Source organism: Arachis stenosperma, chromosome 6 (genome assembly GCF_014773155.1).
Source record: "Arachis stenosperma cultivar V10309 chromosome 6, arast.V10309.gnm1.PFL2, whole genome shotgun sequence".
NCBI lineage: Eukaryota > Viridiplantae > Streptophyta > Magnoliopsida > Fabales > Fabaceae > Arachis > Arachis stenosperma.
In genome coordinates, this window is record NC_080382.1 from 1668877 (window position 1) to 1740605 (window position 71729).

At 37.0% G+C, this 71729-nt stretch overlaps 5 protein-coding genes and 1 non-coding gene across 8 annotated transcripts; 5 read left to right on the plus strand and 1 right to left on the minus strand.

The window, feature by feature from the left end:
* The first annotated feature begins 12596 nt into the window (after nt 1-12596).
* LOC130935469 (uncharacterized) lies at nt 12597-13357 on the plus strand. Its single transcript, XM_057865225.1, has one exon. The coding sequence runs from the start codon at nt 12730-12732 to the stop codon at nt 13156-13158; it is 429 nt and encodes a 142-aa protein (XP_057721208.1). The 5' UTR covers nt 12597-12729; the 3' UTR covers nt 13159-13357.
* Nucleotides 13358-14994: 1637 nt separating this feature from the next.
* Nucleotides 14995-17458, plus strand: LOC130935468 (uncharacterized). The gene is made up of 5 exons (XM_057865224.1): nt 14995-15683; nt 15770-15922; nt 16023-16164; nt 16525-16766; nt 16861-17458. Exons 1-5 carry the CDS (start codon nt 15246-15248, stop codon nt 17065-17067), a joined length of 1182 nt encoding a protein of 393 aa, XP_057721207.1. The 5' UTR covers nt 14995-15245; the 3' UTR covers nt 17068-17458.
* A 4527-nt stretch (nt 17459-21985) lies between these two features.
* On the plus strand, nt 21986-24766 carry LOC130932784 (subtilisin-like protease SBT1.5). The gene has a single exon (XM_057862197.1). It carries the CDS (start codon nt 22116-22118, stop codon nt 24471-24473), a length of 2358 nt encoding a protein of 785 aa, XP_057718180.1. The 5' UTR covers nt 21986-22115; the 3' UTR covers nt 24474-24766.
* Nucleotides 24767-31029: 6263 nt separating this feature from the next.
* LOC130933268 (ethylene-responsive transcription factor RAP2-12-like) lies at nt 31030-33590 on the plus strand. Of its 2 annotated transcripts, XM_057862830.1 has the most exons (3): nt 31036-31520; nt 32189-33079; nt 33194-33590. In XM_057862830.1, the coding sequence occupies exons 1-2, from the start codon at nt 31244-31246 to the stop codon at nt 33037-33039; spliced, it is 1128 nt and encodes a 375-aa protein (XP_057718813.1). In that variant the 5' UTR covers nt 31036-31243; the 3' UTR covers nt 33040-33079; nt 33194-33590. The 2 variants fall into 2 exon arrangements, with proteins under 2 accessions (XP_057718814.1, XP_057718813.1); XM_057862831.1 differs by having other exon boundaries at nt 31030-31517; nt 32189-33590.
* Nucleotides 33591-35580: 1990 nt separating this feature from the next.
* On the plus strand, nt 35581-44910 carry LOC130932636 (phosphoinositide phosphatase SAC2-like). 2 transcript variants are annotated; one of them, XM_057862002.1, is made up of 16 exons: nt 35581-36065; nt 36598-36802; nt 36910-37075; nt 37589-37814; nt 38257-38333; nt 38598-38785; nt 38863-38960; nt 39074-39204; nt 39289-39414; nt 39763-40123; nt 41020-41141; nt 41521-41634; nt 42290-42460; nt 43398-43544; nt 44099-44186; nt 44404-44910. In XM_057862002.1, the coding sequence occupies exons 1-16, from the start codon at nt 35976-35978 to the stop codon at nt 44518-44520; spliced, it is 2427 nt and encodes an 808-aa protein (XP_057717985.1). In that variant the 5' UTR covers nt 35581-35975; the 3' UTR covers nt 44521-44910. The 2 variants fall into 2 exon arrangements, with proteins under 2 accessions (XP_057717985.1, XP_057717986.1); XM_057862003.1 differs by having other exon boundaries at nt 39292-39414.
* Nucleotides 44911-54756: 9846 nt separating this feature from the next.
* Nucleotides 54757-54860, minus strand: LOC130937712 (small nucleolar RNA R71). Its single transcript, XR_009068916.1, has one exon. It is a non-coding gene; the product is annotated as a small nucleolar RNA R71 (small nucleolar RNA).
* Nucleotides 54861-71729: the final 16869 nt, after the last annotated feature.

A 71729-nucleotide genomic window follows, 5' to 3' on the forward strand; every position in this document is an offset into this window, starting at 1 on the left:
ATGGTTGGCTTCTTTAGGAACTCAGAATCCAGATAGTGTTATTGATTCTCCTAGTTAAGTATGATGATTCTTGAACACAGCTACTTTATGAGTCTTGGCCGTGGCCCAAAGCACTCTGTCTTCCAGTATTACCACCGGATACATACATGCCACAGACACATAATTGGGTGAACCTTTTCAGATTGTGACTCAGCTTTGCTAGAGTCCCCAATTAGAGGTGTCCAGGGTTCTTAAGCACACTCTTTTTGCCTTGGATCACAACTTTATTCTTTCTTTTTCTTTCTTTTTCTCTTTCCTTTTTTTTCGGTTTTTTTTTTCGCCTCTTTTTTTTTCTTTTTTTTTGTATTCACTGCTTTTTCTTGCTTCAAGAATCATTTTTAATGATTTTTCAGATCCTCAATAACATGTCTCCTTTTTCATCATTCTTTCAAGAGCCAACCTTCATGAACCACAAATTCAAGATACATATGCACTGTTTAAGCATACATTCAGAGAACAAGAGTCTTGCCACCACATCAAAATAATTAAACTATTATAAAATTCAAAATTCATGCAATTCTTTCTTTTTTTCTCAATTAAGCACGTTTTTATTCAAGAAAGGTGATGGATTCATAGGACATTCATAACTTTAAGGCATAGACACTAAGACACTAATGATCACAAGACACAAACATGGATAAACATAAAGCACAATTTTCGAAAAACAAGAAAACAAAGAACAAGAAGATTAAAGAACGGGTCCACCTTAGTGATGGCGGCTCTTTCTTTCTCTTGAAGATCCTATGGAGAGCTTGAGCTCCTCAATGTCTCTTCCTTGTCTTTGTTGCTCCTCCCTCATGATTCTTTGGTCTTCTCTAATTTCATGGAGGATGATGGAGTGTTCTTGATGCTCCACCCTTAGTTGTCCCATGTTGGAACTCAATTCTCCTAGGGAGGTGTTCAGTTGCTCCCAATAGTTTTGTGGAGGAAGGTGCATCCCTTGGGGTATCTCAGGGATCTCATGATGAGAGGGGTCTCTTGTGTGCTCCATCCTTTTCTTAGTGATGGGCTTGTCCTCATCAATGGGGGTGTCTCCTTCTATGTCAACTCCAACTGAATAACAGAGGTGACAAATGAGATGAGGAAAGGCTAGCCTTGCCAAGGTGGAAGACTTGTCCGCCACTTTATAGAGTTCTTGGGCTATAACCTCATGAACTTCCACTTCTTCTCCAATCATAATGCTATGAATCATGATGGCCCGGTCTAGAGTAACTTCGGACCGGTTGCTAGTGGGAATGATTGAGCGTTGGATGAACTCCAACCATCCTCTAGCCACGGGTTTGAGGTCATGCCTTCTCAATTGAACCGGCTTGCCTCTTGAATCTCTCTTCCATTGTGCGCCCTCTTCACATATAATTGTGAGGACTTGGTCCAACCTTTGATCAAAGTTGACCCTTCTAGTGTAAGGATGTTCATCTCCTTGCATCATAGGCAAGTTGAACGCTACCCTCACACTTTCCGGACTGAAATCCAAGTATTTCCCCCGAACCATAGTAAGATAATTCTTTGGATCCGGGTTCATACTTTGATCATGGTTCTTTGTGATCCATGCATTGGCATAGAACTCTTGAACCATCAAGATTCCGACTTGTTGAATGGGGTTGGTAAGTACTTCCCAACCTCTTCTTCGGATCTCATGGCGGATCTCCGGATATTCACCCTTTTTGAGTGAAAAGGGGACCTCGGGGATCACCTTCTTCAAGGCCACAACTTCATAGAAGTGGTCTTGATGCACCCTTGAGATGAATCTATCCATCTCCCATGACTCGGAGGTGAAAGCTTTTGCCTTCCCTTTCCTCTTTCTAGAGGTTTCTCCGGCCTTGGATGCCATAAATGGTTATGGACAAACAAAAAAGCAATGCTTTTACCACACCAAACTTAAAAGGTTTGCTCGTCCTCGAGCAAAAGAAGAAAGAAGAGAGTAGAAGAAGAAGAAATGAGGGAGAAAGGGATGGCTTTGTATTCGGCCAAAGAAGGGGAGAAGTGGTGTTTAGGTTGTGTGAAAAAGAAGGAATGAAGAAGGGTATTTATAGGAGAGAGGGGAGATGGAGTTCGGCCATTATGGGTGGGTTTGAGAGGGAAAGTGGTTTGAATTGGAATGGTGAGGTTGGTGGGGTTTTGTGAAGGATGGATGTGAGTGGTGAAGAGAAAGATGGGATTTGATAGGTGAAGGGTTTTTTGGGGAAGAGGTATTGAGGTGATTGGTGAATGGGGGAAGAAGAGAGAGAGTGGTGGTGGGGTAGGTGGGGGTCCTGTGGGGTCCACAGATCCTGTGGTGTCAAGGAAAAGTCATCCCTGCACCAAATGTTGCTCAAAATCACGTTTTGAGCCATTTCTGGCGTTAAACGCCGGGCTGGTGCCCATTCCTGGCATTTAACGCCAGGTTCTTGCCCTTTTCTGGCGTTTAACGCCAGTCTGGTGCCCCTTTCTGGCGTTAAACGCCCAGAATGGTGCCAGACTGGGCGTTAAATGCCCAACAGCTAACCTCACTGGCGTTCAAACGCCAGCAACATCTTCCTCTAGGGTGTGCTGTTTTTCTTCCTGTTTTTCATTTTGTTTTTGCTTTTTTTTTATTGATTTTGTGACTTTTCATGATCATCAACCTACAAAAAAGATAAAATAACAAAAGAAAATAGTTAATTATAAAACATTGGGTTGCCTCCCAACAAGCGCTTCTTTAATGTCATTAGCTTGACAGAGGACTCTCATGGAGCCTCACAGATACTCAGAGCCATGTTGGAACCTCCCAACACCAAACTTAGAGTTTGAATGTGGGGGTTCAACACCAAACTTAAAGTTTGGTTGTGGCCTCCCAACACCAAACTTAGAGTTTGACTGTGGAGGCTCTGTTTGGCTCTGTTTTGAGAGAAGCTCTTCATGCTTCTTCTCCATGGTGATAGAGGGATATCCTTGAGCCTTAAATACAAAGGATTCTTCATTCACTTGAATGATTAACTCTCCTCTATCAACATCAATCACAGCCTTTGCTGTGGCTAGGAAGGGTCTGCCAAGGATGATGGTTTCATCCATGCACTTCCCAGTCTCTAGGACTATGAAATCAGTAGGGATGTAATGGTCTTCAACTTTTACCAGAACATCCTCTACAAGTCCATGAGCTTGTTTTCTTGAGTTGTATGCCATCTCTAGTGAGATTTTTGCAGCTTGCACCTCAAAGATCCCTAGCTTCTCCATTACAGAGAGGGGCATGAGGTTTACACTTGACCCTAAGTCACACAAGGCCTTCTTGAAGGTCATGGTGCCTATGGTACAAGGTATGGAAAACTTCCCAGGATCTTGTCTCTTTTGAGGTAATTTCTGCCTAGACAAGTCATCCAGTTCTTTGGTGAGCAAAGGAGGTTCATCTTCCCAAGTCTCATTTCCAAATAACTTGTCATTTAGCTTCATGATTTCTCCAAGGTATTTAGCAACTTGCTCTTCAGTGACATACTCATCCTCTTCAGAGGAAGAATACTCATCAGAGCTCATGAATGGCAGAAGTAATTCCAATGGAATCTCTATGGTCTCATTTTGAGCCTCAGATTCCCATGGTTCCTCATTGGGGAACTCAGAGGAGGTTGGTGCACGCCCATTGAGGTCTTCCTCAGTGGCGTCCACCTCCTCTCTTTCCTCTCCATATTCGGCCATGGTTATGGCTTTGCACTCTCCTTTTGGATTTTCTTCTGTATTACTTGGGAGAGTACTAGGAGGGAGTTCAGTAATTTTCTTGCTCAGCTGACCCACTTGTCCTTCCAAATTTCTGATGGAGGACCTTGTTTCATTTATGAAACTTTGAGTGGTTTTGATTAGATCAGAGACCATTGTTGCTAAGTCAGAGGTATTCTGCTTAGAAATCTCTGTCTGTTGCTGGGAAGATGATGGAAAAGGTTTGCCATTGCTAAACCTGTTTCTTCCACCATTATTGTTATTGAAACCTTGTTGAGGTCTCTCTTGATTCTTCCATGAGAAATTTGGATGATTTCTCCATGAAGAATTATAGGTGTTTCCATAGGGCTCTCCTAGGTAATTCACCTCTTCCATTGAAGGGTTCTCAGGATCATAAGCTTCTTCCTCAAATGAAGCATCCTTAGTACTGCCAGGTGCTTTTTGCATTCCAGACAGACTTTGAGAAATCAAATTGACTTGTTGAGTCAATATCTTATTCCGAGCCAGTATGGCATTCAGAGTATCAATCTCAAGAACTCCTTTCTTCTGACTTGTCCCATTGTTCACAGGATTCCTTTCAGAAGTGTACATGAATTGGTTATTTGCAACCATCTCAATTAGTTCCTGAGCCTCTGTAGGCGTCTTCTTCAGATGAAGAGATCCTCCAGCAGAGCTGTCCAAAGACATCTTGGATAGTTCAGAGAGACCATCATAGAAAATACCTATGATGCTCCATTCAGAAAGCATGTCTGAGGGACATTTTCTGGTCAGTTGTTTGTATCTTTTCCAAGCTTCATAGAGAGATTCTCCATCCTTCTGTCTGAAGGTTTGGACTTCCACTCTAAGCTTACTCCATTTTTGAGGTGGAAAGAACTTTGCCAAGAAGGCATTGACTAGCTTTTCCCAAGAGTCCAGGCTATCTTTAGGTTGTGAGTCCAACCATATTCTAGCTCTGTCTCTTACAGCAAAAGGGAATAGCATCAGTCTGTAGACCTCAGGGTCAACCCCATTAGTCTTGACTGTGTCACAGATTTGCAAGAACTCAGCTAAAAACTGATGAGGATCTTCCATTGGAAGTCCATGGAATTTGCAATTCTGTTGCATTAGAGAAACTAATTGAGGCTTAAGCTCAAAGTTTTTTGCTCCAATGGCAGGGATAGAGATGCTTCTTCTATAGAAGTCGGGAGTAGGTGCAGTAAAGTCACCCAGCACCTTCCTCGTATTGTTGGCATTGTTGTTGTTTTCGACTGCCATGTGTTCTTCTTCTTTGAAGAATTCGGTCAGGTCCTCTAAAGAGAGTTGTGCTTTGGCTTCTCTTAGCTTTCTCTTCAAGGTTCTTTCAGGTTCAGGGTCCGCTTCAACAAGAATGCCTTTGTCTCTGCTCCTGCTCATATGAAAGAGAAGAGAACAAGAAGATGTGGAATCCTCTATGTCACAGTATAGAGATTCCTTGAGGTGTCAGAGGAAAAGAAAAATAGAAGAAAGAAGGTAGAAGAATTCGAACTTGATGAGATAAAGTTCGAATTGTGCATTAAGAAGGAGTAGTACTCCATAAATAGAAGGATGTGAGAAGGAGGGAAGAGAATTTTCGAAAATTAATTAGAAAGATGTCAAAAACATTTTAAAAATTGATTGATAATTTTCGAAAATTGAAAGTGGAAAAGAAATCAAGTGATTTTTGAAAAAGATTTTGAAATTAGAAGTTAAAAAGATTTGATTGAAAACTGATTTTGAAAAAGATGTGATTAAAGAGATATGATTGAAAAGATTTGATTTAAAAACAATTTTAAAAGATATGTTTTGAAAACAATTTTTTTTAAAAGATTTGATTTTGAAAATCAATGACTTGTCTAACAAGAAAAGATATGATTCAAACATTAAACCTTCCTCAACAGAAAAGGCAACATATTTGAGATGTTCAATCAAATCATTAATTGTTAGTAAGTATTTTTGAAAAAGGAAAGAAATTGATTTTGAAAACATTTGATTGAAAAGATATGATTTGAAAAAGATTTGATTTTGAAAAACTTAGAAAACTTGAAAAAAAAATTGATTTGAAAACAAAATCTTCCCCCTTTGCCATCCTGGCGTTAAACGCCCAGAATGGTATCCATTCTGGCGTTTAACGCCCAAAATGCTACCTCTTTGGGCGTTAAACGCCCAACCAGGTACCCTGGCAGGCGTTTAAACGCCAGTCTGTCTTCTTCACTGGGCATTTTTGAATGCTCAACTTTTTCTGTATAATTCCTCTGCAGCATGTTCTGAATCTTCAATTCTTTGTATTATTGACTTGAAAAGACACAACTTAAAAATATTTTTGGATTTTTAATAATCAAAATGCAACAAGAATGAAATAACAATGCATGCAAGACACCAAACTTAGCAGTTTGTATACTACTGACACTATATGAGACACATAAACACTCAAGCCAAAAGAATTCAAAGATCAGAGTAAGGAATCATCAAGAATTACTTGAAGATCCTTAAGATACATGAATGAATGTATGCAATTGACACCAAACTTAAGATGAGACTAGTGTCTCAACAAGGAACATAACATATTTTTGGTTTTTATGAAATTTTTTTGAATTTTTTTGTGTTTTTCGAAAATTAAGTGGGAAAAGATATCAAAATTCTTAATGAGAATTCCAGGAATCAGTGCAATGCTAGTCTAAGACTCCGGTCCAGGAATTAGACATGGCTTCACAGCCAGCCAAGCTTTCAAAGAAAGCTTCGGTCCAAAACACTAGACATGGCCAAAGGCCAGCCAAGCCTTAGCAGATCACTGCTCCAAAAGCAAGATTGATAAAAATCAACAAGCTCTTGTGATGATAAGTTGAAACCTCGGTCCAATGAGATTAGACATGGCTTCCCAGCCAGCCAGATTTCAACAAATCATCATGAAACTCTAGAATTCGTCTTCAAGAATTTTGAAAAAAAAATACCTAATCTAAGCAACAAGATGTACCGTCAGTTGTCCAAACTGAACAATCCCTGGCATTGTTACCAAAAGCTTGTTCAAAACTTGAACAATCCCCGGCAACGGCGCCAAAAACTTGGTGCGCGAAATTGTGAACAATACTTTTCACAACTCTCATAATCCCCGGTCATGAACTCCAAAAACTTGGTAGTTCAATTCCATGGCATTACACAACTTCGCACAACTAACCAGCAAGTGCACTGGGTCGTCCAAGTAATACCTTACGTGAGTAAGGGTCGATCCCACGGAGATTGTTAGTATGAAGCAAGCTATGGTCATCTTGCAAATCTTAGTCAGGCAAACTCAAATGTATATGGTGATGAACGAAAATAACATAAAAGATAAAGATAGAGATACTTATGTAATTCATTGGTAGGAACTTCAGATAAGCGCATGAAGATGCCTTCCCTTCCGTCTCTCTGCTTTCCTACTGTCTTCATCCAATCCTTCTTACTCCTTTCCATGGCAAGCTCGTGTAGGGTTTCACCGTTGTCAATGGCTACCTCCCATCCTCTCAGTGAAAGCGATTGCATATGCTCTGTCACAGCATAGCGGAATTCAGCTGTCGGTTCTCGGTCAGGCCGGAATAATATCCATCGATACTTTTGCGTCTGTCACTAACGCCCCGCCTGCTAGGAGTTTGAAGCACGTCACAGTCATTCAGTCATTGAATCCTACTCAGAATACCACAGACAAGGTTAGACCTTCCGGATTCTCTTGAATGCTGCCATCAGTTCTCGCCTATACCACGAAGACTCTGATCTCACGGAATGGTTGGCTCGTTTGTCAGGCGAGCACTCGGTTGTCAGGCGATCAACCATGCGTCGTGCAATCAGGAATCCAAGAGATATTCACTAGAGCCTTGGTTGCTTGTAGAACAAGAGTGGTTGTCAGTCACCTTGTTCATAAGTGAGAATGATGATGAGTGTCACGGATCATCACATTCATCAAGTTGAAGAACAAGTGATATCTTAGAACAAGAACAAGCGGAATTGAATGGAAGAACAATAGTAATTGCATTAATACTCGAGGTACAGCAGAGCTCCACACCTTAATCTATGGTGTGTAGAAACTCCACCGTTGAAAATACATAAGCATAAGGTCTAGGCATGGCCGAATGGCCAGCCTCCCAATGATCTAAGATAGCATAAAACGAAGATAGCTACCAAAGTCCCCTAATACAATAGTAAAAGGTCCTACTTATAGATAACTAGTAGCCTAAGGTTTACAGAAATGAGTAAATGACATAAAAATCCACTTCCGGGCCCACTTGGTGTGTGCTTGGGCTGAGCAATGAAGCAATTTCGTGTAGAGACTCTTCTTGGAGTTAAACGCCAGCTTTTATGCCAGTTTGGGCGTTTAACTCCCATTTGGGTGCCAGTTCCAGCGTTTAACGCTGGGATTTCTTGAGGTGACTTTGAACGCCGGTTTGGGCCATCAAATCTTGGGCAAAGTATGGACTATCATATATTGCTGGAAAGCCCAGGATGTCTACTTTCCAACGCCGTTGAGAGCGCGCCAATTGGGCTTCTGTAGCTCCAGAAAATCCACTTCGAGTGCAGGGAGGTCAGAATCCAACAGCATCTGCAGTCCTTTTCAGTCTCTGAATCAGATTTTTGCTCAGAACCTTCAATTTCAGCCAGAAAATACCTGAAATCACAGAAAAACACACAAACTCATAGTAAAGTCCAGAAAAGTGAATTTTAACTAAAAACTAATAAAAATATACTATAAACTCAACTAAAACTACCAAAAACATACTAAAAACAATGCCAAAAAGTGTATAAATTATCCGCTCATCACCGTTGTACTGGTAGTAATATTCAATGTATTTTAAATATTTGTGATGTAGCTGTACCAATATTAGAATTTATGCACATTAAATAGGCAATAATAACATTAACGTACGAAGCAATTGACGATCATTAAAATATCAAATTGAATTATCTAACGAAGTCAAGTACAAATAATCATAAAATTTAGGCCTCCTTAAAACCTAAATTAATAGGAAAAGAATGTCTTTAGTCTAGTAACTTTCTAAGAATAATACCTTTTGATGTGGATAGCAATTAGCATTCTATGTTCTCAGGACCTCAGAAGTTTTTTAAGTTTTGTAACGTGTACGTCCCTTTATCCAGATTTTCTTTAACCCTAATAGGTCTTTTTCAAGTGGGGGTTAACTTTTCTTGAGATATCAAGGTACTGGCATCAGTTTATTTTAGAACCAAGTCTCCTACTTAGAAGCTCCTAAGTTTGACTTTGGTATTATATCTCTTTGCAATCCTCTGCCTTAATGCTTGTTCAGCTAAATTGGTTGCTGACTTTACTTTATCAATAAGGTCAAGATCCATATGATAATCGAAACTCATGAGTAGCAATCTTAGACTAGGCTCTCCAAATTTTTATTGGGTTATGGTCTCGGCTTCTCTTGAATTTGGGAATCCAAGTCCACTAAAAATACTCTATTAAAATATTTGACTTTATTCCTTAAGGTCAAACTTACTTTATTGTACTTTACAACAACTACTTGATCTATTCGGATAGTGGTTACACGACCTTCAGAGGTCAGGGCTTTATCACAGAACTTTATTGGTATAAACACAGCTATCCAATCTCCTCAGATAGTGGCTACACGACCTTCAGAGGTCAGGACTTCATCACAGAATTTTGTTGGGATAAATGCTCACAGATCATGTATTGTCTTCCTTTTCAGATCACATTATAAGCTGTTGAATTCTTTAGGATCACATTTATTGTCTTTCTTCCTAACTTGTGGTGTTGATGACCTTGGGGTTGAGGATTGTCCCAAACTTTCAGCCTTATTAGGTGATAAAATTAGATTTTTTTTTCTTTTAGTCAAAACCACCTTCGAGATGTCTTCATCTTGCATATATTCAAGGCGATTTGATTAATTTTTTCCATAGACTTCACATCCGTGGAAGTCAAGTGTCTCCTAAAATCACCTTCCAGCAAACCAGCAATAAAGCACAAGCACACAACTTTAGGAGTTTGTGTGTTAACCTCTAGTAAAGCCTTGTTAAAGCAATTCAAATAATCTTGGATGCTCTCACTCACTCTTTGCTCTACACCAAGTAATGATATTGGGTGTTTGGCCTAAGTTCTTCTTGTAGTAAAGTGTGCTAGAAACTTCATCTTGATATCATCAAAAAAGGAGATGAATCCAAAAGGCAATATGTTGAATCAAGCCATTGTTGGTCCTAACAACGTGACTAAAAAGCCTTACACCAGATCACATCTCCTACTCCTGTTAGTTTATCAAAATGCTTAGGCAAGCGAACTTAGACGACATGGGAAGCAAATAGAGTTTGACCCTAATCACATGCTCCCGAGTATCCCTGTCTTTTTTAGGACCCGGACTCCTTTGTGGAGTCCGTTTCCTTTTAAAATTGGGCTAAATGGGAGTTAGTTCTTTCCTTTCTTTCAAGTTTGCGACGCCCCTCATCACATCGAGCCGAGTCCCTCCTATGCCCTTGAGGAAAGCGAGAATGTCGATGATCATCCTCTTGGCATCGCGCGTGAGCCCTTTCCGAGGTCCTCCTTTCATGACTATGATCACGACCTCTAGTTGTACGACTTCAAGACCGAAATTGCTTGAGTATGATCACTCTTCCAATCGACGTTGTGACTCTTGCATTTGTGGCGCATTTCTTACATGGCATGGACGTAGTCTTACTCTAAACCAACAAAATGACAAACTCTAAAGTTCTGAACCTTGCGATTTTCTAATCTTGGAGGAATTTGAAGTTCTTGATTGGTAGGTGGGATGATATCAGTTTTATGTCTATCATCTTGATTTTGTTATTTATTGAAATGAGTGTTTGAGTTGATTACAGATAGCGCCAAATGTTCGTACCTTTTGGTGAGGTTATGAGTTAGGAAAATTTGAAGATCCTAATCTGACAACGTTGGAATTAGGCTGGAAAGACAACCTAAAATACACTCTGATTCTTAAGTTAGTAGTGTTTGAAGTGATAGAGTGAACAGTGTATTACCTACCGAGTTCTTCTTTTTTCCTTTATTACATTTTAGTTCTTTGATTTGACAGTTTCGTGAGTTAATGATTTTATTAGCCTTAATGACTTAGGCTTGGTTTGATAAAACTTTTCGAAGAGGTGCTTGTGCTTTTTAAAAGTTCAAACTCCTCATTTTATGTTTAGTAAATCAAAAAAATCATGTGCTTGTACTTGCAATTTTTAAAAGATTGGGATACTTTTGAAAGCATATAAGATAGAATTTTTTAAAGTTGGCTTATATTTTTTAAAATTTAAAAGTCTAATATAACCTCATTTGTTAACTAATTTTCAAATTTAATGGTTGTATTTATGTCTATTATAATATTTTTAAATTTTAAAAGTTATTTTACCAAATACAATTGTTGTTGCTTGTGTTTGTTAAAAATTATTTTTAATTTGATTTGATAAACATAAATGTTACAACTTTTAAAAAATTATTTTTTAAAAATTAACTCTTATAAACTGCTTTTGAAAAGTAAAAACTTTACCACACTAAATTTTAACCGTTTGATATTAATGTAATTTTCTCATTTATTCATATGTTCAGTATGTCATTCTTGTTCAAAACAGTTATATAGCTGGTTCTACTTTTTTTTTTTCTCGTTATTCTTTGTTATGCCTCCTGCTATAAATAGAATGTAGTGAAAAAGAGAGAGCATGGAGAATAGAATTTGTGACTGAGTTGAATTCCATTGGGAAGGGAGGGAGGGAAAATTATTTTGTCTAAGTATGAAAAAGAGAGGGGAGAGAGAAAAGGATTATTTTGTCATTCTAAACAAATAAGAAAGTCACATTTAGAATTTTACCAATTACTGAGGGTATTTTTAATTTGAGAATCAAATATTCCATTAACTCAAAATTTTTTTTTGTCACAGTAAAAACTTGATTAAAAGAGTTAAAATAATTTATGAATCCAATTAAAAAATATAAAGACCTACAAATTTAATAAAATTATAAAAATAAAAAAGTAATTAAATCTATTTGTATTTAAAATGATAAAATACTAAAATATGATTAGTAAGATAAAAAGGAGACATCATTATAATCAAAACTTCTTTTTCATTTTTATTTTAAATAAGAATGTAATCTTATTATTTACATCTTATTAGAATTTGTTTAGATCATGTGGATGCTGGATTTATATTATTTTTTATTATTTTTTTAATTTATATCACACAAAGTAATAATAAAAAATAGATTCTCTTAATTTTTTTAATTATTTAATAAAATACTTATTTTATATTTTTAAATAAAAAAATAATATATGAAAAAATATTAAATAAAAAAAATCAAGTTTACTAAATAATTGAAGAACCAAAAAAAAAGAGACATTCCCGTTCCGTAACCAAAAAAATCAGTGTCTTTCTTCACTAGTGAAATGGTGAATAGACCAACCAACAAAATTATAGGAGAGAAACACTATCAAGCAGAGGCATGACCTGGAGTTCACTGGCAACAAGAGGTAAGAGATAGGCTTGTTTGATCGTTATTATTTTGTTAGAAAAAGATATTTTTTAAGAAGTTGTAAATTATATTTTTTTTAAAAGATTTTTTTTTTCTTAAAAAAGATGTTTTTATATTATTATACCCAAACATAATTGATAGATAAAAAAAATCTTTTTATATAAAATATCCAAACATAAAATTACTTTTATTTTTTCATAAGATCTTTTAAAAAAAATAACTTTAAAAATTTTTTTTTTATAAACTCACCCAAACAAATTTTTTGTCCCCACATGACTCTATTTAGTAATCTTATTTTATATTATATTAATTTAAGGCATCAAGATAACCAGATAAGACCTGAGCCACCAATAATTGAATTTATTAGATGATATAAAGTTCTAAATAAAACAAAAATCGATGCTTACCATTAATGATAATAATAAAGAAGAAACCTTTCAATCATGTGATGAGATCGTTATTCTATTACTATATAGCCATAGCCCCACCCAACACCAATTTTACTCTTCTTATTCTTATACCTGTTCTTCTTCTTTGTAAATTGCATTGATGGCTGTTTACTCTAATTGCTTAACTCAAATCCCACTTCGCAATTATGGATCATCTCTCAAATATCCAAAGAAAGAATTGAAGGCCAGGAGCAGCTTTGTTCCTCTGAAAAAGGCAGCAGCAGTGAGGATCACAAAAGTCACAGCATCCATTAAAAACAAGGTTTACGAGGATAAATCAGAGGGCATAGTTTGCTACGAAGATGAGCGGGGAGAAATAATATGTGAAGGGTATGATGAAGGACCATGCTTTCAAAGAATTCCAAAGGCAAGCTATCACCTTCCAAATCCAAGAGACGCTGAAATCAGGAATCTTGTTATCCAACAAGGATGGCTTCAGATTGCTAAAGAGGAAGAAAAAGTGAACAATGATACAGTTGAGAGTCTCAAAAGAGACTTGAACTGCAATGGCTTTAACTCCTTTCGCTAGTCACCTCAATCTTACCATCTTGTATGTATTCCATCGATGGCAATTCTTTTCTCAATTTAATTGCCTCTCCTTTTCAGTCATTGATGTATACTACTATCTCTACCCTACTAGTATTGTAAATTATATCTCATGGAACAGCAGAGCATGACTTGCAATAAATTTGTTTGTCTTTGCGTCTTAAAAGCAGAGCACACATACATATTATATGCATTTGCATTATTTACAAAGCCTATCTTTCTATCCAAATGCATATTTTTATATACAAAAATGCTATTTGTACTATTTTTGTACACTAAAATCAATCACTAATGTATTTGTATCTAAATACATTTGTGTTTTAATTTATTTTCAATGTGTATTTGTATTCTACTATGAGGAAGTGTAGGGAGCCAATGGAATATCTGTACAATATATATAATGGGGGTATATAGATGTTCGATTCAGTAGGATATCAGATGTTTATGATCCTGGTACTCGGATGATTATTTTGGATAGTATGAGTATATTGTGTTTGAAAAATTAGTAGTATTTTATTCTAGATGTTTATTTTTTAACTTATATTGAGACAAATAAATAACCCATTGTACATATTGTACAAATACTCTATTGACTCCTTAACAGAATTTATTTTATATTGGTAGCTTTAGTAGCTAATTTTAGTATATACGAAGCATAATTTTTTTATATATGGCCAACAAAGCCTATGCTACAAAAGAAAGGAAAAGAATAAAATGAAAAGCTAACTTACTAGATACTCACAGCACCCCCAGTAATGAAAATTAGCGATTAACATTTTTAAAGAGAAAGTATAATGATCTAGAAGAGAAACAGAATCACCCATTTAATACTATAAAATGAAAAAATATATTTTATGGGATGTAGGAAGGATGAATGTGTGCAAGGAAAAGCAAACAAATTGTGAATGTGCCCAGGCCAACGTATGTGTTATGATCACCAATCTTGCATTCACTGCTGCACTCTTTTAATTTATTGTGACATCAAGATCAGGCATGGAGAATGCAAGTGATATACTTCCAGTCTCGATCTTTTTAAATCATTGTTTACCAATTTGAAAAGTTAAATCCAATATCAACTAAACGAAAATCTATAAGTTATTCAACCTAATGTAGTATACGTGATTTGCAGTATGCATTATTAATGTACAAATATGAGTAAATTTTAGATTTCTTATTTTGAATTTAAAATAACTTGTAATTATGCTGTCTTTGAAAAAAATCGATGGCATTAACAATTCTCAAATTCAATATAATTAGCTTTTAGAGATTAACTTATTCGAATATATTCATTGAATTTATAAATTGTATATTATATAAATTTTTTATTTAAATTTAAAAAAATATTAAGTAAAAACTCCGATACAGTCAACTTCAAGTGGAATTAATAGTTGAAAATTGATAAATAATTTAACTAATTTATTTAACCACTTTTAATTATCAAATTCACGTTAAGTCGGCACTTTTTTTATTTTTAATATTAGATTAACAATGGTATTTTTTTAAATTGTGATCTACTGTGGTATTTTTTTAAAATGTGAGATAATTTAATGTACGGAATACAAATCAGACCATCTGATTTTTTAGAGTTACAAAAATTGGACCATTCGATTTTTAGGTACACAACTCAGACTGTACGATTTCTATACTCCAAACTTTTAAAATTTTTTAAACAGAAATCGAAAGATCCAATTTATGTATCTCCTATCATTTTTAAAAACACCAAAAATTATCACGTTAAAATATAACACTCATTCTACCTCCATATCTAAATTTTTTAGCCTTAAGTTGATGAGAGAACTCATTGCACTAAACGCGTCGTTGATAAATCCTAATTTAGCAGTCATTCCCACTATCTTGGCTTAAATCCCCAAAACCCTAATTTTACAAGACTCAGGATCACTTTCAATTATTTTTCCGAAGAAGACGTTCTATAATTTCCATCTGTATACATACAGTGTTAACCACCACTCGTATGGTTGTGCGTTGTTTTTGTGCTGTGGATAGTCTCTCTTGTAATTCGAATTGGAACGAGAATATCGGCGATTAAGAGAGAAGAGAAAAGAGGCATAAATGTGGTGGAGATCCGCATCATTCATACTTGACAGGCAGCAGAACGACGCGCCTCTGAGGCCGGACACATCGTCCACCATTACTCCTCCTCCACCCACTGAATCCTCCTCCGCAATGGGATTGCCCACCGACCACAACCCTAACATCTCCGCCTACTACCAGACAAGGGCCGCCCACCACGCCGTCGTTACCAGCGACTGGCTCGCCCAGGCCCAGGCTGCCGCCGCCGTTGCCCACGACCTCCCTCAATCCACCTCCACCGCTGATCCCGACAAGCCCTTCAGCGTTATCGACGTCTTCAACAACTGGCGTAGACAGCCCGATTTGGCTGAGGCCGTCGCTGCCATTCGCGCCCTGGCCGCCGTCATCAGGTCCAGCCAGGCCTCCACCATGATGCAGCTCGAAATCGAGCTCAAGAAAGCCTCCGACTCTCTCAAAGTAATTTCAATTCACTCTCTTTCTTTCAAAAAATGGTTGGATTTCTTGAATGAATGTCTCCTTATTAAGCTGGCTTTACTTTACAGGCTTGGGATACGACTTCAATCTCCTTGACTGCTGGCTGTGATTTGTTTATGCGGTATGTGACGAGGACCTCTGCTTTGGAGTATGAAGATTTTAATTCAGCCAAGTCTCGCCTAATCGAGCGCGCTGAGAAGTTTGGCGAAATCTCCTACAAGGTTTTAGTTTATTCATTAATCTTAATGCAACTTATCAAGATCGATCAGCTGTACCCTCTTTAGTTTCAATTACTCACTTCCCAACTTGTTTGTTTTGCAGTCCAGGAAAATTATTGCCATGTTGAGTCAAGAGTTTATATTTGATGGCTGTACAATTTTAGTCCATGGGTTTTCCAGGGTTGTCTTTGAAGTTCTAAAACTGGCAGCACAAAATAAAAAGCTATTTAGAGTCTTCTGCACAGGTATTTTACCCTCTCACTCTCTTTCTTTTTGTTTATATATTGATATATAGATTTACTTCCAACTCACAAGCCAGGGCATTCATAATTGAGCTATTACAAAAAGGTCTTTGTGTTCAAATGTATTGCCTATGCCTGATTGTTTGGTTTTTGATAGTCACTCCACTGTCATTCATTGAACACATAAACATTGCCACTCAGTAGGATAAAGCTTGGTTTTTGAATGTTGATTTTTTGCAAAATTTCGGTTTCAATTTTTTCCACCATATCCCTTGATTAATGCCTGTGAACCCTGCATCTCTAGTTTGGTCATTATAGAAATTTGTGATCTGAACTTCAAACCTTTTGTGCTTGGGACCACAGAGGGAAGACCGGATCGAACAGGATTACGGTTGTCAAATGAGCTGGCAAAGCTTGACGTTCCTGTGAAACTTGTAATAGACTCTGCTGTTGCGTATACTATGGACGAGGTGGACATGGTTTTTGTGGGTGCAGATGGTGTTGTTGAAAGTGGCGGCATAATTAACATGATGGGGACATATCAAATTGCATTGGTTGCAAATAGTATGAATAAGCCAGTTTATGTTGCTGCTGAAAGCTATAAGGTGTTTTGCATGATAACAAAATTGTTTCAGATGTTGAATTAGGAGCGGTATTGTCTTTCGGTGTTTACAAGTTTTTCTTTGTGTTGCTTTGCAGTTTGCTCGTCTCTACCCTCTTGACCAGAAAGACTTGGCTCCTGCCTTGCGCCCTATCGATTTTGGTGTACCAATTCCATCCAAGGTTGAAGTTGAAAGGTCTGCCAGGGATTACACTCCTCCTCAATATCTGACTCTGCTTTTCACAGATTTAGGTGTTCTTACTCCATCAGTTGTTAGTGATGAGCTGATCCAGTTATACTTATAGTCATCCATATATATGTAATTATTTTATAACTATTCTTTGAATCTGTTAGCCTCAATTCAAGATAATGTATTGTCTGATGGATTTTTGTTTTTCACACGAGTACGTGTGTGTCTTTTAACTAATTAGGGATAGTTTTTTTCTTATAATCAGGCAATACTTATCTGTTAACCTGGCATCATTGCTTATTCCCCTTCTAATTGTTAACTTTGGCAATTGTTACAAAATTTCATGAATTGGCCTGGTAGCAAGTAGCAGCACTGCTCATGGACTGTGTATACTTAGTGTTCACGTATAAAACAAGGGACACTCTAGTGTACAGATTGAAGTGGTATAGAGAGAGAGTTTAAATTCCTTTTATAAATATTTTTTATTATTTTATTATTATTCAAAATGTGAGTCCTATCTTTATCCATCTCTCTTTCATCCTATTAAAGAAAAAATCTGTAATCTTTACCATATAATTTACCATGAAACAAATATGTTAATGGCTATGAGCAGGTGCTGATAGTGATTAGGTACAAAGTACAAACACTGACAAAAGAGGGCTTCGGGGTCGGCTTATCACATGTCAATGTAAGTTTGGTTAGCTTCTTCCCCTCTTGTTCTTTGATTCCAAATATCTTTACTAATATTCTATAAGACTAATTTGATTTGTAATTCTTATTGTTTTATCCCTACTCTATGTTGGGTACTCTAGATAATTATTATTTTACCTCCACCTATGTATTAGTATTATACACTGGCTGCTAATCATGCTTCATTGATCAAATGAGCTAGCACATTTTTTTAAGAGTTAATTACCAAAACAATACATGAAAGATTAGTACTTGAAAGATGTTGACAAAATAGTCCCTAAATTGACAAAATAGTCCCTAAAAGATTATTAATTTTGACAGAAGTGACTAACTGTCAACTGATTTAGATGACATTAACGTTAAACACCGACCTAACTAACCAAAAGGATGACATGACTCGACATAGCAATCAACAATTATAATAATTATAAAAAATGAAAAATGTTAGAGTCATCAGAATTTATTGTTTTTGGTCATCAGGTGGCTATCAATGTTTAAAAGTATGAAATAAAATATGTTGTTAGATTATTAAATTAAGAAAATTAGATTAAAAGAATTAAGTTAATGACTAATTAATGAACAAAAACAATAAATTGTGATGATTTTTTTAGCATTTTTCATAAAAAAAATCCAACAATCATTTATAAAAAAAGCCTCCATAAGTTTTATAATTAAAAAAGCTTCAACAATTAAAGCTATTCTTTTAAGAAATATCTTCTTCCTCTGCTTGACACAATCACAACAGATCCAAAGTAAAAAAGATCAGAGAAAGAGAAGGGAAAACAGAGAAAGAAAAGAAGAGCTATACATTAAAAAAGATCAGATAAAGAAAAGAAGTTAGTCGCATTTGTCAAAATTAATAATTTTTTAGAGGTTGTTTTGTCACAAAAGCTAATAATTTTTTAGAGGTTGTTTGTCAATAACATCGTTAATGTATCATTTTGTGAGTACTTGAATTTTTAGATACTATTGATAATTAACTCTTATTAATAAACAATCTTTTCAATTGGAAAATTGCAAGTAAATAATTAGCAACAATGTTTTATTAAAGTAATTTATAATTTAATAAAATTTGAATTCTGATCAATAGTTAAAAAATCGAAATGGATCAATTCGACCAAAAATTTGGTAAATCAGTCTATATTTTTGGTAAATCAGTCTATATGTTAACGTTTAAAATGTACTAAGAATGATTTTATGATTCCATTTAAGAATGTTCGAAATTGATGTTATGTTTCACTTCCTGAAAGTGAAGTAATGAAGATAGCTGCCATGGGATTAGGATTTTATATGCGTCGAAAATTGCTCAATGTACATATAACTAATCTAGCTGATTTGGTTAAAAGGGTTCGTCAAATAGAAATTCTTCAGAAAGAAAAAGAAGTGTAGAATTTGGATTTGTCCTAGATAGGAATAAGTACTTCCTACGTAGATATTGGTGTTTGTAATATTGAGAAAACATAGTGAAATTCTATCATTATTGTGATAGAGATTGGATGTAGACCACATTGCACCTAGTGGCTGAACCAGGATATATCTGGTGTTAATTCTTCTTCTCTACTCCTTTCTCTGTTTTTATTTATCAGGAGACAAAAATAAAAATATCTCTCAACTCGGCACGAGACAAAACAAAAGTATCTCTTAATTCAACACGAGACAAAAAGAAGAAATATCTCCTAAAATTTTCTTAAAAGTCAGAAAATAATATTCAGCAAAAAGAGGCTAAAATTCAACCTCCCCTCTTTTCTTAGCTACTGATTACCATCAGTATGTATTCTATTAAAACCTGCCTATAGAGGTTTTGATGTATTTTTAGTGGCTATATATATATATAGTTTTGTTTTATCTTATTTTTCTTTACGGCCTTATCTTTATATCGTTTTAGTTCACGCTTTATCTTTGTTTTGTTGTTGATACGAGAGTGTTATGACTTCGCGATTTTATTTTCACTCATTTTCAGGCTTTTCGAGTTAATATTCCTTTCAATTATACTTATATTTATGTATTAAAAATCCATTCGAGAGTCGTACCACCGTAATATCAATTGACTTATGACTCGAATATTAAGGTGTTACATTATGGCGGTTGCCACATTCCTCTACCCATCCCACAAGTAACACTCTCCAGTCATGAAGTGGCAGTCCACGAAGAGTGACGTAATGCTCTGCCGGTAGAATTTTTTTGCTACTGTCGAGGGGAGGGGGGCGGAGTTGTGCATACCCAAACTGACGTATCACTCGGTTTGCAAGGTGCCATTTGACACATCTGAACGATAATAATGGATTAACGATGTCACGCACTTCAAGGTGTCCATGTAACTTGTCGGGTATGATCAATTCTTTGTACGGCTGCCACACAAACTGTCACATATTATTAGAAAATTAGAATCCTAATAGTAATGTTTGGATCCGGGAATCACACTAATCCTAAATATTTCTGGTCTCCACCATTAAACCAGAGCAACTAACAAGGGGTAAAATCCTCTTATCACCCCAATCCTAAAAACATGGTAGAATCCCATTGAGCGTAAGCAGTTTTTGACCACCAGTTTTCACGATTGCGGCAGATCCAGTTTACGAACCATCAAATTTCTATTAGGCGGTTCATCAAAAATATATTTATTCACTAAATATTAGTTTACATAAATAAAAATGATTACAAATAAATATTTATAATACTAATTTACATCAATATAAATATTGTTATTTCTAATCGTAAATAAAAAATAGTTATTTATTTAAATATTATAAGTAAATATTTATATCTATTTTTTAGAATAAATATAAATAATTTTATTTTTGAAAATAAATAAAATATTTAATAATATTTATTTATTAAAATATTTAATAAATATTTGCATATTTATTTTCAAAAAATAAAAATATTTATTTATTTATCAATATTTAAATTCTTTATTAAATGTATAGAAAAATAATCCCATTATAACAAAAAAATTCAAAAAAATTTATATATTCACATTTAAAATAAAATATGAATACATTAGACAAATTAAAATATTATTCGAAAATATTAATAAATACAAAAAATAATACTAAGATAATAATAACAATACTATATTTCTATATAATACTAACAATAACAAAAATTACAAAAATTTAAGTACATAAAAAATAAAATTTATCAACTTACATCAATTGAATTATCCAAATAATTAAAAATATATTTTTTGGATGCTATATAATTACGTACCATTTTTTGAAATAAATATAAACTAATAATTTTTTTCATTTTTTTTAACACACTAAACTCTTTTCTTCTTCTTCCTCGTTTCATTTCTTCTCTCTTTAATATAGAAAGCTCACTACACATAATGCATGAAGGAAAAGTTTAGGAGCCAACAACTTTATTAAATTTTGGCCAGCATGTAATCAGTAAAAAAAATGAGCCATTTGATGATTTCACACCAATCTTACACCATTAAAATCATCATTGATAACTATTTGATAGCTGCAAATCACAAAAGTTGCGCCCCTAACACTCCTTATGCATGAAATGGGTATTGAGGGGCTCAACTTATAGAGTTTCAGCTGCATTTGCTGGGGTGGAGGAGCTATCTCCTGCATGCAGACAGCCTCCAACACGCCTACCTCATGTTGCTCAGCTCTTGGGGAAGGTGTTAAAACCTCTGCAACGTCTGCTTAATTTGCAGGCAACATGTCCAATGCGTATTGCCAGAAAGCTTCTACGCCTGCTAGCTCACCACATCACCCCGCCCACCGCGTGTCTGTCACCACGTCTCTCGCATGTTAAAAACCTAATACCCACAACGCGGCAAAACACATCTCTCTCCAATATTGAACAAACATACCAATGTGTATTCTATATGAGAAATAATTTCTGTATTTTTGTTTTCATCCATTAATTATTTTTTATTTTAGCATTATAAATTTAATGTTATCATTTAATTTAAAATTAAAAAAGAAATAAAATAGAACTAACTTTAAACTCATTCATATTATTAAAATAAAATAAAATTGACATAGACTAAGAATATTCATTTATTTTTATATCACCCAAATTTTAGTTTTATTTTATTTTATTTTATTATATTTTATTTATTGTTCAATATATTAGATAGTAAAATCTTAATTAAAAGAAAAATAAAATTTATGGCAACATAATAGAACAGAAAAAATGAGTGCATCTAAGAATTTGTTTCTCAAAGGCAAATCCCCACCCCAACCATGTCGTGGTGAAAACTGAAAACCTGCAACAGGAACAAGAACAAGACGACTCCCGTCCCGGTACAGTGTTGCATTATTATTAGTTTATGAAGAAGCAGCCAAGAAAACTTTTCCAATCGTAAATTGGAAAGTAATGGAAAAAAGGGCCCATCTTGAAATAACTCTTTCTAGTTTCTACACTACACACTAGGCACGAGTACAGATTCATTATTCATTGATTTAACACACTCTCACCATTACTTCCTACTCAGTCTTCACCGTTGCTCCAATGGCTCCTTGCCACACCCTCCTCTCTTTCATCCTCACAGTCACAGTAACACTTGCTGCCGCTTCTCCGGAGAAGAAGAGCACCTTCATAGTGCAAGTCCACCATGAAGCCAAGCCCTCCATCTTCCCAACCCACAAGTACTGGTACGAATCCTCTCTGGCTTCTATTATCAACCATGCCACTGCAGCTGAAACCACCACCACCGACGCCTCTGCCGCCGTCCTTCACACTTACGACACTGTCTTTCACGGCTTTTCAGCAAAGCTCTCACCTTTAGAGGCCCAGAAGCTGGAATCCCTGTCCCACGTTGTCGCAGTGATCCCGGAGCAGGTCCGCCAACTCCACACTACCCGCTCGCCGCAGTTCTTGGGCCTCAAAACTGCCGACAGGGCCGGCCTCCTCAAGGAGACGGATTTCGGTTCAGATCTCGTCATTGGAGTCATTGACACCGGTATCTGTCCCGACAGAGAGAGCTTCAACGACCGCGATCTCGGCCCTGTTCCTCCCAACTGGAAGGGCAGCTGCGTCGCTGGAAGGGACTTCCCCGCCACCTTGTGCAACCGAAAGATTATTGGGGCTCGCTACTTCTCCGCCGGCTACGAGGCCACCAACGGCAAGATGAATGACACCCTTGAGTACCGTTCTCCCAGGGACTCCGATGGCCATGGCACCCACACCGCCTCCATCGCCGCTGGCAGGTACGTTTTCCCTGCCTCCACTCTCGGCTACGCCAAGGGAATGGCTGCCGGCATGGCCCCCAAGGCCCGCCTCGCCGTCTACAAGGTCTGCTGGAGCGGCGGTTGCTTCGACTCTGACATTCTCGCAGCTTTCGATGCCGCCGTCGCCGACGGCGTCCACGTTGTCTCCCTAAGTGTTGGAGGCGTGGTGGTGCCCTACTACCTGGACGTTATTGCCATTGGTGCTTTCGGGGCCTCCGAGGCTGGCGTGTTCGTGTCTGCTTCCGCCGGAAACAGCGGCCCCGGAAGTCTCACCGTGACGAATGTGGCCCCATGGATGACCACGGTGGGTGCAGGAACCATAGACAGAGATTTCCCGGCAAACGTGAGGCTGGGGAACGGCAAGATAATAAGAGGGGTCAGCGTGTATGGGGGACCGGGTCTCACTCCGGGGCGACTGTACCCGCTTATGTATGCGGGGGGAGAAGCTGGCGGAGACGGTTACGCTTCTTCACTTTGCATGGATGGCTCCTTGGATCCTAAGATGGTGAGGGGAAAGATTGTGGTGTGCGAAAGAGGCATCAACTCCAGAGCAGCCAAAGGTGAGGTGGTCAAGAAGGCAGGAGGCATTGCTATGATACTGGCCAATGGAGTCTTTGATGGTGAAGGCTTGGTGGCCGACTGCCACGTCCTCCCCGCCATCTCCGTGGGTGCTCGCGGAGGCGACGACATCAGAAAATACATCTCAGCGGCGTCACAATCGCGGTCACCACCCACAGGCACAATAGAGTTTGAGGGTACAAGGCTTGGAGTGAGGCCAGCCCCAGTGGTGGCATCTTTCTCTGCTCGTGGGCCCAACCCCGAATCCGCTGAGATTCTGAAGCCCGATGTGATAGCTCCCGGGCTCAACATCCTGGCTGCATGGCCCGATAATGTTAGCCCTTCTGGGGTTGCCTCCGATGAGCGCAGGACTGAGTTCAACATTCTTTCAGGCACTTCAATGGCATGTCCCCATGTTTCTGGTTTGGCTGCCCTGCTGAAGGCGGCCCACCCTGATTGGAGCCCCGCCGCCATCAGGTCCGCCCTCATGACCACTGCTTACACCGTCGACAACACAGGAAGTGCAATGCTGGATGAGTCCACTGGGAACGCCTCCTCTGTTTTCGACTTTGGTGCTGGCCATGTTCATCCCGAGAAGGCCATGAACCCTGGCTTGGTTTACGACATCTCCGCCTATGATTATGTGGACTTCTTGTGCAACTCCAATTACACTGCCAAGAATATCAGGACCGTCACTAGAAAGGGTGCCGACTGCAGCGGTGCCAAGATTGCCGGCCATGCCGGCAATTTGAATTACCCATCCCTATCTGCTGTGTTCCAGCAACACGGGAAGACACAGATGTCCACGCACTTCATTAGGAGCGTGACCAATGTAGGGGACCCAACTTCAGTTTACAAGGTGAGCATTGCACCCCCGGAGGGAATAACAGTCACAGTGGAGCCGGAGACTCTTTCTTTCAGGAGGTTGGGTCAGAAATTGAACTTCCTAGTGAGAGTGGAAGCCCAGGCAGTCAAGCTTTCGCCCGGGAGTACGAGTGTGAAAAGTGGTTCCCTTGTTTGGTCTGATGGCAAGCACACTGTCACAAGCCCCTTGGTTGTCACAATGCAGCAACCTCTCTAGTCTTCAATAATCGCCAGTCTTGTTTTTCTTCATTCCAGGTTTCGGTGTACAAATTTTACCTCTTAGGTCTACTACATGTATCATAGATATTATAGAATGCCTTCCCTTTATCAAGGATTTTTGTTTTAAGAACTTTAATTTCTTGTAAAAATAAGAATGATGCTTGTTGAAAGAGAAGGATGATGGAACTATCCATATCCATGTCCCATGTGACCACCAGTTGGGTTTTCTTTTAGCTCGTTGCTAATTACTAGTTACTAAATCATATTCTATGAAAGATTTGGTAAGCGCATATGCACATAAATGGTAGTGTTTTATTGGATCTTTGCAGCGCACAAGATTGTGAACCAAAAGTTTCTTGAGAGTGGACAGGCTGATAATGACAAACAAGACAAGAATTCCCGTGGTTATGTGAGGGGTTAGGTGACCCTCACTGCGCCTTTCTGCTGACAAATATGTATTTCTCTTAGATCTCAATATCTCATTAATATTGTTAGGGTATTGAGAACATGGATATCACCCATCTTGGTATCACTACGTAAGTGCCTATACACGGTATGTGTAGGGAGTCAGACTCACACATTAAAAATTAAAATAAAACTAGGAATTGAAAATGAAATTAATTGAAAGTGAAAGAGCTGGCAAGGATGTGTGAGAGAGAGGGAGATAGAGACAGGTGGGAGATGATTTTTCAGAAATGGTAGGAGACACGAACTTGTCATCATTTGGGCCTGAGAAATTTTTTTTAGTTTATATAATAATAGAAAAATACATGTTTTTGCAAGATTTTACAAACCTGATTGATTATCAAACCGATATAATAAGGGGCATTCTATTATATATATTAAAATTGTATAGAAAGAATATAAATTATTTTATAATTATTTTTAATTATTTTATTATTATTCAAAATATAGATATTAATTTTTTTTTTTGGTCTTACACTCAAACACACACACATTCTTCTCTCCGCATGGGTTTCATATAACCACTTTTAGTCATAGTTAGGATTTGAACCCTGATATACTCTTTAGCAAGGCATACACAAATGTCACTAAACAAAGTCTTGCAGTGGGCATGAAGAGATTATTTTATTTGCACATTAGATTTTCTTTTTTTGTCATGGCACATTACATTAGGTTATTAGGAAAATTTTATTTATGTTTATTAGTTATTGGGCCTCGCTCATAATTAGTGGTTGAATTATTTTTATTTAATAATTTTTCACTTATAACATATGATGCACGGACACTGACACAGACATAGGATACGACACAGTACGGAACACATCGACACCCAAATTTTAAAATCTTATAAGACACGGAGACACATATACATATAAAAGATAAAGTATTTTTTAGATAAATCGTAATGATATTTTGATATTTATTGATATTAAAATATAAATTAATTTTTTAAATTATTTTTAATGTCTTATTTTAATTATATCAAGTATTTAAAATATTTTTTTATTTTAATAAATAATAATATATATTATATCTAAATTTATTTCAAGAATATACGTTAAGAATAAGATTGGAGATGCTGATATGTGATGATATTTAGGTGTGTCCAAACCTGTCTGAATTTTTTTTTTACTTTTTATTAAGACACAGTTGGACTTAGCAGACACACGTGTCGGACAAGTACCGATGAGTTCGATGAGTGTCGTATCCAAAATATATCCGACACGCGGCAACTAGCAAAGTGTCTATACTTCATACCTTATAATTTTTAAGATAAGACAAAAAAAATATAAAAATAATTAATAAAATACGAATTGACAAGTACGAAAATGTTTAACCAAGTGCTAATATTAATAATAAACATATGCAACAGTGACAAAATATATATATAATTTTTTTTAAATTAATATAATTTTTTTTTAATCAAATTTAAACTTTAGATACTAAATATATTGATACTAATTGTTTTATTATTTTAGTATATTATTAAAATTTTTTTGAATCCATCTCTTATTAATGTACAATGTTCTTTATATTTTCTGATAGAATTTAGTTAATTTTTGTTTTAAACACACATGATAAGAGTATAATAATAAAAGTTCTTTTAAGTTTTTAATGTATTATTATATTAAAAATATAAAAAAAATTAATTTTTTAATAATTTTTAGTCAAATATTTTTTTCGGTACTTTTAAAATTTATTGTTAGGACATAAATTAGTAAAATCTTTTTTGATAAATGAAACACTATGCTCAAAGTTTTATTTATATTTTTGTTATTATTAAGAGTTGTAACATTACATGTAATATATAATTATATATGGTGTTTTTGTAATTAATTAAAGCACATATCCCAAATACCACATTCTTATAACACGTTTTAAAATCCTTCTTGTGCAATAAAAATTTCCTCTGGTAGCGTTTGTTTGTAGAAACATGATAGAACAGGACACTGAGATAAAGACAATAGGATAGAGACATTAAAAATTATGTTTTGTGTATCGTATTTGGATACGATGGATAGGACACTAATGTAATGTCCAGTATTATGTTTGGATACACATGGACAACACTAAAATATTATATAAAATGACTAAAATAGTCATGTGATTCCAAATTTTTTAGTATAAACTAATTTAATAAATAATGAGAGTACGTAGGAGTACAGACAGTGGGAACTTGAAAAAAATATTTGAAGCAGTAAAAAATTTTAATAAAAAATTATATAATAGTATTTATATTAAAATAAAATTTATAAATATAATTATTTTTTTTAAATTTATTATTAATATGTAGGAATACATATAGTTAATATTAACAAAAAAAATCTGAGTTTGATTAATAAAAAATTTTATTTAGGTTAATAAATCAAATTAATTTTAAATACAAAATCAGTTTTAAAAAAAGAATCAATTTTTAAATGGAAAAAAATTAATTTTTGCAACATAAAAATCTATTTTTATTTAGAAAATTAATTTTTTTATCTAAAATTTTATTTTTCTTTTCAAAAAATTAATTTTTTTTAAATTATATAAAATCAATTACAATTTATAAATTATTTTTTAGCATTTTAAAATATCAATTTTACCTTTATAATATTTATCTTTTAAAAGTCTCCAGACTAATTATTTTTGTTATTATTTTTATTACAAATTAAATAATATAATATAAGATTAAAATGATGTTGAAGAAAGAATGACAAGAAAAAAGAAATTATCCAATCCAATAAAAATTTTTATAAAAAAGATAAAGTACCTGAGAAAAAAAGAGAAAGAAAAAGAAAAAAGAACATGAAGTAAAAAAAATACTTTCTGATAACAACGCAAAATAGGAAAAATAAGAAGGGTAACAGTGGAATAATAAAAAATAGCACCATGGACAAAAAAGAAAAAAAATTCATAAAAATAGTCCGTGTCCCTCTTCCAAATCCCGTGTCCATCATTGTCTTTCGTAAAAGAGTGGACACAAAAGTATAAAAAACCATTTCGGAGACAATATGTTCAGTGTCCATGTCTTTGCTTCCAAATGCTTTTTAAGAATGTGCTATCATATCTCCGTGTTCTGTCTCCAAAAACAAACGCTACCTCTTGTCTTTTATTTATGTGAACCGGGCAAGAAATGACTTGCTGTGTCTCGCCATAACCTAAACAAACGCGAACATGAAAGATGAAACACGTTTGTTGAATGGGTTATGCTATGGTGCTGAAACAAAATTTTTTCAGCACCTACTGAAATGAGGTGATGATAAAGAGAGTTAGACACGTGTTAATATTATTGTTGCAGGAGCAGACACAAACGCAGAGTAGCGCAGTGGTACAGAAATTTTGTTGGAAGTATTAAACAGTTGTTAATAGTTTAACGAAGATAAGTTTTTTATTGGTTTTTATTATCATTAAACATGGACATGCTGTTTTTATTTTATAGTTGGATCCAGTTATTTGAAAAATGAATCGTTGATAAAAAATTATTTTGGGCCATAATAATAATAATAATAATAATAATAATAATAATAATAATAATTTATTATTATTATTATTATTATTATTATTATTATTATTATTAGTTGGACCCAGTTATTTGAAAAATGAATTGTTGATAAAAAATTATTTTGGGCCAAAAATAATAATAATAATAATAATAATATTTGGATATGACATGATATTTAGAGCATGTTGTAGTTATTTGTAGTTTTGTACATAAAAATCAAATAGGATCACGATAATGTTATCATAGTAATAATGAATTAAAATTATAAATCTCAGTAAAATAAATAAATAATAATAATAATAATAATAATAATAATAATAATAATAATAATAATAATTAAATCTTAAATCCTTCTATTATTTTATCTTTTTTTACAAATTTATTAAACCTTAAAACATAATTTCTTAATTAAGAAATTATTTTTATTGTAAAAAATAAATCACATAATTTAAGCACATGTATGAAAGTATAAAATAAAATAAATAAAATTAATTAAAAAAATAATAAACAAATTGAGAAAAATATGTTCGAAAAATCATAAACCCTAGCTGCTAAATTCTAATCCCTAAATTCTCAACAACAAACTCTAAACCTTAATCCCCAATCCAAAATCCCTAAATTCTAACTCAAATCTTATACCATAAATTTTAAACTACAAATCTAAATAAAAAATACTAAATAAATAACCTTTAACCATAAATTGTTAATTCATAAATTCTAAAGCATAAATCACAAGTTCTATTCTATTAACAATAAATATTAATTTCTTAACTCTAAATCCTAAATAATATCATACATAATAAAATATTAATAAAAATTTTTGTATCACTTTTTTAATTAAAAATACTAAAACTTTAATATTTATTGTATATAATCTTTTAAATTAAAAAATTTTTAGAAATTAAAAAAAAAATTATTTTTGCTAGTATTTTGTGATTTGATAATTTTAATATTTTCTTTTTTATAAAAAAATTGAAGAACATAATAAATACAAAGTAATTAATGAGTCATTCAAAGTTTAAAAGAATAGTAAATTTTTAAGAAAATAAAACTAAAAGAAGAATATATATAGGATTTAAAAACAATGATAATTCATATTAATAAATTGATTGAAGGCTAAAATTATGTATATGTCCGGAATAAAAATTAGTTATATGTCTATTCTATGTTAATGTATGTTAGTCTATTCACATAATTTAATTTGTATGGCCAAAAAAAAAAAGAATGCAATTTATGAAAATTATAGGTATACATCTATAAATGATTTTATGACTACTAGCTAAACAATAGAAGAAGATTTTAGATTAACTTTAATATTATTTAATAAATCCTTTGAAACAAAATTATCCTCACATAAAAATTAGAAAATCGTTTACTCATTACAATATTAGATTTGACATTTTGAAATATTAGGTTTTAGTAGAAATTTTTTAATTTAAAAGATTGTATACAATAAATATTAAAATTTTAGTATTTTTAATTAAAAAAGTGATACAAAATATCTTTATTAATATTTTACTATGTATGATATTATTTCGAATTTAAGGTTAAGAAATTAGTGTTTATTGTTGATAAAATAGAAAGTGTGATTTATAATTTTGAATTTATGAGTTAGCATTTATAGTTAAAGGTTATTTATTTAGTATTTTTTATTTAGGTTTGTAGTTTAGTGTTTATGGTATATGATTTAAGTTAGGATTTAGAGATTTTGAATTGAGGGTTAAGGTTTAGAGTTTGTTGTCGAGAATTTAGAGGGTTTAGGATTTAGCAGCTAGAGTTTATAATTTTTCGAACACATTTTTTTTAATTTGTTTATTATTTTTTATTAACTTTCTTTATTTTATTTTAGACTTTTATATATATGCTTAAATTATGTGATTTATCTTTTATAATAAAGATAATTTCTTAATTAAAAATTTGTATTTTAAGGTTTAATGAATTTGTAAAAAAAAAAGATAAAATAATAGAAGAATTTAAGATTTTATTATTATTATTATTATTAATTTTTTTTATTTATTTATTTTACTGGAATTTATAATTTTAATTCATTATTACTATGATAGCATTATCGTGGTCCTATTTAATTTTCATGTACAAAACTACAAATAACTACTATATGCTCTAAATATCATGCCATATCCAAATATTATTATTATTATTATTATTATTATTGATCCATGGTTCACTTTTGGAATAATTTGGTCCAACTACAAAATGAAAATAGCATATCCATGTTTAATGACAACAAAAACCAATAAAAAAGGTTATCTTTATTTAATTATTAATAACTACTTAATATTTCCAATACAACTTCTGCTACTACTGCTGTTCTATAATTTGTGTCTCCTCCTACAATAATAATAGCAATACGTGTCCAACTCTTTTTGTCACCACCTCATTTCAGTAGGTATTGAAAAAATTTTGTTTCAGCACCGTAGCACTCGCCTTGTTGAATAGGACCAGCGCCGTCGTATGGTGGCACTCGTAAATCTGCAGTGGAGCAAGGGCATAATAGTAAACACAGCAAAATACTAGTCTCCCCCATTTCTCAAAAAGAATATATTAATAAACTTCCCACTTCCTCATCAAACTCATAAGTCGTAATTAATTATTATTATTATTATTAGTATAAAATTAAAAACCCTGAGATATTAATTGAGAAGGAAAAAGGGAGAAAAGAAAAGAAAAGCCTTCATTTTTGTCAAAGTATTCGTTCAACCAAAGGAAAAGCCATTGTTGTGAGCTCTGACCTGACCTGTGCTTCGTTCTAACAAAGTTTGAGCTTTTTGTCCTTCAAAATAATCTGATCGGCCAGTGAGATGTGTGGAGGTGCTATTATCTCCGACTTCATTCCGGCGGCGGCGGCGGTGACAGCTAGGTCTCGCCGGCTCACCGCGGAGTACCTGTGGCCTGACCTGAAGAAAGGCAGCTCAGGGAAGCGCGTGCCGAAGGCAGCGGTGATCGACCTCGACGATGATTTCGAGGCCGATTTCAGGGAATTCAAGGACGACTCCGACATCGACATTGACGACGATGAGGATGATGCCAAGCCCTTTGCTTTCGCCGCCGCCAAAGCTCCCAAGTCCATATCCCGTGGTGGCATCTCTCTCTAGATCTCTTTTCATAATTTTATCACTCTACACTGATTTTGACTGATATTTTTTTCTTTTTGTTTTTTTTTCAATAACTTATTATTCTATTGAATTCATATTATTTTTAAAATTTCTGTCTAATAATTTTCTGATCTGTGTTCTTTTTTTTTTTAAATTTCTGTGAAGTTGATAATTAGCGCCGGATTTATCTAGTTTTAGATCTGCGAGACAGATTTAGGGTTTTAACTTTAACTGATCTTGTGTTGTTTTCTGGAATAATCTCTTTATGGGTTTACAAAAATTGTGCGCACTAATTTTTCTGCTTTTCTGGTTGTTTTGACCATCATTTATACAAGAATCCGGGCTTTTTTCAACTGATTTTGAGTTTGGGGCTAACTTTATGAATCCTATGGGAATGATTATTTTTGGTTGTATTGGTGCACGAATAATGCTCAATTTCATGATGCTATCCATCTTAGCCTTTTTGCTTATGTAGTTATGTTGCTGATTTCCTTGTAACCCAGTGTCAATTTCTAGTTTAATGTCCTCAAATGGTTTCTGGGAATCATTAAGAAAATGATCATTTGGTTGTGTGTAATTATATAATTCTTTTACCTGTTTCTGAGTGTTGATTATCCTTAACCGACCCTTTTTATATTGATGGACCTCCAGCTGGAAAATCTGTGGCGGTCAAAGCACAATCTGAGAAGTCTGCAAAGAGAAAGAGGAAGAATCAGTATAGGGGAATCCGTCAGCGTCCTTGGGGGAAATGGGCGGCTGAGATCCGTGATCCAAGAAAGGGTGTTCGTGTCTGGCTAGGAACCTTCAGCACTGCTGAAGAGGCTGCCAGAGCTTATGATGCTGAAGCACGGAGGATTCGTGGCAAGAAAGCCAAGGTGAATTTCCCTGAAGAGGCACCACGCACTCCTCCGAAACGTGCCAGGCCAAATCTGAATGCTGTTCAGCCCAATCTGAGTCATAAATTCAGTGTTGGTAACAATATGGAGAACTATGGTCCTCTGGATGGGTTTGAACAGAAACCACTGGTTAACCAGACTGCTAACATGGACTCCATTCCTGAGGATGGAAATGGTTTCACATCCCTTACCTCACCTGATGATGTGACCCTTTACTTCAGCTCGGATCAGGGGAGTAATACATTTGATTATTCAGATCTTCGCTGGGGTGAACAGGCCCCAAAGACTCCCGAGATCTCATCCATGCTTTCTGCTGCTCTGGAAGGGGAATCTCCTTTTGAGCAAGATGCTAACCAACAGAAAAATCTGCAGTCTATCTCACAGGATGTGGTACCTATGAAAGATGATTCTTCAAAGACACTGTCTGAGGAGCTTGTGGATATTGAATCCGATTTGAAATTCTTTCAGATGCCTTTTCTTGAAGGGAGCTGGGATGATACTTCATTGGAATCTTTGCTAGCTGGAGACACCACTCAGAATGGTGAAAACCTGATGAACCTGTGGAGCTTTGATGACATTCCTTCCATGTCTGGTGGTGTGTTCTGAGCAGCTATTGGTCTCTCTGTTTGTGTAAATAAAGCTACAAGTTAGTAATTTTCATTTTCTTTCCGCAATTGTTGTTTTATTTTCGTTGCTACATGCATCCCTGAATGCGTCTAAAAAATGAACAAGATGCTATTAGACATTGTGTTGCTTTCAGGAATGATTGTCCTCTTTGTTGAAGATGGAGTTAAAGCAAGACTGAGCTTTAACCATGTGTGAAGGTCATTCTCTTGTAGCTAAAGAAGTATGAGACAATATATGGTCATATAGGCTACTTTCGCCTTGTCAAGGAACTTGCTTTTTTGGGGATTTTCAATTTGATGTTCATAAGGGTGATTGTGTATGATCTGTGTCACTGTCTTGACTTGACTTGACTTTTAATTCTTAACCTATTGTTTTTTCAATTTTCCTTTTCCCTTTTGATTTGGGTTGGTTTTGGATTTGATCCATATGGTATTTCTGGCTGTATGGATCTGTAACTTGTAACAATTCTTATCCGAGTCAGTTAAATAAATCATTGAAGAGGATATTAGTTCCTTTTCTTTGTCTGCCAATATCTAAAGGGAGCCATATATCTGGGCTGATAGATTTCTTTAGCTGCTGCTTGTGTGAATGGTGACACTGCACATGTTTTGGCCAACAATATGAACGAATAAAAACCATTACCACTAGCAGGTAGCAGCACATGAGGAGCTCTCTTCTTGTGATGGTTGCCTGTGTTGGATCATCAGTCAGTATTTTAACAAAAGCTCAGTTCGATGACAAGCTTTTACTTTATGAAATTAATTGAGGATTTTTCCAAGAATATTACCAGTGGATTTTTTTTAATAGAAATTACACATTAAATATTAGTATTTTATTTTTTATGCATCTAATTCTAATGTAGTGGAAAGTGTAACTTTTTTCTTTTACCACTTTTAACTAATATCCTCAAATGAGTGCATCTTTCTTTGATTTTTCATCCATATCTTAACCTTATCTATATAATTCGATACGTGTTATGGGCTTATGGCTTAAAAGAAAAAAATCTATTTGTATCATTCATATACCATATATCTATTTCTTTCGAGGATTTATCTAATATTGTGTGTTTTTAAAGACTATGTAATGTTATAAATTGAGAACTGTTTTTATAAAAAACACAAATTTTAATTTTAAATATATATGCTATGTATTTATTAAAATAATAAGTTAAAATTTTTTACTACTAATAACTTTTGACATGTACAAAGTACATGTGAGTTTAAATCCTTCTTTAAAAAAATAAAATAGATTTAGGTCTCTAGGATGTTACATGTTTCATATTTTGGTTATTCGATGTTGCTACCTCAATTCAACTCGGACAAATCAACTCAAAACATTTAATCCAATGAACATATTTTTATTTTCAAAGAACATTGCAATTAAGTATTAACATTCCAAAGAATAAAATAACGAGTAAACAAGAAGTTGAGGAAGTTACAGAAAAGAAATTAAATACACTAACAAAAAGAAAAATGCATCAATGATTGATTAGACTTTGTTCTGATTGACTTCAAATTTTTTTATATCTTTTTAAAAGAAGATATTTCATCATTAAAAATAATATAGAAAAAAATATAAATATCTTTTTTAATTGAAAAGTTGATAATTTGTTTTAAATAAAAGAAGTTTTTATTTTTTAATAAAATTATATTTTTAAAAATGTTTTTTAACATATTACTTGCTAAAGAAATATTTTTTGTGTAAAAATACTGTTTTAAAAAGTTGTATCAGATAACTTTTTATAATTACTAGTGTATAAACGACTACAGAGAGAAAATACCCATCACCAGAAAATAGAAATCCAAATATATTAGTGCGGTCAAAACAAAAAATTTGTGCACACTCAATGTGATTATAAACTATAAAGAGAATAAGATTTTGTTTGAATGAGTTTTTAAAAAATATATCTTATCTTAAGTTTTTTTTTTAGTTTTAAAAAAAATTGATATTTAGATATTTTATGTAAAAATATCTTATTATTTATAAATTATATTTGTTAAAAGATACATAATAATAATAAATATAACATTAGTTAAGATAATAAATATTTTATATTTTATATAACACTTTTGAATTTAAAATTTATGATCAACAATTTTTCATTTTTTTGTTAATTATATAATATAAATAAAAAATTTAGAAATTAACTTTTAGTTAGTTAATTTTTTTAATTTTAAAAATTTTCATGTTTTTTAAAAAATTTAAATTCTAAGATTTAAAATTTAAAATTTAGAACTATAAATTATGATTTAAAATTTAAAATAAATAAAACATTTTTTAAAAAAATAATTAATATTAATTAAAAAACTAATTCTCAATATTATATATATATATACACACACAACAAAATATTTCTTATATATCAATGGGTTGTAGCTCAAACGGTATAATCTTCCCATATTCATTAAAAAGCAGCAGGTTTAAGTCTCCTTATTTTTTATAAAAAAAATATCTCTTATATTGTTATTATTATTATGACTCATTCCCAGCAGATATGATCCTCTGTAAGTTTCAATAACCTTTAAGGTCAATGTCTTTAATTTAATCTATCCAAGTATCCATAAAAAAAAAAGTCTTTAATTTAATGACTTCAGAAAGTTCCTTTGCCGATTACTTTTTCCGGTGGCCGCCAAAGGCGAACCTGAGTTCTGTGTTATTGTTATTGTCATTGGCTCACTCAGCTGGATTAAGCATTCATTCATTATTCGAAAACACCTGCTACTGATTCTTCTTTCTTATCTCTCCTTTTCATTCATGTATTTTTTTTCTCTCTCTTTTTTATGTGTACTGGAACTAGAAGAGCCTCTGTTGATTCACGTGACACAAACAAGCTTGTTCAACTTCAATAATTCAATTTGAATTGTTGGTAATAAAACATTATATTGGAGGGGCTGGATTCTCCAGTGTGGAAGGTGATGGAGAACCATCGTCAACATCAGCAGAAGCTGAGTGATGGCGGTGAAGTACGGTATATGCAGAAATTCAGGCTCTACGAAACCTATTCGGTATGCATTCATCATCCTTACCTTTACTTTCTTCTCCTGTATCATGTTTTCGTTCCTTTTCTTCTTTGCATTGTGTGATTATCATCATGCTTTCTTTCCCTAGAACCGCAAATATTGCCAATTAATCTTCACTGGCATGTGATGGTGCTAACTGTGTCAACTAGTTTTGCAAAGCTAATACCATACATTTCACCTTTTCATTGGCAAATTTCCTCATAGGGATTTACTATGAATTTCCCTATGATTTCTGATTATCTACTTTTCCTGCAGATTCTCAATTTTTAGGAAAAGTTTGCTTTTTAATTTCTCTACTCAATTGCATGCATATGACTGTGATGGGTGTGCCTTTAGATTTTGCAACTTTACATTAAACTACTTGTTAAGCAGATCTTTTGTCATATAGTTATTTCCTGTAGTTTTGTTAATTGGATGTTAGTACTTTTCTTTGTTGAATATTATTCTTTTCATTTTCTTTGACCTACCAGAATGAACATTGATACAGCATTATTATATTTGTTTCTTCTAAATACAGAAATTTTATATGATTGGAAGAGACAAAAGCAGAACATATTGGAAAGTCTTAAAGATAGATAGACTGGAGCCATCTGAACTTACTATCAGTGAAGATTCAACAGTATTTTCAGAAACTGAGAGTAGTGATATTCTTAGGCGGATACATGAAGGAAACAAGCCAACCGGAGGACTTAAATTTGTCACAACTTGCTATGGAATCATAGGTATATCCATGTAATATGTGAGAGAAACCATTTATTTTTACTAGTGTTGTTCTTCCAATTACTGATAAAAATAAATCAATAATCCATGGAATTTTCTTTTATTTTAGGATTTATAAAATTTCTTGGGCCATACTACATGCTGCTCATAACAAAAAGAAAGAAGATTGGGACAATTTGTGGGCATAATATATATGCTATCACAAAAAGTCAAATGATTACAGTTCCTCATATCATCATGCTATCCAAAATGGCATATTCTAATGATGAGAACAGGTCTCTAGTCAATTCTCCATGTAACTGTAATATATTTGGAGTTTATATAAATGAATATATAGAGTGGCATTGAGAATTATACTGGGTGTATTGTACTTACAGGTGTTTGTATTGTCCCCTAAAAAATACATTGTGTGATTTAATTATTTAAATTCTAAGTTGTATTCTTTGCCTTTACATATACGTTGATTGTGTCTCTTCCAACACAATGTTTGCTTCCAAACGTTCGTGTGGTACCCATGTTGTCTTTGTTTTATCATTAATCCTTGCATTGGTATTGGAGCTATGTTCATTGTTATTAAGTCAAAGCAATTATTATGAACCAGTACACCGAACACCCCCCTTCCCTATCCAACCACCCCCCCACACCCTGCCAATAAAAGAAAAAATACTGTTTTCACTTTTGCTCAACTTCATCTTTTTCATAATCCATAAATTGTTTTGATGAGCATTTTAATTCCTTGTATTCCTCCATTTAATTACCCTTTTCATTTTCTTCTCTTGCTGACTTAGATACAAGAAGCTTCTATGCAGTGTGGATCTTACAAGGGACTTCTTTTTCAGCTACTCATACCATATCATGCATAGTCTTCAAAAGAACTTATCTGCTAATAACCCACCAGGACTGTTACCATATGAGACATTGTTTGTTTGGAACGAATATTTAACTCGTGGAATCAGGAATACTCTGCAGAATACTTCGTGGACAGTTGCCCTAGTACATGGCTTTTTTAAACAGGTAGGGTTGAAGCTTCCTTTAGTGGATAATAGTATGATTTTTAAAAGGAAGGCAACTAACAGAGCTAATAGCAATATGGTTATGGTCCTTAAAATTTTTCTGTTGCTGAGATTTGTTACATTATACTTCATCAATCATACTTAACTATGTCTGTCTCTCATTATAGTTATGCAATTAATCTTGTCAGCATTTTAGACAGTGGTTAATAGCGATGCAATTAAACTTTTAAATTATAGTTTTCAGTTGTCGCGATTTTGGGAAATCCATTCGTCTAGATCAACTCTTTGGTATGGGAAGTATTTCCAACACGTTTTGTTGTTTAAATCTTAATTCATTATATGGTACTTGTGTATATCATTACTATGATGGCACCTCAAAAAATTGTATGCACGCTGATCTTGTGTGTTGTCTGAATTTCTTTTTGTCATGGCATGGTATCTAGGTCGAATTTTCTATATCTGACAGGAAGATCATCTTGACTATCATTGCTAGACGCTCACGCCATTTTGCTGGGACCAGGTTTGCACTTTGTTTAGCCTTTATCTCAGTTAATGATACGATAAAAGTTGAACACTATTTGGCCTTTGTACTTTTGGTCATCTAGATAACAGCATTTCCTTTGAGCTGCTGCTTCATATTGTTACGAATTTGTACTGGTTTCTCAGTGCACTTTGATTTATACAGTTTTTTTCTATTTTATGTCTGCTCATAATTTGTTGTCATTGTTGTTTCCCAAATCTAGAGAATATCTTCCTTAGTTTATCTAAACTGTATCTTGTGCAGATATTTGAAACGTGGAGTGAATGAAAAGGGTAGAGTAGCTAATGATGTTGAGACAGAGCAAATAGTCTTTGCAGATGCTCATGATGGAGACCCTATGCAAATAAGTTCTGCAGTGCAGATTCGGGGTTCAATCCCTCTATTTTGGTCTCAGGAAGCATCTCCATTGAATATGAAACCTGACATTATATGTATGATATCCAACAGTTTCCTTTATTCGTTATTCACTTTTCTGTTGTTTACACTGACTGTTGTTCTATCTTCCCAGTATCAAAGAAGGACCAGAAATTTGAAGCCACACAACTTCATTTTGAAAATCTCGTTAAGAGATATGGAAACCCCATTGTTATATTGAACTTAATTAAGGTAGAAATTTTTTTTACATATGTATGGAATCGTCCGGGCATGCTTGATTGCATCATCGCTTGTGGTCCTCGATAATGTGGTCTGACTCTGTCTTCTTTCATCTTGTATTTAAGACACGAGAAAAGAAGCCTCGTGAAACTATTCTTGGAGTTGAGTTTGCAAATGCTGTTAGGTTTATCAATAAAAATTGTGGGGAAATACACCTGAGGTTCTTTGATTGGGATCTTCATCAACACTCAAGATGGTAATTTGCTATTCCATATTTGGTCCAATCCGAACAGGTTTTTCTTGGGTTTATTTTGACATTATTCATGAAAATTACCTTCAGCAGCAAAGCTACTGATGTATTGACAAAGCTTAGAAGAGTTGCTGCCGACGCATTGAAATTAACTGGCATCTTCTATTGTCATGTAACCCGAAGGCTTGGCGGATCAATAGAATATTCCAACTCCGTGTAAGTACTAAAACAGCATCTTTCAGCCTTTTTCTGCCATTGGATTGTATAGTGGATGTTGTTGATAATAATCACTGAGGTGTGTTGTCATTACCTTTATGCTGATTACAATCAAAATGTTTTTGAAAACACATCTTTGATGGGTTTTCTCATTAGTAGTTTACAATAACTGACTTATTTACCCAAATCTTGTTGATGTATCATCCACACATTTGGATCAGTTACATGGTATACCTAACTGGATGAGTCTTTTCATAAATAAATATCCAACAAATAATGATAGCAACTGTTTTTCCCGCAAAACGCTTGCTGATAATTGTACTGATAAGCTTTTGAGACATGATGCAGGAATTGTGTTGACGAGCACTCTACTGCCAAACAAGCTAATTCAAACAAGGCTAATGTTGATGAGGATCGAGTAGCGAAAGACTGTTTGCATGCTGATGAGAGCGTAGATTACATTATAGAACCCCTGATGTTTCAGTCAGGGGTCCTGAGGACCAATTGTATAGACTGCTTAGATCGGACTAATGTTGCTCAATATGCTTATGGTCTAGCTGCACTTGGACGTCAACTAGAAACCTTAGGATTTTTTGAATCCTCTAACATTGATCTTGATGATCCTATAGCAATGGAGATCATGGCATTATATGAGTCCATGGGTGACACACTAGCTCTCCAATATGGAGGCTCTGGAGCACACAATAAGGTCATTTTTCTACTCTTCAGGCTTCAATAATTGGTATTGCAGCATGCATCAAAATATCATCTGGCACCCAACACCTCACACACGATGCCTGTCTTCCCTCTCACATTCATGTATGGGGGGAATGGGAGATTGTTCTTGCCAGAAAGGTTGCCAACCTTGAACACTCAAGTTTCAAAGTCTTGTAGGCTTGTAGTGTTGTAACAGTAGTGTTTAGTACCTCTATTTCTATTTCACTATGTCCTGCACCCCCATAGTTGCACCAAATGCATTGAAATGTCATTATGCACAATGAAGCAACTTGATTATCCCTATACAATGATTAAGACCCCCTGATATTCATGAAGGATAATAGGAGTACAAAATAAAAAATACAACCTAGAACTCTGGACTTAATACTGTGATATAACCAAGGAATAGCAAGAAACAATAAAATGTTATTGTACTTCACGGGACAACTACTAGCAACTTGAAATATTCCCTGTTCTCTGCCTGGTTGACAGTTAGTTATTAAACCCACCCAGCCTACAGTTCACTTAGTTTATGATTGACTAGGTTCTTAAATATTTATTGCATAGGGAAGAGCTTGACCTTTCGATGCAATTGTATTGTGTGATTAGAAGATCTATTTTATTAAGGTTAGTTGCTTGAATATTGTAAACTTGGGACTAGAAGCAGTTGTTTAGTTATTGTGCAAACACATTGATTCATAGAGACTTGGATACTTATAACTACATGTATTTCACCATGTTCTTAAGGGATGAAATGTCCAAATGTAATTTTGAGAAGATAAACTATTTTACCCTTCTGTCTGTTTGCGTGTCCTTTTCTTGCAAAGGTTTGGTCTGAATTTAGTTCTTCATGTGTCTGATAATCCTGTATTTGATTCTTCCATACAGATATTTTCTGAGAAAAAAGGACAATGGAAGGCTGCAACTCAATCACGGGAGTATATTCGATCCTTTCAGCGTTATTATAGCAACACGTACTTGGATGGCAATAAACAAAAAGCAATTAACTTGTAAGAAACAGGGTCATTTGTTGTCATTAACCCGTTTGGAAATTCTAAGCAATAATTTAAATAACCTTATTGTTAGGGAAACTTAGATTTAGAAAATTATCCTTACTAAATTCTCTTTCTTCCTAAATTATTTCTACCCACTTACACTCGTCTATTTGATCGGGGATATGATTGAAATAAATTAATTAATATTACTTAGATTTCCTAAATAGAAATTTTAAAGCAAAATGAATTTTGCTGTGGCCAGAGAATTATTTCCAGTAGGAGCGATTATGTTCAGATAATTGTCTCCATAAGAAGTGATATATAGTTATAAACTTATCCTAGTTGCATTGTAGTGGAAGATTAAACTGTGTTGCTTGATTTTATATTTGGTTAGGTTCTTGGGCCATTTTCAGCCACAACAGGGAAAACCAGCACTCTGGGAGCTAGATTCAGATCAGTATTGCACTGTTGGGAAACACGGCCCTTCTTCAGTTGATAGCAACGTTAGGTATGATGATGTATTTCAAAATGCTAGTCAAGATATTGACTAATATATATACCAACCAAACTTTCGTTAGCCAATTTTGATATTTTCTGCGTAATTTCATTTATACTTTCCTATTTAAATCAGCTTTCATTGTCAACTTATTCTCAAATTGAAATAGAAGCATATGAAGTTATACATCAAACTTGCTGATTTTGTGATGCAAGGAATTCAGAATTCCTTTGTAGTGATACTTCAAATGCATACTAAGATAATCTTGTGTAGTTCATGGTAGTGTTAATATGAGTAGTGAATGCATCTCTTCTTTTTTCTTCCCTATCACTCTTTATCAAAGTGTACTCTAGCTACATTCCTCTGTGAAGTTGCTGCTAACAATACAGAATGACCACATTAAATGCTCAGTTTAATCTGTAACCAAAAGAAAAAAAGAAATAAACATAGAAAAGAGCTCAATTTGGTCATTTTACTTCAAACAACGTGTTTGCTCTGACTTATGATGTGGTTAATGGACCATTTATGCAGTATTAGTCTTAAAATTCATGTGGATGAAAAATAAGGGTGTGCAAGATATATGCTTCTTGAATCTTATTAACTGATATTCTCCATGACTGACTTCCACCTTTGAAACATTAACAATGCTATTCATTTATTTTGTTAGGTCGACTATTAGAAGATCGCTATCAGACGGAAGTATTCTCTGCGAAAATGATACTACCATTAGGAGCATGGAACATATAAATTGTCAGCACTCTGGAAAAAGTGATCAGCATAGTCTTTTAGAGGTTTCTCCAGATATCCGTATTTGTGGAAGTGATGTGTGTCATTGCAGGTATGCTTAATTAATCTTGTGCATAGTGCAGCAAGCAGACAAACTAAAATTTTGTACTTGGATATACTTATGTCCACTTTGTTGGCTAAATATAAGTTTCATATTTTTCTAAAAGGAGAATCTTCTATCTAAAATGTAGTGTAACTTCTTTGAAAGACCATCCAAAGATGTCACAGTATCAATAAACCAGACAGTACGTGGTTTTGAATTTTCTTAAAGTATGTACAACTGTTAAGCTTTGATAATTCTTTGAATAGATTATAGGGTCAGTTTGGATTGGCTTTTGAAAAAAAATACTTAGTTTTTTCATCTTTTTAAAAAAGATATTTTTTAACAGACAAAAATTATTTTATATTTGGATAGACTTTTTAAAAAGGGTTTTCAAATATTAAAAATGTCTTTTGGTTTAGTTTTTTTTTTAAAAAGCAAGGTATTGTTAGCTTTTAGAAAAAGTAAATAATTTTTTTAAAATAAAAATAATTTTTTAAAAGACATATCTAAATAGGTTTTAAGTTTAATAAAAGTATTTTATTTTTAAGAAAAGTATTTTTTTCACTCAAAAAAACCAATTCAAACTAGCACTATATCCTTTGATTGTTTCAGAGGAAAAAGTTAAGAATGCTAGTTAAAGCTTAGATCTTCTTCATATGAACTATATGCCACGGAGTGAAGTAAACACAAAATAACAAGAAGTTGTCTACAAGTTGTGTATAATGGATGTGTATTCTGAATTTATTGAGATTCAGCATCTCATTTCTTTTCTTTATTTTCATGTTAATTTAACTTGTCATTGAAGTTGAAAGTTGAGAATAGGTGTTCGTCAGACATGGTAATTGTTGCCAAGTTTATTTGATGTGATCTTTACTTCGACCTGAAATTTTTTTTATCATGCAAACCTTCCAAATTTTTCTAGTCATGGTTTCTTAATATCATACAGGCAAATATATAGTGGTGAGTTCGAAGACCCAGTTGAAGATCACATTTGTTATGATGAACATGGGAATGCATATGACTGCTCTGATGTCCTTGATGTTGATTGGCCTTCTTCTTCTGCAAATTCTTGCGAAGAAGAAACACTAGAAAGGTATTTCCATGTCTTCGAGAGTTGTTTTCTTCTTCCCTGTAGGGAAAAAAATGAGTAGACACTAACACATAATTGAAGTTTGAGCCTACTAAATACAAATTATAAGCCCACAACATTTCACAATGTTTATAACATATAACTTGGCCCAGGAGAATCCAGTTATTCCTCCTTTAACCAGAACTTAGCAAGTTGTTCAACTTGTAGGATGCCTGAAAAACTACACTGTTGCTCCTTAATTTCTAAAATAAGTAAGAGCATTTAATCTGTCATGGGAATTATTATATAATTTGTAGGTTGTGGTGGTGGTTGTGGTGTTAGTCTTGTGTTTTGTGCCGGATTGAATCCTCGAGTGAAATTTAGGAGAATATGTTGTTAAATGGTTTATAAGTTCGTGTCCGATTTGATAGATTGAAGGATGATGGGGTAGTCAAAATTATTGTGTTGGGGATTTGTTGACAGCAATAATGCTATAAGCATTAATTGATATCAATATGGTGGATTATATACTTACACTAGTTCATTTTTTCCCCCCATTTTTGTTTATGAATATACAGGTCAACCTTCGTATCATCAAAAAATATTTCGAATGAACTAAGGGCCGAGAAAACTGGATGTACAAGACAATCTGAATCCTGCACAAAGGTCAGTATATGTTATGCTAGTGCCAGAATCACATACTTTAGTTTCCCAGAGGTAAGACGGAGGAGTTGGGGGCTTATAAATTGGAAGAAAAGTAAACATCAAAAAACATTGTCCTCCCTGGATTGCATAATAATCTTGTACACCTCGCTTGTTGATTAGTTATGGCTTCTGGTAAGCAACCAGTTAGAAATGACGATTTGTTTTGACCGCCTTTCAGATTCGACGAAGGGGACAGACTGAAGTACAGCTAAACAAAGACACCAAATTTACAAAAAGCTTTGGGCGTTGGGTAAACCATGAGGATGGGGGATGCTTTTGGTCTAAAGATTGTTGACACACATTTTATGTCTCAACACCTCAGTCTATATGAATATGGATGGGGTTCCTGTACAGAAATGAAATAAAATGATTGTTTGAATGTGGGTGGCATATTCCAAAGCATATAGCAGTTGATGGCAGCAGCTCAGCAAATGATTTTCCTTGGCGTACATAATTTGGAAGGTAATTGACTAATGGTATATACATCACAATAAGTTGTTGGCAAGTCATTTTTCAACACCCCAAGCGCACTGATACATTAGGCTAGTAAGTAAATAACTAACCATGTATATAATCATTTTTGTTAAGGAAGGCAAATTTCAACACTAAGGTTCTGGTTGTCAAATGACGTGAGTTGAATCAAACTTAGTTATTTATCCGATGTAATTGCCTGCATTTTATTTTGAAAAAGAAGATATTTTATTTTATTGATTCTATTTATTTTGTTTTTTGTTTTCATCAGAATTATCGCTTATTTGGTTGTGTATACTTTTAATACATTCACCTCAGAGAATTAATGGCGGTCAAAGTGCATATTCTGGACACCAGTAATGTTAGGATTTAGGAGTGTCATTATTCCCACATTTATATTTATAGTTACAATAGTTACAATTAAATTGAATTCGCTCTCAAATAGCCGGATTTTTTTTAAATAAATATTTTATTTATCAATATAGGTAATTTGGACACAATTTACGTTTTTATATTGTATTATTTATCTCATTTACCATGTAAAGGAATTAATTATGAGTATATCTTATTTACACTTTTAACCACATATCTTGTTTATATGGTAAATGAGATATACTTATAATTAATTTATTTATACTGTAAATAAGATATATATTTATAAGTATAAAAATATATATTTTAAAATAATAAAATATTAATAATTTAATTTAGATTAATTAAAAAAAATTAATACATTTTGTTACTATTTGAATCGAATGAAATATTAACAAATGTTGTATCATTAAATTTAAAAAAAAATCAAATGTAGGAGCAGTTAAAAATTGTGTTGGTTTTGTTAGCATCAAAATTCTCTCCATGTTTGTCAAGTTTGCCAATTTTCCTACATTCGGACTATGGCTTAGTTAAAAGTTGTAACATTTATGTTTAGTAAATCAAATCAAAAATAGTTTTTAATAAACATAAACAACATCAATTGTATTCGATAAAATAGCTTTTAAAATTTAAAAATACTATAATAGACATAAATGCAAGCATTAAATTTGAAAATTAGTTAACATATGAGGTTATACCATACTTTTAAATTTTGAAAAACTCTATTCTAGGTGCTTTTAAAAGTATCCCGATCTTTTAAAAGCTACAAGCACAAGTACATGATCTTTTTTATTTACCAAACACAAAATAAAGAGCTTTAACTTTTAAAAAGTACAAGCACTCCTTCAAAAAATTTTACCAAACCAAGCCTACTTGTATCAACTAACTCTCTCTTTCTCTATTATATTTAAACAACCAATCTTCCTTTCTTGTAATCCATTGAAATTTTTAAACTTTACCATTTTTTTTTCTTAAAATTTATTTTTATTTAATTAGATTTGAAAACCACCCACTCTTTTCTAACAAAAATTGAAACAACACGTTCCCAAGTTTACTAGAAGAGGAGGAGTACGAGAATTTGTTTCAAATTTAATTTATAGGAATGAGAAGAAAAATCTATTACATAAACAATATATTTAAACAAGCTATGGTAACTGTTACGATGGGTAACCGGAGATTAATAAGATGGATGGCTTTGGTTGGCCCAATCGTCCGCGGATGGTGGCTTCCGAGCTAGTTTGCACGTTGGAGCCTCCTTCCGACTTGTGCTCGTGAGTAAATGGGGGGTGGTACCTGCAAAGACACTCCGATGCCTAAGTTAGCAAGGGTGTGAGCAGGTCTAGAGAGTATTGGGCTTAGAGATACCTGAGGGGTGTCAGTGTATTTATAGTGGTGAGCCAATAACCACCGTTGGAGTAGTGCCATATTTTTAGGGGGTTTAACCGTCCCTTTATCTTAGGGAGGTTAAGATATGGCTCGATTAAAGTAGTTAGAGAGATTTTAGGGGCAGTTACTCATTTGAATGAGTGCTTATCCGCCATTTATTCTCCGTCCCGACTTCTTGGGAGTAAGTCGGGTTTGACACCGACCTCTAAGTGTGAGGGTTGGTGTTTGGTAAGGCTCAATCCTTCTGGACTAGGCCTTTTATTTGGACCTGGGCCTTTATTATTGGGCCAGGGTAGGAACAGTGCCCCTACTCGAGCCCAAGATCTTTATAGGACTTGGGTTCGAGTATCTTACTCGGGATTGTGGTCGACTTGTTGGAGGACCGACATGATTTTCTGAAACTGACGTGACTTTCCGTGTCTCTTCGGTTCTGACGGTTACGTCTAATCAAGCGTCGTGTCCGTTAGGGATGTGCGCAGACTTTGGTAACGGTGCATTCTCATTAATGACTGCCCCGCTTTTACCATTATGCCCCTTAGTATGTTTATAAATACTTTCCCTCTCTTTCCTTTTTCTTTGTAGGTTTTCGTCGTATTTTTAAAAAAAATGTCTTCTGTAGAAGCTCTTTCTCAATGGGTTGATGTCACAGTCCTAAGAGAGGAACCTTTGGTCGATGCGGAGTTTATTACTCATCTCCGTACTCACCACAGGATTTGTGTTTCTGAGGATGACGAGCCGAAGTATGAGTTGGTAGTCCCGGGTCCAGAAGACCGGGTTTGCTTTGGGAGGGCCAATGAGGCGTCTTCTCATTTTTTCTTTATGTATGAATGTATGATCACCCGTCTGGGTGTCTTTCTTCCTTTTTCGGAATTTGAAATGTCTGTTTTGCACCACTGTCGAGTTGCCCCTACCCAACTTCACCCCAACTCTTGGGATTTTCTGAAAATTTATCAATTTATTAGTCAAGCTTTGGACTTCCCGACTTCTTTGAGGATTTTCTTTTTTCTTTTCCATATGACTAAGACAAATGCTCAAGAATCTTTTCAGAGAGTCCAGGAGGCCAAGGCCAAGTCTCGCGCTCGGGCCGGTGGTGCCAGGGTTATCTCTCCTCCTCCTCCTCCTCGGAACGTTGGGACTCTTTCCAAGCCTATCGTAATTTCTTCTTCAGCCCCCCTCAGTCGCTCCCCGTCGCCCGACCTTCCCCTGATCCAAAGAAGCGCAAGACTTTAGAGTCTGGTGCTTCTGGTGAGGTTAAGGCGGATGCTATTGAGTTTGTCCGAAAGAATATCTATCCCCATGTTCGTATAGGCATGGATGATATGTCTGTTCGGGGCCACCTTACCACTATGGTCGAGGAGAGTCTCAAGGCGGCGGGGGTTTGTGGCAAGCTCTTGGATATCTTTGAGAAGGCTCCCCTCAGCTCTTTAGGGACGACCTCGAAGGTCGAGGAGCTAGAGGGAAGGCTTCGCTCATATCAGGAGCATGAGAGAGAGTTGAGGAAGGAGATTGCCAAGCTGAGGGAGGAGAGAGATACCTTCCGGGAGAAAGGGAAGGCTTTGCAAGCCCAGTACAACATGGAGATGGAGTTGAGGAAGACGGCGCAGGCCAGCTATCAAAGCTTATTCAAGGATCTTGTGTCCGTGAAGAATGATCTGCTGAATTCTCGGAAGGCATATGATGAGTTGGAGGACTCAATTGCTGATGGCGCCGAGGAGTCTTGGAGGATTTTCTTGGAGCAAGTCAGGGTGATTGCTCCCGACTTGGATCTTTCTCCTTTACATCCTGACAAAGTTGTTATTGATGGTGCCATCGTGGATCCTCCTGCCCCCGTAATTGTTTCCGAGTCAGAATTGAAGACTCGGGGGCAGAGGATTATTGAGTCCCCTCCTCATTCCAAAGACGCTCCGAGTTCTTCAGCAGTTCCTCCTATCTCTTCATCTCCCATGGATACCTCTGGTGGTGCTCCTCCTGATTCCGGCGGTGGTGATCCTTCTGGAAAATGATTTGTGGCTATTTGGGGTCCGGCCTGTGGGCCCCCGTTTTTTAAACTCTTTATTTATTTCTAGTTGGTGGTGTTTGAACAATTTTCTTTGGCCTTTTAAGGCCGTAAACAAAATATTTTATGAGTACCCTTTTTAATAAGGGTTTTAACAAAATAAATACCCTTTTTTGGATAAGGGTTTAAGTTACCTTATGCGTGTATGCTTTTTTGATTTTCTGAATTCCCCTTGATCTTTTCTTGAAAACCTTTCTTTTTGGCTTGTTTGTTTTTCTGAGCTTCTTGTTTAAGGACTTTTAGGACAGCCTTTAAACTTCTTCCTAGGTTTTCCAATCTCTTTTCGTTATCCCCTATACTCAACTTTGTTTTAGCGAGTTCTTATGACTTAGGTTATTTTTGCGATGCGTTTTTCTTCTACTCGGTCCTTCACTCCGATTTATGGGTCGAAGTATTTCCGAGCATTTTTACTCGGGCTCTCGTTTCGACTTATGAGTCGGATTGTTCCTGAGTTTTTACGATCAACTCATATAACCTCTTTACACCGACTTGTTCCTCGTCGTTTTATCCTGACGACCATTTAGGTCGGTTCATGGGATTTTCACGTTTTGTCGAGCTTAAGTCGGCACGTTTCGTAGAAAGACAAAAAATAAAAAATGAAAAGGATTTTATATAAGAGATATCGTAGATGAAAAAGATCTTTATTAATCGGGGAGGTACCTTTTTGCTACTAAGGGTTTTCATAGTCTGTTTCCCTTAGCCTCTACTATGATGCCTCGTTAAAAACCCTTCTCCAGAAAAAACCCTTTTGGGAAAAAATCATGAAGTTGGGAAAAGAGTACATCAGGGAGTAGAGTTCGCTTTTAGCTATAGTACCTTTTCATGTTACAAGCATGCCACGACCTCGGGAGCTCAGTGCCGTTCAGGTCGATTATTTTATAATAACCTTTTCCTAAAACTTCATTGACTTTGTATGGTCCCTTCCAATTTGCGGCGAGCTTTCCTTCTCCTGATTTGTTGACTCCAATGTCGTTTCTGATTAAGACCAAATCATCTGGAGCAAATGTTCTTCGAATGACTTTTTTGTTGTACCTTGTAGTCATCCTTTGCTTTAACGCTGCTTCTCTTATCTGGGCATCTTCTCGGACTTCGGGGAGCAGGTCGAGCTCCTCTTTGTGCCCCTGTATGTTTCCGATCTCGTCGTGGAGAATTACCCTTGGGCTTTGCTCATTGATTTCTATTGGTATCATTGCCTCCACACCATAGACTAGTCGGAAGGGCGTTTCTCCAGTGGCGGATTAGGGGGTTGTCCTGTAAGCCCATAGCACTTGAGGGAGCTCTTCAGCCCAAGCTCCTTTTGCTTCTTGTAGTCTCTTCTTTAGTCCTGCCAGTATGACTTTGTTGGCTGCCTCGGCTTGCCCATTGGCTTGTGGGTGCTCCACCGAGGTGAACTGATGTTTTCATACTGGCTACTAAGCTTCTGAAGGTAGCATCGGTGAATTGGGTTCCATTATCCGTAGTGATGGAATAAGGTATCCCATATCTTGTGATGATATTTTTGTAGAGGAACCTCCGACTTCTTTGAGCGGTGATGGTGGCCAATGGTTCTGCTTCTATCCACTTTGTGAAATAATCTATTCCCACGATCAGGTATTTGACTTGTCCATGCGCTTGGGGAAAAGGACCTAACAAATCCATTCCCCATTTTGCAAAAGGCCATGGAGAAGTGATACTGATAAGCTCTTCTGGTGGAGCCACGTGGAAATTTGCATGCATTTGACATGGTTGACATTTTTTCACAAATTCTGTGGCATCTTTCTGCAAGGTCGGCCAGTAGAATCCAGCTCGGATTACTTTCCTGGCTAGTGACCTTGCTCCGAGATGGTTTCCGCAGATTCCACTATGTACTTCCTCCAATACCTCGGTGGTTCTTGAGGTCGGTACACACTTTAACAATGGTGTTGATATCCTCCTTCTGTAGAGGATATTTCTCACCAAGGTGTAGTGTTGTGCTTCCCTTCGGATCTTTTTAGCTTCTTTCTCCTCGTTAGGGAGGATGTCGAATTTCATATATTCAACTAAGGGGTTCATCCATCCGAGGTTTAGACCGACTACCTCAAGTACTTCTTGTTTGTCTTTTATTACTGAGGGTTCCTGGAGGGTTTCTTGGATCAGGCTTCTATTGTTCCCTCCTGGTTTGGTACCTGCTAACTTGGATAGGGTGTCTGCTCTGCTGTTTAGATCCCGAGTTATGTGTTTGACCTCGGTTTCTGCAAAGCGCCCAAGGTATTCCAAAGTTTTTTCCAAGTACCTCTTCATATTTGGGTCCTTTGCCTGATACTCTCCACTTATTTGGGAGGTCACCACTTGCGAGTCGCTGTATATCATCACCTTTGTTGCACCGACTTCTTCTGCTAGTTTTAGCCCAGTAATCAAGGCTTCGTATTCTGCCTGATTATTTGAGGCTGGAAATTCAAATTTTAGAGAAACCTCTATCTGGGTTCCTCTTTCATCTACCAATATTATGCCTACGCCGCTTCCCGTTTTGTTGGAGGATCCATCTACATAGAGTTCCCATGTAGTTGATTTTTCCTTTTGATCCCCTGCGTATTGATGAGCGGATAATTTGTACCCTTTTTGGCATTGTTTTTAGTATGTTTTTAGTATGATCTAGTTAGTTTTTAGTATATTTTTATTAGTTTTTAGTTAAAATTCACTTTTCTGGACTTTACTCTGAGTTTGTGTGTTTTTCTGTGATTTCAGGTATTTTCTGGCTGAAATTGAGGGACCTGAGCAAAAATCTGATCCAGAGACTGAAAAGGACTGCAGATGCTGTTGGATTCTGACCTCCCTGCACTCGAAGTGGATTTTCTGGAGCTACAGAAGCCCAATTGGCGCGTTCTCAACGGCGTTGGAAAGTAGACATCCTGGGCTTTCTAGCAATATATGATAGTCCATACTTTGCCCAAGATTTGATTGCCCAAACTGGCGTTCAAAGTCACCCTCAGAAATCCCAGCGTTAAACGCCGGAACTGGCACCAAAATAGGAGTTAAACGCCCAAACTGGCATAAAAGCTGGCGTTTAACTCCAAGAAGAGTCTCTACACAAAATTTCTTCATTGCTCAGCCCAAGCACACACCAAGTGGGCCCGGAAGTGGATTTTTATGTCATTTACTCATCTCTGTAAACCTGAGGCTACTAGTTTTCTATAAGTAGGACCTTTTGCTATTGTATTAGAAATCTTTTGATCATGCTTTGATGATTAAACCCTCTTTGGGGGAGGCTGGCCATTCGGCCATGCCTAGAACTTGTTCTTATGTATTTTCAACGGTGGAGTTTCTACACACCATAGATTAAGGTGTGGAGCTCTGCTGTACCTCGAGTATTAATGCAATTACTATTGTTCTTCTATTCAATTCCGCTTGTTCTTTGTCCAAGATATCACTTGTTCTTCAACTTGATGAATGTGATGATCCGTGACACTCATCATCATTCTCACTTATGAACAAAGTGACTGACAACCACTTCTGTTCTACAAGCAAACAAGGCTCTAGTGTTTATCTCTTGGATTCCTGATACACGATGCATGGTTGATCGCCTGACAACCGAGTGCTCGCCTGACAAACGAGCCAGCCATTCCGTGAGATCAGAGTCTTCGTGGTATAGGCGAGAACTGATGGCGGCATTCAAGAGAATCCGGAAGGTCTAACCTTGTCTGTGGTATTCTGAGTAGGATTCAATGATTGAATGACTGTGACGTGCTTCAAACTCCTAGCAGGCGGGGCGTTAGTGACAGACGCAAAAGAATCACTGGATTCTATTCCGGCCTGACCGAGAACCGACAGCTGATTAGCCATATGCTGTGACAGAGCATAGGAACATTTTCACTGAGAGGATGGGAGGTAGCCACTGACAACGGTGAAACCCTACATAAGCTTGCCATGGAAAGGAGTAAGAAGGATTGGATGAAGACAGTAGAAAAGCAGAGAGACGGAAGGGAAGGCATCTTCATACGCTTATCTGAAGTTCCTACCAATGAATTACATAAGTACCTCTATCTTTATCTTTATGCTTTATTCGTATATCACTATACCCATTTGAGTCTGCCTAACTAAGATTTACAAGGTGACCATAGCTTGCTTCATACCAACAATCTCCGTGGGATCGACCCTTACTCGCGTAAGGTTTATTACTTGGACGACCCAGTGCACTTGCTGGTTAGTTGTGCAAAGTTGTGTTTATGCCATGGTATTGAGCACCAAGTTCTTGGGGCCATTACTAGGAATTATTTGAGTTGTGAAAAGTAGTGATCACAATTTCGCACACCAAGTTTTTGGCGCCGTTGCTGGGGATTGTTTTGTGTATGGACAACTGACGGTTCATCTTGTTGCTTAGATTAGGTATTTTTTTCAGAGTTCTTAAGAATGAATTCTAGTGTTTCATGATGATCTGTTGATGTCTGGCTGGCTGAAAAGCCATGTCTAATCTTATTGGACCGAGGTTTCAACTAATCATCACAAGAGCTTGTTGATTTCTATCAATCTTGCTATTGGAGCAATGATCTGCTAAGGCTTGGCTGGCCATTGGCCATGTCTAGTGTTTTGGACCGAAGCTTTCTTTGAAAGCTTGGCTGGCTGTGAAGCCATGTCTAATTCCTGGACCGGAGTCTTAGACTAGCATTGCAATGATTCCTGGAATCCAAATTAAGAATTCTGAAACTTTTATTTTCTATTTCCATACAATTTTCGAAAAAAGCACAAAAAAATTTTCAAAATCATAAAAACCAAAAAGATTTTATGTTTCTTGTTTGAGTCTAGTGTCTAATTTTAAGTTTGGTGTCTTGCATGTATTGTTTATTTGATCTTGGTTCTATTTTCAAGTCAATAATACAGGGAACTGAAGATTCAGAACATGCAGCAGAGGAATTACACAGAAAAAGCTGGGCGTTCAAAACGCCCAGTGAAGAAGGACAGACTGGCGTTTAAACGCCAGCCAGGGTACCTGGTTGGGCGTTTAACGCCCAAAAAGGTAGCATTTTGGGCGTTAAACGCCAGAATGGATACCATTCTGGGCGTTTAACGCCAGGATGGCACAAGGGGGAGAATTTTGTTTTCAAATCAATTTTTTTCAAGTTTTCAAAGTTTTTCAAAATCAAATCTTTTTCAAATCATATCTTTTCAATCAAATGTTTTCAAAATCAATTTCTTTCCTTTTTCAAAGATACTTGCTAACAATTAATGATTTGATTGAACATTTCAAGTATGTTGCCTTTTCTGTTGAGAAAGGTTTGTTTGAATCATATCTTTTCTTGTTAGGCAAGTCATTAATTTTTTTTATCAAATCTTTTTTTAAAATTGTTTTCAAATCATATTTTCTCAATCACATATTTTTTAAAATCAATCATATCTTCTTAACCTCATCTTTCTCAAAATAGCTTTCAATCAAATCTTTTTAACTTCTAATTTCAAAATCTTTTTCAAAAATCACTTGATTTCTTTCCCACTCTTATTTTCGAAAATTAATTAGTGTTTTTCAAAATGTTTTCAATTTTTTAACTTAATTTTCGAAAATTCTCTTCCCCTCTTCCCACATCCTTCTATTTATGGAGTACCACTCCTTCTCAATGCACAATTCGAACTCTCTCTGATTAAGTTCGAATTCTTTTACCTCTTTCTTCTATTTTTCTGTTCTTCTGACACCTCAAGGAATCTCTACACTGTGACATAGAGGATTCCACATCTTTTTGTTCTCTTCTCTTTCATATGAGCAGGAGCAGAGACAAAGGCATTCTTGTTGAAGCTGACCCTGAACCTGAAAGGACCTTGAAGCGAAAGCTAAGAGAAGCTAAGGCACAATTCTCTATAGAAGACCTAACAGAAATCTTCAAAGAAGAAGAAGACATGGCAGCCGAAAACAACAACAATGCAAACAATGCAAGGAAGGTGCTGGGTGACTTTACTGCACCTACTCCCGACTTCTATGGGAGAAGCATCTCTATCCCTGCCATTGGAGCAAACAACTTTGAGCTTAAGCCTCAATTAGTTTCTCTAATGCAACAGAATTGCAAGTTTCATGGACTTCCATTGGAAGATCCTCATCAGTTCTTAGCTGAATTCTTGCAAATCTGTGACACTGTCAAGACTAATGGGGTAGACCCTGAGGTCTACAGACTTATGCTATTCCCTTTTGCTGTAAGAGACAGAGCTAGGACATGGTTGGACTCACAACCTAAAGAAAGCCTGGACTCATGGGAAAAGCTAGTCAATGCCTTCTTGGCAAAGTTCTTTCCACCTCAAAAATTGAGTAAGCTTAGAGTGGAAGTCCAAACCTTCAGACAGAAGGATGGAGAATCCCTCTATGAAGCTTGGGAAAGATACAAACAATTGATCAGAAAATGTCCATCTGACATGCTTTCTGAATGGAGCATCATAGGTATTTTCTATGATGGTCTCTCTGAACTGTCCAAGATATCTTTGGATAGCTCTGCTGGAGGATCTCTTCATTTGAAGAAGACGCCTACAGAAGCTCAAGAGCTGATTGAAATAGTTGCAAATAACCAATTCATGTACACTTCTGAAAGGAATCCTGTGAACAATGGGACTAATCAGAAGAAAGGAGTTCTTGAGATTGATGCTCTGAATGCCATTCTGGCTCAGAACAAGATATTGACTCAACAAGTCAATTTGATTTCTCAAAGTCTGTCTGGAATGCAAAATGCACCAAGCAGTACTAAGGATGCTTCATCTGAAGAAGAAGCATATGATCCTGAGAACCCTTCAATGGAAGAGGTGAATTACCTAGGAGAACCCTATGGAAACACCTATAATTCTTCATGGAGAAATCACCCAAATTTCTCATGGAAGAATCAAGAGAGACCTCAACAAGGTTTCAACAACAATAATGGTGGAAGAAACAGGTTTAGCAATGGCAAGCCTTTTCCATCATCTTCTCAACAGACAGAGAATTCTAAGCAGAACCCCTCTGACTTAGCAACCATGGTCTCTGATCTAATCAAAACCACTCAAAGTTTCATGACTGAAACACGGTCCTCCATTAGGAATTTGGAGGCACAAGTGGGACAGCTGAGCAAGAAAATTACTGAACTCCCTCCTAGTACTCTTCCAAGCAATACAGAAGAAAATCCAAAAGGAGAGTGCAAGGCCATTAACATGGCCGAATCTGGAAAGGAAGGAGAGGAAGTGAACGCCACTGAGGAAGACCTCAATGGGCGTGCACTAACCTCCAATGAGTTTCCTAATGAGGAACCATGGGAATCTGAGGCTCAAAATGAGACCATAGAGATTCCATTGGACTTACTTCTGCCTTTCATGAGCTCTGATGAGTATTCTTCCTCTGAAGAGGATGAGTATGTCACTGAAGAGCAAGTTGCTAAATACCTTGGAGCAATCATGAAGCTAAATGACAAGTTATTTGGAAATGAGACTTGGGAGAATGAACCTCCTTTGCTCACCAAAGAACTGGATGACTTGTCTAGGCAGAAATTACCTGAAAAGAGACAAGATCCTGGGAAGTTTTCAATACCTTGTACCATAGGCACCATGACCTTCAAGAAGGCTCTGTGTGACTTAGGGTCAAGTGTAAACCTCATGCCTCTCTCTGTAATGGAGAAGCTAGGGATCTTTGAGGTGCAAGCTGCAAGAATCTCATTAGAGATGGCAGACAACTCAAAAAAACAAGCTCATGGACTTGTAGAGGATGTTTTGGTGAAGATTGAAGACCATTACATCCCTGCTGATTTCATAGTCCTAGAGACTGGGAAGTGCATGGATGAAACCATCATCCTTGGCAGACCCTTCCTAGCCACAGCAAAGGCTGTGATTGATGTTGATAGAGGCGAACTGATCATTCAAGTGAATGAAGAATCCTTTGTGTTTAAGGCTCAAGGATATCCCTCTGTCACCATGGAGAGGAAGCATGAAGAGCTTCTCTCAAATCAGAGTCAAATAAAGCCCCCACAGTCAAACTCTAAGTTTGGTGTTGGGAGGCCACAACCAAACTCTAAGTTTGGTGTTGAACCCCCACATTCAAACTCTAAGTTTGGTGTTGGGAGGTTCCCACATTGCTCTGATCATTTGTGAGGCTCCATGAGAGCCATCTGTCAAGCTACTGACATTAAAGAAGCGCTTGTTGGGAGGCAACCCAATGTTATATTTTATCTATTTTCTTTTGTTATTTTATTTTTTTTGTAGGTTGATGATCATGAGAAGTCACAAAATCAATTGAAAAAGCAAAAACAGAATGAAAAACAGGAAGAAAAATAGCACACCCTGGAGGAAGAACTTACTGGCGTTTAAACGCCAGTAAGGCTAGCAGGTGGGCGTTTAACGCCCAGTCTGGCACCATTCTGGGCGTTTAACGCCAGAAAGGGGCACCAGACTGGCGTTAAACGCCAGAAAAGGGCAAGAACCTGGCGTTAAACGCCAGAAATGGGCACCAGCCGGCGTTTAACGCCAGAATTGGCTCAAAACGTGATTTTGCTTGCCATTTGGTGCAGGGATGACTTTTCCTTGACACCACAGGATCTGTGGACCCCACAGGATCCCCACCAACCCCACCACTCTCTCTCTCTTCTTCACCCTTCACCTATCAAATCCCATCTTTCTCTTCACCACTCACATCCATCCTTCATAAAACCCCACCTACCTCACCATTCAAATTCAAACCACTTTCCCTCCCAAACCCACCCTCACTTGACCGAACCTTACCCTTCCCCCTCCCCTATATATACCCTTCTTCACCCCTTCTTTTTCACACAACCTAAACACCACTTCTCCCCCTCTTTGGCCGAACACAAAAGCCATTCCCTTCTTCCTCATTTCTTCTTCTTCTACTCTCTTCTCTCTTCTTTTGCTCGAGGACGAGCAAACCTTTTAAGTTTGGTGTGGTAAAAGCGTTGCTTTTTCGTTTTTTCATAACCGTTTATGGCATCCAAGGCCGGAGAAACCTCTAGAAAGAGGAAAGGGAAGGCAAAAGCTTCCACCTCCGAGTCATGGGAGATGGAGAGATTCATCTCAAGGGTGCATCAAGACCACTTCTATGAAGTTGTAGCCATGAAGAAGGGTCAACTTTGATCAAAGGTTGGACCAAGTCTTCACAGACATTTGTGAAGAGGGTGCTCAATGGAAGAGAGATTCAAGAGGAAAGCCGGTTCAACTGAGAAGGCATGACCTCAAGCCCATCACTAAGAAAAGGATGGAGCAAACAAGAGACCCCACTCATCATGAGATCCCTGAGATACCTCAAGGGATGCACTTTCCTCCATAAAACTATTGGGAGCAACTAAACACCTCCCTAGGAGAATTGAGTTCCAACATGGGACAACTAAGGGTGGAGCACCAAGAACATTCCATCCTCCTCCATGAAATTAGAGAAGATCAAAGAATCATGAGAGAGGAGCAACAAAGACAAGGAAGAGACATTGAGGAGCTCAAGCACTCCATAAGACCTTCAAGAGGAAGAACAAGCCGCCATCACTAAGGTGGACCCGTTCTTTAATCTCCTTGTTCTTTATTTTCCTGTTTTTTTCGAAAATTTATGCTTATGTTTGTCCATGTTTGTGTCTTATGATCATTAGTGTCTTAGTGTCTATGCCTCAAAGTTATGAATGTCCTATGAATCCATCACCTTTCTTAAATAAAAAATGTTCTTAATTGAAAAAGAAAAAGAATTGCATGAATTTTGAATTTTATAGCAGTTTGATTATTTTGATGTGGTGGCATTACTTTTGTCTTCTGAATGTATGCTTAAACAGTGCATATGTCTTTTGAATTTGTGGTTCATGAATGTTGGCTCTTGAAAGAATGATGAAAAAGAAGACATGTTACTGAGGATCTGAAAAATCATAAAAATGATTCTTGAAGCAAGAAAAAGCAGTGAATACAAAAAAAAAAAAAGAGGCGAAAAAAAAAATCGAAAAAAAAGAAAGAAAAAGAAAGAAAAAGAAAGAATAAAGTTGTGATCCAAGGCAAAAAGAGTGTGCTTAAGAACCCTGGACACCTCTAATTGGGGACTCTAGCAAAGCTGAGTCACAATCTGAAAAGGTTCACCCAATTATGTGTCTGTGGCATGTATGTATCCGGTGGTAATACTGGAAGACAGAGTGCTTTGGGCCACGGCCAAGACTCAATAAGTAGTTGTGTTCAAGAATTATCATACTTAACTAGGAGAATCAATAACACTATCTGGATTCTGAGTTCCTAAAGAAGCCAATCATTCTGAGTTGCAAAGGATAGAGTGAGATGCCAAAACTGTTCAGAGGCAAAGAGCTAAAAGCCCCGCTCATCTAATTAATACTGATCTTCATAGAAATTTTTGGAATTCATTGCATATTCTCTTCTTTTTATCTTATTTGATCTTCAGTTGCTTGAGGACAAGCAACAATTTAAGTTTGGTGTTGTGATGAGCGGATAATTTGTACCCTTTTTAGCATTGTTTTTAGTATGTTTTTAGTATGATCTAGTTAGTTTTTAGTATATTTTTATAAGTTTTTAGTTAAAATTCACTTTTCTGGACTTTACTATGAGTTTGTGTGTTTTTCTGTGATTTCAGGTATTTTCTGGCTGAAATTGAGGGACCTGAGCAAAAATCTGATCCAGAGACTGAAAAGGACTGCAGATGCTGTTGGATTCTGACCTCCCTGCACTCGAAGTGGATTTTCTGGAGCTACAGAAGCCCAATTGGCGCGCTCTCAATGGCATTGGAAAGTAGACATTCTGGGCTTTCCAGCAATATATGATAGTCCATACTTTGCCCAAGATTTGATGGCCCAAACCGGCGTTTAAAGTCACCCTCAGAAATCCCAACGTTAAACGCCGGAACTGGCACCAAAATGGGAGTTAAACGCCCAAACTGGCATAAAAGCTGGCGTTTAACTCCAAGAAGAGTCTCTACACAAAATTGCTTCATTGCTCAGCCCAAGCACACACCAAGTGGGCCCGGAAGTGGATTTTTATGTCATTTACTCATCTCTGTAAACCTGAGGCTACTAGTTTTCTATAAGTAGGACCTTTTGCTATTGTATTAGAAATCTTTTGATCATGCTTTGATGATTAAACCCTCTTTGGGGGAGGCTGGCCATTCGGCCATGCCTAGAACTTGTTCTTATGTATTTTCAACGGTGGAGTTTCTACACACCATAGATTAAGGTGTGGAGCTCTGCTGTACCTCGAGTATTAATGCAATTACTATTGTTCTTCTATTCAATTCCGCTTGTTCTTTGTCCAAGATATCACTTGTTCTTCAACTTGATGAATGTGATGATCCGTGACACTCATCATCATTCTCACTTATGAACAAAGTGACTGACAACCACTTCTGTTCTACAAGCAAACAAGGCTCTAGTGTTTATCTCTTGGATTCCTGATACACGATGCATGGTTGATCGCCTGACAACCGAGTGCTCGCCTGACAAACGAGCCAGCCATTCCGTGAGATCAGAGTCTTCGTGGTATAGGCGAGAACTGATGGCGGCATTCAAGAGAATCCGGAAGGTCTAACCTTGTCTGTGGTATTCTGAGTAGGATTCAATGATTGAATGACTGTGACGTGCTTCAAACTCCTAGCAGGCGGGGCGTTAGTGACAGACGCAAAAGAATCACTGGATTCTATTCCGGCCTGACCGAGAACCGACAGCTGATTAGCCATATGCTGTGACAGAGCATAGGAACATTTTCACTGAGAGGATGGGAGGTAGCCACTGACAACGGTGAAACCCTACATAAGCTTGCCATGGAAAGGAGTAAGAAGGATTGGATGAAGACAGTAGGAAAGCAGAGAGACGGAAGGGAAGGCATCTTCATACGCTTATCTGAAGTTCCTACCAATGAATTACATAAGTACCTCTATCTTTATCTTTATGCTTTATTCGTATATCACTATACCCATTTGAGTCTGCCTGACTAAGATTTACAAGGTGACCATAGCTTGCTTCATACCAACAATCTCCGTGGGATCGACCCTTACTCGCGTAAGGTTTATTACTTGGACGACCCAGTGCACTTGCTGGTTAGTTGTGCAAAGTTGTGTTTATGCCATGGTATTGAGCACCAAGTTCTTGGGGCCATTACTAGGAATTATTTGAGTTGTGAAAAGTAGTGATCACAATTTCGCACACCAAGTATTCTGCAACGAAGTCGGCGAGGCATTGAGCTTTGATTGCTGTCCGAGTTTCATATCTTAAGTCAAACTCGGAAAGCTCTATTGCCCATTGGACCATTCTCCCTGCAACATCCGTCTTTTGGAGGATTTGTTTCATGGGTTGGTTCGTACGGACTCTTATTGTATGGGCCTGAAAGTAGGGTTGTAACCTTAGTTCAGGGCCTTGTAGAACTTTACTGCTGAAATAGACTGGATGTTGTCCGACCTCGTCTTCTTTTATCAGGGCTGATGAGACAGCCTTGTTTGCTACGGATAAGTACAGGACGAGGTCTTTCCCAGGTACTGGTCGGGTTAGAATAGGAGGTTGGCTTAAAAACTTTTTGAACTCCTGGAATGCCTCCTCGCATTCAGGAGTCCATTCGAACTGGCATCCCTTTCTTAATAAGGAGAATAGTGGCAGGGATTTCAATGCCGAACCTGCCAAAAATCTGGAGAGAGCTGCAAGTCGGCCGTTTAGCTGCTGGACTTTTCTCAAACAAGTCGGGCTTTTCATTTCTAGGATGGCTCTACACTTGTCGGGGTTAGCTTCGATCCCTCTTTGTGTTAGCATAAACCCCCAGAAATTTCCCTGCTTCCACCGCGAAGGCGCATTTTGCGGGGTTTAGTCTCATCCCGTGCAGCCTTATGGTGTCAAAGACTTGAGAGAGGTCTGACAAGAGGTCGACTTCTTTCTTGGTCTTTACCAGCATGTCGTCGACGTATACTTCCATTAGACTCCCCAGATGAGGGGAAAACACTTTATTCATCAACCTTTGATATGTGGCCCCTGCATTCTTTAATCCAAATGGCATGACCACGTAGCAGAAATTAGCTCTGGGTGTGATGAATGATGTTTTCTCCTGGTCGGGCTCGTACATCGGGATTTGATTATATCCCGAGTAGGCATCCATGAACGATAAGTAGTGATACCCCGAGCTGGAATCCACTAGGGTATCAATATTTGGTAGGGGATAAGGGTCCTTAGGACATGCCTTATTTAAGTCGGTGTAGTCGACACACATTCTCCATTTGCCATTCTGTTTTTTGACTAGCACTACGTTGGCTAGCCATGTTGGGTACTTGATTTCTCTGATGAAGCCAGCTTCCAGGAGTGCCTGTACTTGTTCTTCTACTATTAGGGCTTGTTCTGGGCCGAGCTTCTGTCTTCTTTGCTGCACAGGTCGGGATCCTGGATAAACCGAGAGTTTGTGGGACATGAACTCGGGATCTATCCCAGGCATGTCCGAAGCTTTCCAAGCGAAGAGGTCGGAGTTATCTCTTAGGAGCTTAGCCAACCCTTGTTTTAGGGTTTCCTCTAAATTGGCTCCTATATGAGTATTTTTCCCTTCCTCTTTACCGACCTGTATTTTCTCGGTTTTTCCTCCCGGTTGTGGTCGCAGCTCTTCTTTGGCCCTTGCGCCCCCGAGTTCTATCGTGTGAACTTCTCTGCCTTTTCCTCTCAGATTTAGGCTTTCATTGTAGCATTTCCTTGCCAATTTTTGGTCTCCCCTTACCGTTGCTATTCCCGCTGAGGTCGGGAATTTCATGCAGAGGTGAGGAGTGGATACCACTGCTCCGAGTCGATTGAGGGTAGCTTTGCCGATAAAAGCATTATATGCTGACCCCACATCGATGACTATGAAGTCTATACTCAGAGTCTTTGATTTTTCCCCTTTCCCAAAAGTAGTGTGAAGGGGCAAAAAGCCTAGTGGTTTTATTGGCGTGTCCCCTAATCCATATAGGGTGTCGGGGTAGGCTCTTAATTCTTTCTCATCTAACTCTAGCTTGTCTAAAGCGGGCTTAAAAAAGTATGTCCGCCGAGCTTCCTTAATCTACTAGGGTTCTGTGGAGATGGGCATTTGCTAGGATCATGGTTATCACTACTGGATCATCATGTCCAGGGATTATTCCTTGCCCATCTTCTTTTGTGAATGAAATGGTAGGGAGGTCGGATGACTCTTCTCCGACCTGATAAACTCTTTTGAGATGTCTTTTGCGAGAGGATTTGGTAAGTCCCCCTCCCGCGAACCCTCCTGAGATCATATGGATATGTCTCTCTGGTGTCTGCGGTGGTGGGTCTCTTCTATCCATATCGTCTCGCTTTCTCTTTCCGTGCCCGTCCGACCTTTCTATGAGATATCTATCTAGCCGACCTTCTCAAGCCAGCCCTTCTATCACATTTTTAAGGTCGTAACAGTCGTTTGTGGAGTGGCCATATATTTTATGGTACTCGCAGTAGTCGTTGTGGCTTCCCCCTTTTTTATTTTTAATGGGTCTAGGGGGTGGCAATTTCTCTGTGTTACTGATGAGCGGATAATTTGTACCCTTTTTGGCATTGTTTTTAGTATGTTTTTAGTATATTCTAGTTAGTTTTTAGTATATTTTTATTAGTTTTTAGTTAAAATTCACTTTTCTGGACTTTACTATGAGTTTGTGTGTTTTTCTGTGATTTCAGGTATTTTCTGGCTGAAATTGAGGATCCTGAGCAAAAATCTGATTCAGAGACTGAAAAGGACTGCAGATGCTGTTGGATTCTGACCTCCCTGCACTCGAAGTGGATTTTCTGGAGCTACAGAAGCCCAATTGGCGCGCTCTCAATGGCATTGGAAAGTAGACATCCTGGGCTTTCCAGCAATATATAATAGTTCATACTTTGCCCAAGATTTGATGGCCCAAACCGGCGTGGCAATTTAGCCTCAGAAATTCCAGCGTTTAACGCTGGAACTGGCATAAAACTTGGAGTTAAACGCCCAAACTGGCATGAAAGCTGGCGTTTAACTCCAGAAAAGGTCTCTACACGAAAATGCTTCATTGCTCAGCCCAAGCACACACCAAGTGGGCCCGGAAGTGGATTTTTCTGTCATTTACTCATTTCTGTAAACCTTAGGTTACTAGTTTACTATTAATAGGATCTTTTGACATTGTATCTGGACCTCATGACACTTTACACGTTTTCATTGTATACTTTCCACGGCATGAGTCTCTAAACCCCATGGTTGGGGGTGAGGAGCTCTGCTGTGTCTTGATGGATTAATGCAATTACTACTGTTTCTTATTCAATCATGCTTGCTTCCATTCTAAGATATCACTTGTTCTTAACCCGGATGAATGTGATGATCCGTGACACTCATCATATTCTCAACTATGAACGTGTGCCTGACAACCACCTCCGTTCTACCCTAGATTAAGTAGATATCTCTTGGATTCTTTAATCGGAATCTTCGTGGTATAAGCTAGAACTGATGGCGGCATTCAAGAGAATTCGGAAGGTCTAAACCTTGTCTGTGGTATTCTGAGTAGGATTCGATGATTGGATGACTGTGACGTGCTTCAAACTCCTAGCAGGCGGGGCGTTAGTGACAGACGCAAAAGAATCACTGGATTCTATTCCGGCCTGACCGAGAACCGACAGCTGATTAGCCATATGCTGTGACAGAGCATAGGAACATTTTCACTGAGAGGATGGGAGGTAGCCACTGACAACGGTGAAACCCTACATACAGCTTGCCATGGAAGGAGCCTTGCGTGTTTGATGAAGAAGACAGTAGGAAAGCAGAGATTCAGAAGATGGAGCATCTCCAAAGCCTCAACCTATTCTCCATTACTGAAAAACAAGTAACCAATTCATGTTCTTTTGCTTTTTACAATCAATCCTGATAATTTCTAATATCCTGACTAAGATTTACAAGATAACCATAGCTTGCTTCAAGCCGACAATCTCCGTGGGATCGACCCTTGCTCACGCAAGGTATTACTTGGACGACCCAGTGCACTTGCTGGTTAGTTGTGCGGGATTGCAAAAGTGTTATTGCAATTTCGTGCACCAAGTTTTTGGCGCCGTTGTCGGGGATTGTTCGAGTTTGGACAACTGACGGCTTATCTTGTTGCTTAGATTAGGACTATTTTATTTTTGTTGGTTTAGAGTCTTTTAGTTGAGTCTAGTTTCATATTTTAAGTTTGGTGTCCTCTTTGTGTTTTTCCCTTAAAAATTTTCGAAAAAATTAGTGTTTAATTTTCTAAAAATTTTAAGTTTGGTGTCTTTTTGTGTTTTTCTCTTTCCTCTTTTCAAAAATCAAATCTTTTTCATAAAAATTTTTTTCAATCATATCTTTTTAATTGCTCTTTTAAAAATCTTTTTAATTAACTATTTGATTCAGTTCTCAATTTGCTTTGATCTTATTTTCTTTTTGATTTTCGAATTTTTATTTTAATTTTCTTTTATTTTATTTTATTATTTTCGTTTAACTCAAAAAAAAATTTATCTATTTGCAATCCATATCAATTCCCTTTATCCATTATGGACATAAGTGGGATTGAGCAGTCCAGAAGGACTCTGGGGTCATATGCTAACCCCATTACAGCTGCATATGGGAGTAGCATCTGTACACCTCCCATCAAAGCAAGCAGTTTTGAGCTAAATCCTCAACTCATTATCATAGTGCAGCAAAATTGCCAGTATTCCGGCCTTCCACAGGAAGAGCCTACTGAGTTTCTGGCACAATTCTTACAAATTGCTGACACAGTACATGATAAAGAGGTAGATCAGGATGTCTACAGACTATTACTGTTTCCATTTGCTGTAAAAGATCAAGCTAAAAGGTGGTTGAATAACCAACCTACAGCAAGCATAAAGACATGGAAACAGTTATCAGATAAATTCCTGAATCATTTTTACCCTCCAAAGAGGATGACACAGCTAAGGCTGGACATCCAAGGCTTTAAACAAGAGGATAATGAATCCCTTTATAATGCCTGGGAGAGGTATAGAGGTATGCTAAGAAAATGCCCCTCTGAAATGTTTTCAGAGTGGGTACAGTTAGACATCTTCTACTATGGGCTTACAGAAAAGGCTCAGATGTCTTTAGACCACTCAGCTGGTGGATCTATACACATGAGGAAGACAATTGAAGAAGCTCAAGAGCTTATAGACACTGTTGCTAGAAACCAATATTTGTATTCTAGCAATGAGTTCTCTCCAGATGAGGAAGTCATGACAGTAGTCACTGACCCTAATCCTCAAGAACAGATGATTGAGCTTAATCAACAATTGCTCCTGATGACAGAACAGTTAGCAGAATTTAAAGAGATGCTCTATGAAACTAAAGTTGCTAATAAGAACATAGAACTACAGTTGAATCAGGCAAAACAGCAAATATCTAAACAGATAACAGAGGAGTGTCAAGCAGTTCAACTAAGGAGTGGGAAGACACTGAATACCACTGCTCAAAAGAGCAAAAAGCTAAACAGGGAACAATTGACAGAGGATAACCAAACCACTGTTCAAAATCCCTCTGAGGACAGTAAGAGCCCAAAGAGGAATGTTATTGGCGTTCAAACGCCAGAAAGGGAAGGAAAGTTGGCGTTAAACGCCCATTCCTTGCCCAGTTCTGGCGTTCAAATGCCAGAAAAGGGAGAGAAGTTGGCATTTAACGCCCAAACTTCACCCATTCCTGGTGTTCAAACGCCAAGGGAAGATCAGACACCTGAGAGTGCTGACAGTAATCCCTCTAACAAGGTTTCTTCAACCACTTTTGTAAGGAATAAACCTGCAGCATCTAAGGTTGAAGAATATCAAGCCAAGATGCCTTATCCTCAGAAACTCTGCAAAGCGGAACAGGATAAGCAATTTACCCGCTTTGCAGACTATCTAAGGACTCTTGAAATAAAGATTCCGTTTGCAGAGGCACTTGAGCAAATACCTTCTTATGCTAAGTTCATGAAAGAGATCTTAAGTCATAAGAAGGATTGGAGAGAAACTGAAAAAGTGTTTCTCACTGAAGAATGCAGTGCAGTCATTTTGAAAAGCTTACCAGAAAAGCTTCAAGATCCTGGAAGCTTTCTGATACCATGCACATTAGAAGGCGCTTGCACCAAGACAGCCCTATGTGATCTTGGAGCAAGCATCAATCTAATACCTGCATCCACTATCAGAAAGCTTGGGTTGACTGGAGAAGTCAAACCAACCAGGATATGCCTCCAACTTGCTGATGGCTCCATTAAACATCCATCAGGCATAATAGAGGATATGATTGTCAAGGTTGGGTCATTCGCCTTTCCAACTGACTTTGTGGTGCTGGAAATGGAGGAGCACAAGAGTGCAACTCTCATCCTAGGAAGACCTTTCCTAGCAACTGGACGAACTTTCATTGATGTACAAAAAGGGGAAGTAACCTTGAGAGTCAATGAGGATGAGTTCAAGTTAAATGCTGTAAAAGCTATGCAGCATCCAGACACACCAAATGACTGCATGGGCGCTGACATTATTGATTCTCTGGTAGAAGAGATCAATATGGCTGAAAGCTTAGAATCAGAGCTTGAGGACATCTTCAAAGATGCTCAACCTGATCAAGAAGAACTAGAGGAAGCAAAGGAATTTTCGAAAATTCCTCAGGAGGAGGATAAACCTCCCAAACCTGAACTCAAACCAGTACCACCATCCCTGAAATATGCATTTCTGGGAGAGGGTGACACTTTTCCAGTGATTATAAGCTCTGCTTTGAATCCACAGGAAGAGGAAGCACTGATCCAAGTGCTAAGGACACACAAGACAGCTCTTGGGTGGTCCATAAGTGATCTTAAGGGCATTAGCCCAGCTAGATGCATGCACAAGATCCTGTTGGAGGATAATGCCAAACCAGTGGTCCAACCACAAAGGAGGCTAAATCCAGCCATGAAGGAAGTGGTGCAGAAAGAGGTCACTAAATTACTAGAGGCTGAGATTATTTATCCTATTTCTGATAGCCCCTGGGTGAGCCCTGTCCAAGTTGTCCCCAAAAAGGGAGGCATGACAGTGGTTCATAATGAAAAAAATGAACTGGTTCCTACAAGAACAGTCACAGGGTGGCGTATGTGTATTGACTACAGAAGGCTCAATACAGCCACCAGAAAGGATCATTTTCCTTTACCATTCATAGACCAAATGCTAGAAAGACTAGCTGGGCATGACTATTATTGCTTTTTGGATGGCTATTCAGGCTACAACCAAATTGCAGTAGATCCTCAGGACCAAGAGAAAACAGCATTCACTTGCCTTTCTGGCGTGTTTGCCTATAGGAGGATGCCTTTTGGTCTGTGCAATGCACCTGCAACCTTTCAGAGGTGCATGCTCTCTATCTTCTCAGATATGGTAGAGAAATTCCTGGAAGTCTTCATGGACGACTTTTCATTTTATGGAGACTCATTCAGCTCCTGTCTTAATCACCTAGCACTTGTCCTGAAAAGGTGCCAAGAGACTAACCTGGTTTTGAACTGGGAGAAATGTCACTTTATGGTGACTGAAGGAATTGTCCTTGGGCACAAAATTTCAAGCAGGGGAATAGAGGTGGATAAGGCAAAGGTAGAGGTAATTGAAAAATTACCACCACCTGCCAATGTTAAGGCAATCAGAAGCTTTCTGGGGCATGCAGGATTCTACAGAAGGTTTATAAAAGATTTTTCAAAAATTGCAAAACCTTTAAGTAACCTGCTAGCTGCTGACATACCATTTGTGTTTGACACACAGTGTCTGTAGGCATTTGAGACCCTGAAAGCTAAGCTGGTCACAGCACCAGTCATCTCTGCACCAGATTGGACATTGCCATTTGAATTAATGTGTGATGCCAGTGATCATGCCATTGGTGCAGTGTTGGGACAGAGGCATAACAAACTTCTGCATGTCATTTATTATGCTAGCCGTGTTCTAAATGATGCACAGAAGAATTACACAACCACAGAAAAAGAATTACTTGCAGTGGTTTATGCCATTGACAAGTTTAGATCTTACCTAGTGGGATCCAAAGTGATTGTGTACACTGACCATGCTGCTCTTAAATACTTACTCACAAAGCAGGATTCAAAACCCAGGCTTATCAGATGGGTGTTGCTTCTGCAAGAGTTTGATATAGAAATAAGAGACAGAAAAGGGACAGAGAACCAAGTAGCTGATCATCTGTCCCGAATAGAACCAGTAGCTGGGGCGTCCCTCCCTTCTACTGAGATCTCTGAGACTTTCCCAGATGAGCAACTCTTTGCCATTCAGGAAGCTCCTTGGTTTGCAGATATTGCAAATTATAAAGCTGTGAGGTTCATACCCCAGGAGTACAGCAAAGTGCAAAGAAAGAAATTAATTTCGGATGCCAAGTACTACCTCTAGGATGAACCATATCTCTTTAAGAGATGTGCAGACGGAGTAATCCGCAGATGTGTACCCAGAGAAGAAGCACAAAAGATCCTATGGCATTGCCATGGATCACAGTATGGAGGGCATTTTGGAAGTGAGCGAACAGCCGCTAAAGTCCTCCAATGTGGCTTCTACTGGCCTACTCTCTATAAAGATTCCCGAGAGTTTGTGCGTAACTGTGACAGTTGCCAAAGAGCTGGTAACTTGCCTCACGGATATGCCATGCCTCAACAAGGGATATTAGAGATAGAATTGTTTGATGTATGGGGAATTGACTTCATGGGTCCATTCCCACCATCATACTCAAACACTTACATTCTGGTGGCAGTGGACTACGTATCTAAGTGGGTAGAAGCAATTGCTACACCCACTAATGATACCAAAACTGTGCTGAAATTCCTCCAGAAACACATCTTCAGCAGGTTTGGTGTTCCCAGAGTACTAATCAGTGATGGGGGCACTCATTTCTGCAATAGACAGCTATACTCTGCTATGGTTAGATATGGAATCAGCCATAAAGTGGCAACTCCGTATCATCCACAGACAAATGGGCAAGCTGAAGTCTCTAACAGAGAGCTAAAAAGAATCCTAGAACGGACTGTGATAGCCCGAAGAAAGGATTGGGCAAAGAGCTTGGATGATGCTCTGTGGGCATACAGAACAGCATTCAAGACTCCTATAGGAACCTCTCCATACCAACTGGTGTATGGGAAGGCCTGTCATTTGCCTGTGGAACTGGAACATAAAGCCTACTGGGCAACCAGGTTCCTAAACATGGATGCACAGTTAGCTGGTGAAAAGAGATTGCTCCAGCTAAATGAGCTAGAGGAGTTCAGACTCAATGCCTTTGAAAATGCAAAAATTTATAAGGAAAAGGCAAAGAAATGGCATGACAAGAAGTTGTCAACCAGAGTCTTTGAGCCAGGACAAAAAGTTCTGCTCTTCAACTCTAGGCTCAAATTGTTTCCAGGAAAACTCAAATCCCGGTGGAGGGGTCCGTATGTGATTACAGGAGTTTTACCATATGGATATGTTGAGCTTCAGGATATTGATTCTGACAAAAAGTTCATTGTTAATGGACAAAGAATCAAGCATTATCTTGAAGGCAATTTTGAGCAGGAATGCTCAAAACTGAGACTTGAGTGATTCTCAGTGAAGGTCCAGCTAAAGACAGTAAAGAAGCGCTTGCTGGGAGGCAACCCAGTCATTAGGAGGTTATATGAATTGTTCTTACAGAGGCAAATATCAAAAATAAAGGAATTCACAGAGTTACAGAAGGATTCAGCTCAAAAAGCAGAGAAAATGAGCTTACTGGCGAAAAAACGCCAGTAAGGGGCATTTTGGGCGTTAAACGCCAGAATGGGTACCATTCTGGGCGTTTAACGCCAGGAATGGTGCCATTTTGGGCGTTAAACGCCAGAATGGGCACCATTCTGGGCGTTTAACGCCAGCTGTGCAGCATCCTGGGCGTTTTGGAAAAACGCCCAGTGACAAAGGAATTCTGGCGTTTAACGCCAGCCACGGCACCTGGCTGGGCGTTAAACGCCCAAAAGGGGCATCAAATGGGCGTTAAACGCCAGAATGGGTGCCATTCTGGGCGTTTAACGCCAGAAAGGTGGGGGGGACCACAATTTCGTTTTCAACTCAAATCTTTTCAAACTTTCCTTTTCTTACCTATACTTTTCTACAAAATCACACTTCAACCATTCATCATTCACCTTCAAATCTTCAAAAATCAAAACCATTTTTCAAATCTATTTCAAATCAATTCCAAATATTGTTCAAAAACTCACCTTTCTCTCAAATTCTTTCCATATCTTCTCAAATCTCCTTTCAAATTTTTCTTTTCTTTTCGAAATCTCCCCTCCCCACCTTATAAATACACGTTGTTCCCCCTCATTCCACCACACCATTCGAATTTCCTCTTCCTCTCTCTCTCTTCTCTTCTTTCTTTTGCTTGAGGACAAGCAAACCTCTAAGTTTGGTGTGCTTTTTCGTGATCACTAAGCCAAGATTCATCAAGATCATGGCTCCTAAAGGAAAACAAACCAATTTAAGAGGAAAGAAGGAGAATAATCCAAAGAATCTTTGGAACCAAGAGAAGTTCTTAACCAAAGAACATGAAGACCATTATCACAAGATAATGGGTCTGAGGTCAGTGATCCCGGAAGTTAAATTTGATCTGAAAGAAGATGAATACCCGGGGATCCAAGAGCAAATTCGAAACAGAGGATGGAAAGTTCTAACCAATCCTGAGATAAAGGTTGGAAGGAACATGGTTCAGGAATTCTACTCAAATCTGTGGTTAACAGATAAGCAGAGAATGACTGGAACTGCTTACCATACCTACAGAACTATGGTCAGAGGGAAAGTTATGTACTTTCATCTGGACAAAATAAGAGAAATCTTCAAATTGCCTCAACTGCAAGATGATCCTGACTCCTTTAATAGGAGGATGGTGAAAGTAGATAAAGGGTTGGATCAAGTTCTAGAGGACATATGCCTCCCTGGAACTAAGTGGATAACCAATTCTAAGGGTGTCCCAAACCAACTCAAGAGGGGAGACCTCAAACCAATTGCAAGAGGTTGGCTAGACTTTATTGGGCGTTCCATATTGCCCACTAGCAACCGTTCTGAGGTCACTATCAAGAGAGCAGTGATGATTCATTGCATCATGCTTGGAAAAGAAGTGGAGGTTCATCATGTGATTGCTTATGAGATCTACACAATTGCAAATAAGAATTCCACTGAAGCCAAATTGGCTTACCCAAGCTTGATCTCCTTGCTCTGTAAAGAGGCTGGGGTGAAGATGGGAGTAGATGAATTCATACCCATTGAACATCCAATCACCAAGAAGTCAATGGAAGGACAAATGCAAGACAACTCTATCAAAAGGAGGGCGCATGAGTTCCTCCCTGAATTCCCTGAAATTGGCTACTGGGCCAGCATAGAAGCATCTATCAC

Coding starts and splice junctions, on each gene's coding strand:
- LOC130935469 (XM_057865225.1), top strand. CDS start 12,730: ATGGCTGTTTACTCTAATTGCTTAACTCAAATCCCACTTCGCAATTAT.
- LOC130935468 (XM_057865224.1), top strand. CDS start 15,246: ATGTGGTGGAGATCCGCATCATTCATACTTGACAGGCAGCAGAACGAC. Junction 15,923..16,022: donor TTGGCGAAATCTCCTACAAG/GTTTTAGTTTAT, acceptor TTTGTTTTGCAG/TCCAGGAAAATTATTGCCAT. Junction 16,767..16,860: donor TTGCTGCTGAAAGCTATAAG/GTGTTTTGCATG, acceptor GTTGCTTTGCAG/TTTGCTCGTCTCTACCCTCT.
- LOC130932784 (XM_057862197.1), top strand. CDS start 22,116: ATGGCTCCTTGCCACACCCTCCTCTCTTTCATCCTCACAGTCACAGTA.
- LOC130933268 (XM_057862830.1), top strand. CDS start 31,244: ATGTGTGGAGGTGCTATTATCTCCGACTTCATTCCGGCGGCGGCGGCG. Junction 31,521..32,188: donor TCCCAAGTCCATATCCCGTG/GTGGCATCTCTC, acceptor ATGGACCTCCAG/CTGGAAAATCTGTGGCGGTC.
- LOC130932636 (XM_057862002.1), top strand. CDS start 35,976: ATGGAGAACCATCGTCAACATCAGCAGAAGCTGAGTGATGGCGGTGAA. Junction 38,334..38,597: donor CGCCATTTTGCTGGGACCAG/GTTTGCACTTTG, acceptor TATCTTGTGCAG/ATATTTGAAACGTGGAGTGA. Junction 42,461..43,397: donor AGTGATGTGTGTCATTGCAG/GTATGCTTAATT, acceptor AATATCATACAG/GCAAATATATAGTGGTGAGT.